At 28.3% G+C, this 52,520-nt stretch overlaps 3 protein-coding genes across 7 annotated transcripts in view; all 3 read left to right on the top strand.

Annotated features, from left to right (window-relative positions):
• Positions 1 to 796, top strand: part of LOC109599869 (innexin inx7) — a 2,291-nt gene extending 1,495 nt beyond the window's left edge. For all 3 annotated transcript variants that reach the window (XM_020015917.2, XM_020015919.2, XM_020015918.2), the window contains exons 4-5: positions 1 to 121; positions 276 to 796. The exon at positions 1 to 121 is cut by the window's left edge and continues 108 nt beyond it. In XM_020015917.2, the coding sequence (XP_019871476.1) occupies positions 1 to 121; positions 276 to 686 (532 nt within the window). In that variant the 3' untranslated portion in view covers positions 687 to 796. The remainder of the gene's footprint in view (positions 122 to 275) is intronic.
• A 12,939-nt stretch (positions 797 to 13,735) lies between these two features.
• LOC109599875 (innexin inx1) lies at positions 13,736 to 22,095 on the top strand. Its single transcript, XM_020015925.2, has 4 exons — positions 13,736 to 14,324; positions 16,990 to 17,097; positions 17,929 to 18,084; positions 20,832 to 22,095. The coding sequence occupies exons 1-4, from the start codon at positions 14,076 to 14,078 to the stop codon at positions 21,402 to 21,404; spliced, it is 1,086 nt and encodes a 361-aa protein (XP_019871484.1). The 5' UTR covers positions 13,736 to 14,075; the 3' UTR covers positions 21,405 to 22,095.
• Positions 22,096 to 25,065: 2,970 nt separating this feature from the next.
• On the top strand, positions 25,066 to 47,563 carry LOC109599859 (innexin shaking-B). 3 transcript variants are annotated; one of them, XM_049965574.1, is made up of 6 exons: positions 25,066 to 25,254; positions 29,777 to 30,019; positions 31,561 to 31,694; positions 32,655 to 32,832; positions 45,901 to 46,120; positions 46,474 to 47,563. In XM_049965574.1, exons 2-6 carry the CDS (start codon positions 29,777 to 29,779, stop codon positions 47,010 to 47,012), a joined length of 1,314 nt encoding a protein of 437 aa, XP_049821531.1. In that variant the 5' UTR covers positions 25,066 to 25,254; the 3' UTR covers positions 47,013 to 47,563. The 3 variants fall into 3 exon arrangements, with proteins under 3 accessions (XP_049821531.1, XP_049821530.1, XP_019871473.2); XM_049965573.1 differs by lacking the exon at positions 25,066 to 25,254 and adding an exon at positions 29,630 to 29,680; XM_020015914.2 differs by lacking the exons at positions 25,066 to 25,254; positions 29,777 to 30,019; positions 31,561 to 31,694; positions 32,655 to 32,832 and adding an exon at positions 35,371 to 36,095.
• Positions 47,564 to 52,520: the final 4,957 nt, after the last annotated feature.

The raw sequence follows: 52,520 nt of genomic DNA, 5'->3' as shown, positions 1-52,520 counted from the left end.
TTTACTACAGTTTTACATCACCAATAAATTCTTAAACGACAAGTTCTACGACTTAGGCCCGACCATGATTCGTGAAGGTTTGGAAGATAGTGTGACGGTTTTAGATGAAGTATTTCCGAAGGTAACACTTTTTTTAATTTTAATCTTTATCAACATAAAACTTGATTTTTTCATTACCTTCCACAATTTTTAAAATATCCAGACAAAAAATGTTTATCAGTACTCAACAGTACGATTGTTTTTGATAATTACAACACTACAAAAATTTGTTAAAGGTTACGAAATGCAACTTTCACAAATACGGTCCATCGGGCAGCATCCAATTGCACGACGCCATGTGCGTGATGGCTCTGAACATCGTGAACGAAAAAATCTACGGGTTCCTGTGGTTCTGGTTCATGTTCCTACTCATCGCCTCCGTTTCGGCCGTGATTTGGAGAGGTTTGACCATATTCCTGCACGCCAAAAGCAAAGCCTTCAACAGATTCGTGTTCTCGAACACGTGTCCAGGGAAACTGAATCCTTGGGAGAATCTGACCGTCTCCAGACATTGCAATTACACAGACTGGCTGTTTTTAAAGTACCTGTCCAAGAACATTGACGGGTTGGTGTTCAAGGAGGTTTTCTTAGGCATTGCTGAGGACTTGGAGGAGAAGAAGCCTCTGATTGACATTGAGAGCAATTAATAACGTTTTGTTGACTCATTTTAGACTTTGGTTTTGTATATATGTAATGTAACGTATTTTTTAGTATTAAGATGTATTCGAATGAATTAGTGATATATATATATATATATTTTAGAATTTGAATAAAGTGTTTTATTTCAACCTCTGCGAATATTAAATAAATAAACGTTTTTCAACGTTAAAACAGAAATATATTAAAGATATTAATAATTATGTCGACAAAAATACCATTGATTTTGTAAGAATTAATTTGCATTGGTAATGTTATTTAAATTCTTTAAAAATGATTTTATAATTTGAGTATTGTTAAAATAGATACATGTGGTTTTCTCATGAACTGACTTTCTACATAATTCGATTTTAACCTCAGTTTTCTGCGAATTATTAATTTTTAAAAGTTTTCAACATTTATAAAATGTATTTAAATTTTGTCCCAGTTAAAATGGTTGGGAACAAACCTTGTTTAATATTTCATTAATATGCTCAATTTTGTTAAAATTACAATTCATCCGCCATTCTTCTTTGGAACCACTTGGATATGTTGAGACCGTGTAACATGTGAAATGTGCGCCCGTGTGTAGCATACGACCACATTATAATTTCAATGAGTATTGCATTTTAACATTACAATATAAAAGAACATACAGGTTCTTAACACTTTTATAGTCAAGTGAAGAAAATAGAGAAACGATGACTCGTGTTTGGCCCCAACAGAACCGTACTCAAACGCATTTGTAATATGCAAACGTGGGCATGAATAAACAGTTGGTATTTTTGAGAATGTGTGTCAAAAGTAATCGTCGGAAAAATTGGTGCGTTAGAAATTTAGATCGGCGTGAAAGATACGGAAACGTGTTTGAAAGTATCACATTAAGACGTCGCGACAGACAATTATGTAAATTCAAATGATTTATTAATAAAACAAAGAAACTTGTTCCTGAACGACAATCCCACACAGCCAAAAAACTATAAAAGTAATAAATAAATAAATAAATAAAATGTGCAAGGGTGGTCCTGACCTGTGGTCTTTGAAAACAGATAACTATTTACAACAGGTTATATTTCCAATCGGCATCCGATTGTTACTATGGGAACCGAGCGGCACCGGTGAATCCAAATTAATTTATACCTGACAGAGTCGCTCTCCGAAGTACGAACACGCCGTGGAAGCGTCTCCTCTTCATCGCCGGACCGACTAGCGAACTCTTACATGCTCAAGGTGAACCATCCTCACCTTCGATTTTTCTACAGTTCGCCTTTTCACGGTTGGTTTCCGAGATGGAGATTCCACGTCGCGGGATGCGCAAATTCCTCGCGATTTTTTTCTTTTTACTTGTTTCGGTTTGATGGCGATTTTCATTTCGGTTTTCGACGGTTCTCATTAATTATGACGTTGCGGGACGGAGGTTTATTTTTGTTCTTTAGATTACTGGAAATACCATTGGTTCTTTATTATTTTCTGTATGGTTCTTTATTGTCGAGGAAATTATCATAATTTAAAACTTTAGATTCTTCATATTTCTTAGTTACTTTTGTTTTTAGACTCTTCTCATTAATTTTGATGTTGAAGAATAAAGATATTTTTACTATTATCTAAAGTTCCTTTGGATCTTTTTTATTTTTCTCGTGGTTTCCCATTGTCGTGGAAATTCTTATAATTTAAAAGGTTTAGGTTTTAGGTTCTTCGTATTCTTTAGTTATTACGTTTTTTGGATGGCTCCATTAATTATGTCTTTGAAGAACTTATATTTTTTTGGGTTACCTAAAGTTCTTTTAGTTCTTCTTTATTTTATTTTTTTTTTTATGGTTTTTAGTTATTATGGTTTTAGAACGGTTCCCATAAATTATGGTATTGGAGAACTTGAAAATTTTTTGGTTCTTTTTTATTTTCTGTATGGTTCTTCATTGTCGTTGAAATTATCATAATTTAAAACTTTATATTCTTTAGTTATTTTTGTTTTTAGACGGTTCTCACTAATTTTGATGTTGAGGAATTAAGATACTTTTAGTTTTTTTGGGTTACCTAAAGTTCCTTCAATTCTTTTTTATTTTCCTGATAGTTCTTCATGTCCTTCTTTAGTTATTATGGTTTTTGAACGATCCCATAAACTAAAGCAATGGAGAACTTGAAGATTCCTTGGTTCTTTTTTATATTCTGAATGGTTCCTCATTGTCGTGGAAATTATCATAATTTAAAACTTTAGATTCTGTATATTCTTTAGTTATTTTTGTTTCTAGATAGTTTTTATTAATTTTGGTGTTGAAGAATGAAGATATTTTTAATTTTTTGGGTTACCTAAAATTCTTTTAGTTTTTTTTATTTTCTTCATGATTCTTCATTGTTGTGGAAATTCGGATAATTTAAAAATTTAGGTTATTCATATTCTTTAGTTATTTTTGTATTTAGACGGTTCTGATTAATTTTGACGTTGAGGAATGAATATATTTTTAGTTCTAGAACTAAAGTTCTTTAGTTCTTTTGTATTTTCCTCATTGTTTTTCATTGACGTGAAAATTCGTATAATTTAAAAGTTTTTCATTAATAATGACATTGGAGAATTAAGGTTACTTTTTGTTCTTTGGCATACTTGAAGTTCTTGTTTACCTTCTTCAGGGTTCTTCAATATAGCGGAAATATCATAATTTAAAAGTTTAGGTTTTTCATATTCCTTAGTTATTCCGATTTTTGGACGGTTAATATTAATTATGATGTTGAGGAACGAAGAGTTCTTATTGTTCTTTGGACTGCTTAAAGTTCCTTTAGTTTTTTTTTTGTGCGATTTATCACAATTTTAAAGTTCATATTCTTCGTGTTCTTTCATTAATCTAGTATAAGAACGGTTCTTATAAATTAAAACGTTAAAGAACATTGCTTGGGATTTTTCTGGGTCTTTATATTTTTAGGTTCATCTTCTTTACTTTCCTCACAGACGGCTCACACTGTTAAAAAAACGAAGAACATATTATTTGGCTTTCTAGCAATAAAATATAATAAATTGCAATTTCATTAAGACAAAACAAATCAAAAAAAATCAATGGAAGGTCAAATCAGTCATCTGATAATTTATGTCATATGTTTTGGTTATACAATAACTGGTTTTTGCATTTGCATTTTTGCAACTTTGATAAATACCACATTGCATAACTGTTTTTTATTTTATTATTATTAGTCCAAATAATAAATTCACCCACGAACGGGTTTTCTAAATTTCTTCGATTGGTCTTTTTTTATTTTTTACTTAATTGACGACAACGCCCCGATTTCTTTCAACATCCATATGTGGTGGCAAAATCAGCTTTCTATGAGAACAGGATTTTGATTGATTTCTCCTTGGACGGTTCGAATTACCGGGAATTTGCATAAAACACCATCGGCAGTGAATGTTTTTGTACTGCAAATTCCAGAAAGTCATTATGAATTTCTTAAAACCATTCACTTTTCTCCAACGAAATTCTACATTTTAAAATTAACCATTGTAATTTAAAAAATAATAAAAACTCTCATGCCGCTCTTTAATAATGAGTTTTTTAATTGTTAATTAAGTTTATGGGCTGAGGTATTGTTTTGCTTATTTTACGACTTTTTAGTTTACTTCAAAATTGGAATGTTTAACACAACAACTTTATTTGTAAATCAGCAAAATTTGTTATACATTTATTCAAATTTATTACCTATTGTTTTATACTATAAAAATATTAACTTTTAATGTGTAAGTGACCTTTAAAAAAGTCATTTTACAGATTTTCCCGTAAGCTAAACATGTGGCCTTTTGTCTTGTCATTTTATAAGAAACTGGTTAAAATGAGTAACAGTTTAATCGAGCAACGCAAGCACACAAAACCGTAACGGATTTCATCACGCACTTTTTACCCAATTACTGACGCAAATAGCAATTTCTGACGTACACATCCTGTCATCGAATAAGCAATTGTCGACAATATGACTTCGGAGTCTTTGCATTGCCACAATCTTACAAATTGCCGCTCGGCAATTTAACAATGACAAAGTCTGGGATTGTTTCACCACGAATCGCTCCCGAAAACATCGTTCCCTACTGTACTGTTCCGATAGCGGGATCGCGTACTCGTCAATCTCATCGGTCAATCCAGATCGTCGACCTCTCGGCTCTTTAAATTCTTCGTCGTCGAATTTATTCGAATCGATTCTTTGCATACGTTTTTTTCCCACGAATCCATTCGCCTTTCGACGCACGTCCATGCAAATGCTTAACTGGAACCAACCACCCATACGTGCCCACTAAAGGAGGATTGATGGCGAAAATCAATTCCAGTTCCTACTACTATGTTACATTCAATTGAATTACATTAAAAGAAAAACTCGTTTCAAAGACCAGGAGCGGACCTGCATGAGGATAATTTTTGAGTAATTCCTATCACGTAGGGTCGTTTGTTAGGAACAACAAATTTCCATTAGAAAAAAATGGGAACAATGAACGATTGTCTATGAGAAACAATTCGACAATTATGTTGTGTGCATGTTTTATTGCGTGAACGTGTCCAAAAGTCATTAACGAATGTAGCGTTTATTTCAAAGTGCACATTTGATATCCACAATCATTGTTACTGTTCAGGTGTTGCAGTCAAACCAAACAAAACCTAAAAAATATTTAAATTTCTTTTGCAGAAGACCTCACAGAGTAACAAATGGAGCTTGATCTTCCTTAATTGGTTAAAAGGGTCAAGTACATAATTACAGTGTCACTCGTTTAACAAACCACTCGTGTACCAGCAACCAATAACAGTCGCATTTATTTAAATTCCTCCAACCCATAAATCCTGATATTGTATGTTATTATTGATGTACCGCGTCGATATAACTCCACACGATACATTTACTGATTACAATTAAAAAGCGTTCCACACACAGTGTTCTTTGAATTCGTTTCGAGTTTGTTTATTTTCTTTCATCGGTCGCCGTGAATATGGTGCCGCAGACATGTTTCCACGGAAGCTGCGTAAACCCAACACATTTCAGACAGATGTCCGACCAATTATCGTTTGGGCTAGGTAACCTAGAGCCACAGTCGACCAAAATTCCCAAACGTATGCTTTTCCAAAACCACGTGAGCCAATTGTTTGGGTGGTTGGAGGCTAGACACCCTCGAAAAATAAACAGCTGCCATTCCCGTGAAAGTTCCTTTCATAGACGACCTACCCTTATATAGACACGTACGGCATCGTAAAATTCAATGGGACGGGTTTATTTACCGTGTATGTGTTCTAGAAAATTTGAAACTCGTCAATCGTTCAATTGCAACCGTTTTATGCTTACATTGTATAAACCGATAAAATTGTGTTAATCGCATAATTTTGTTGCAACGCTAATGAATTTGTTTGGAAGTAGTAAAATGTTATAAAAATGTTTGTGTATAAAAGATTTTACCTGTCTTATCTCTAGGCAGGTAAAAGATAGTATTGTGATGTTGGTCATGTTTATTTATTACACAACCAGAAAATCTTCAATTACCAACGCTTAATAATAAAACAGTTATGGTCACAGTTTGGGGATGAAATTTGAAAAAGAACGTTCCAGAAACAGGGGCGCACGTGACAATCATCATGTTAGAAAAATGTTCCTTCACTTTTGCTACCCTAGTTTTTAAATACAATTTAAATTTCTGTTTTCAGAATTGATTATTTTCTTCATATATCTAGAAATGCGTGGTTACTTTAATATAGACAATAGATAAAATAATGAAATCAAAGCATTAAAATGTTCAATAATCAGTGTAATTAAATATTTTCCAACGAATATGTAGTAATTTACTTAATTTATATAATAAATATGATTTAACTGATTTGAATATTCAAAAACACTTAATTGATATTGATATAATTATCAACAAATATTGCATAACAATAAATTTTGTAAAATAATGTTTTTGACTCAGAAAAACGATCATCATGTAAAGAAGAAGTCCCCTCAATTTTCCTTTAGAAGCTCTTTAAACATAACTTGATTTTAGAATTTGAGATTACAAATATAAAAACATATAAATTAATTCAATCAAAATTTAGACGAAATCTTCAATTACAACGCTTAATAATAAAACAGTTATGATCACAGTTTAGAGGTGCAACTTGAAAATATATGTAGTAATTTACTTAATTTTTATAATAAATATGATTTAACTGATTTCAATTTTTCAAAAATACTTAATTGAGATTGATGTAATTATCAACAAATATTGCATAATAATAAATTTTGTAAAATAATGTTTTTGACTCAGAAATACGATCATCATCCACGAAAAATATGCCAAAAATTCTTCAATATAACTATAATGTAGATGATAAAATACAATCTTAGAAAGAGATAAGCAATAAGAAATGTGTTCAATATAGATGTTGAATCAATTAAAAAGTGTTGAATAATCAGTGTGCTAATTAAATATTGTATGTAATTGTAGTAATTTAACTAATTTTAATAATAAATATACAGAAAAGAATTTTTCTTGAAACAGAAATATACGTGACATTCATGATGTAAGGAAGAAGTGCCCCCAATTTTTCTTTAGAAGCTCTTTAAACATAACTTGATTTCAGAATTTAAGACAAAAAAATATTTCTATTGATATTTTTAATGAATAAAAACAATATTTATAAAACATTACCAATAAGACATGTCTAGTTGCTTTTGTTACATGACTACAAAAACTATACAAATTTTCGAATCAGACCAATAATGTTCAATAATCAGTGTAATTAAATATTTTCCAAAGAATATGTAGTAATTTACTTAATTTGATTAACTGATTTGAATTTTCCAGAAACACTTAATTGAGATTGATATAATTATCAACAAATAATATTCTTGACTCAGAAATACGATCATTATATGCCAAAAATTCTACAAAAATACAATCTTAGAAACAGAAACAGCAATTATGGTCATAGTTTATGGGTGAATATTGGAAAAAAATATACTAGAAATAAGGGCGCACGTGACAATCATCATGTTAGAAAAATCTCCCTTCACTTTTGCTTCCCTAGTTTTTAAATTTAATTTAAATTTCTATTTTCAGAATTAATTGTAATTTTATTACAAAGTACATGTAAAAAATATATAAATTTGAAAGCAGAAGTTTTTTTAAGAGATAAAAACAAACTTGACTATGCAAATGTTGTTGAATCAGTCAAAAAACGTTGAACAATCAGTGTAATTAAATATTTTCTAACTAATATGTAGTAATTTTACTAATTTTAATAATAAATATACTTGTAAAAGAATTTTTCTTGAATCAGAAATACACGGGACGTTAATCATGTAAGGAAGAAGTCACTTTTCCTTTAGAAGCTCTTTAACATAACTTGAATATCTAGTTTTAGAATTTGGGACGACAAATGGGAAGTAAACATATAAATCAATTCAATCAAAATTTAGGCGAAAAGAATAGTCAAGCATGTGACTCATAGGAAATGGTCACCACGTCAGGTTCTTTAATATATGGTATTATAACTTAAATTTTAATTTTTAGAATTTCAGACAATAAATAGGAAATTACACTTTTCAACTTGTCAAGTTATGTGTCCAATAACATTTAATTTTTTTAATTACAAATTATTATCCTATTAATAATATATAAATTACCATTCTAAAAACTCATAAAAACAATATTCTGAATTTAAATAAACAAAGATAATAGATGAGATTAAGAAATTTTTAATATTTTTAATAATAAATATGATCTAATTGATTTAGATCAATATAATTATCAGATTAAATTTCTATTTTTTTTAAAGTTGGCCCAACAAATTAAGAGAGTAAATAAATAATCAGTTATTATCAATGTTGTGGAGAATAATCTTGAATCGGAAATGTGCGTGACCATTTCCTGATAAAGTTCTTTACTTCAGATTCTATTTTTAAAATTTAGGACAATAAATTAAAAACATTAATGATTCCAGATAAGAGACAAAAGAAATGATGCACGGAAACCGTTAGTTCACGTCAGTGCATTGTATTTTGTCCACCTAAGAAATACCACAAATATTTACATAATTCACACATCCAAGCATTTTATCTTATCCACCAAACGGGTATTATGTTACGAGAATGTGATACCAAAATGTTTGTCGCAACGTAAAAACAACAACTCTCATTTAAAACCCGACTTTTTACGTCCGAAAAGTTGATGACCCGCCACTGCCACATTTCCAACACGTGCGGCCGTACTGCGGTACTCGAAAATAAAAAAACCTCCAACAATGGAGCGAACGTACGAAACATTGCGCCCCAATATATTTCCAGATTTACCGGTTTTGTACCCGACCCGCGGTCGTGATGTTGCCCGTCTCGGCGGCTTTTTAAATTTAAATGCCCCGTCCGCATCCGAAATTATAGAATTCACCCCCAAAACGAGAAATTTCAATCGAACCCGACGAGAAAAACTCGAATTTCAACTGAAATGTGTACGTTAATTAGTGCTTAAAGCACGTTTCAATCCACAGGTGCGGGTTCCAGCGGCGAGCAGAAGATCAAAATTACTTTCCGATGCAAAAGCCAAACGACCCGAGTACCCGGCAAGAGGCTAGACTTGAAAAGTTCACGCGTGCGCACCCGCGACGCATCTCCGGGTTTCTCTTTTTGCTGCGGGTTCTGCTACGGCCTTTTCGAATGCCACCATGTTTGAAACGAAACGACGACGCGTGAAAACCACACGAAACGTTGGTTTTGTTTGTAAATAAAGCAATTTAATTTCGGCGTTTGGTACAATTGAAGGCTGTTTGTACGTTGAGTTGACGTTGTTAAATTATTCACAGAAAATTCATTAACAATTTAATGTGCCGTATTAATTACTGTCGAACAATGTTACTTAAAATATCCTAGGAATTGTTATCGATGCATATTAAATAATTAATTAGGCAACAACACGTAAAAAGCCAAGCATTGGTGATCTGTAGCAATATTTATTTTATTGCGTTACATTTAAAATTGTTATCATTTTTTATCAGGTTTAAAATATGTTTATTTTATTGATTATTTCTATTAGATTGTGAGAAACCATTTTATAGTACTACCTGATCATTCCCCTCTTCAGTTACACAGAAGTATGAGGTTGAAATTAAAAAAATATTTGCAGACTTATATAAATATATAACAAATGATTAGAAAGGCTTATCTCCTAAATTATTGATCACCGATTGCGAAGCGATTTAGAAAATCGCCGGATAAAGACATGTCTTACAAGCGATTGGAAAAGTGGCTCACGCCTCCATTGGAACCTTTCGTTTCTCTCTATCAGATGTAACGGTTCTTCGATAATTTACAATACCGATACTGGCAATCGGACATTGCAGACAATTACGCAATAAATTATTGCGAAATTGGGTCGACAGATTCGTTTTACATAGATCACTGTCCAGACAAGTCATGGGGAACGCGCCAAAAAAATAAAAATTGTTTAAGTAGGGTATTCACCTTGAAAGCAGCGACTTTTACGTGGTCGTAATTTGTTGCAATGTTAATTGGGTTTCCAATCGTGGGGGAAGCTCTGATGTATTTCGATTTTAAAATAGTTTTGGGGTAATAACAGAACGCTGAGTAAGTAATTTACTGGAAAGTACAAATGTGTATGTAATTTGTCGATTAGGTAAATCCGTTTGAAATGTTAAATAAATATAAAATAAATATTGTGTATGCAGTTTATAGACAGTTTATATAATTTCACCTTCACTTTTATTGGGTTATTGTCATTATATTACTGACAATGCAAAATAGAAATTAAGAGTTGTACCTATATTTTATGTTTACAACAGACAGGTAAAACCTAGATCTTTTTTCTTATAAATATATATTTATTTATTTAAAATATTTTAAAAAGTTAATATTGAAAAATTGATAAATATTATAATGACTGCCAAGTAAATATAGATATTATTCCTCTTAAAATAATTTTAGACAGAATATTTCAATAATAAATATATATATATATATATATATATATATATATATATATATATATATATATATATATATATATAATATATATTCAAAAAATATATTATTCAAATAAAATATTTCAAGGCAATGTAGAAAAATAGACAAATTTATTACAGGAATATCTAGATCATTTTCTAGAAATATTTTTAAATAGAATATTCTAAAAGTCCTATAGAAACTAATTACATTACAAAAGTTTTTCTAAATATTGTGGAATACATATAAACCTTAGTTTTAATTGTTTATCCAATGAGTAACCCAAAAATGAAGTTTTTAATTCTTGTGATTGCCAATTAAATTCAGATTTTATTCTTCAAGAAAACTGCTTTTTAGACGATATACTTCAGTAGTATCTTTAGAAAATTGAAAATTTTGAGAAGCAAATAAAGTGTTTGTGTTTTTCTAGAAAGTATCCCAAAAGATAGATAAAAAAGTTTTTTAATTTGTGGGACAGACAATTAAATTTTTGATTTTATTTTTCAAAAAAAAACAAATTTTTTAGATATTAAATACTTCAATATTAGCTTTAGAAAAATCAATTTTTTTGTAACCTTTATGACAAGCAGATAACCTATTTATGAGAAACAGACAAACAAACCTTGATTTTATTCCTCATAAAAAATAGTTTTTTAAAAGAATAGAATATATATATAATATCTAGATCATTTTCTAGAAATATTTTTAAATAGAATATTCTAAAAGTTCTATAGAAATTAATTACATTACAAAAGTTTTTCTAAATATTGTGGAATACATAAAAACCTTAATTTTAATTGTTTATACAATGAATAACCCAAAAATGAGAAATTTTAATTCTTGTGATTGTCAGTTAAATTCAGTTTTATTATTAAAAAAAAACGGTTTTTAGACGATATACTTCTGTAGTATTGAAAATTTTGAGAAGCAAATAAAGTGTTTGTGAGCAATTAATTTGTGGAACAGCCAATTAAATTTTTGATCTTATTTTTCAAAAAATCAACATTTTTAGATGAAATACTTCAATATTAACTTCAAAAAAATTAAATTTTTTGTAATGTTTATGAAAAACATATAAAATATTTATGATAAATAGACGAACTTTGATTTTATTCCTCATAAAAAATAGTTTTTCAAGAGAATATCCAAAAAACTACCCAAAAATGATATTTTTTAATTTTTATGTCAACCAATTTTATATAGATTTTAATCACTTATGAGAGAAGCAGAACAATTTGTTTGTGTAACACTGCTAAACCTTGACTTTATAGCCCAAAAAAATTGTTTTTCGAAAAATATTTTCTCAAAAGAATATCCCAAAAACTACATAAAAATAAGATTTTTTAATTTTTATGTCAGCCAATTTTATTTAAATTTTATTCATCAACAAACCTGGTTTTTAGATGAAATAGTTCAATAGTGGTTTTAGAAAATTGAAACATTTATGAGAAGCAGAAAAATTTATTTGTGTAACACTGCTAAACCTTGATTTTATACCAAAAAAATATCCTTTAAAGAAATAAACTTAATTTTAATGATAGTTAAGTAAATTTGTGTTTTATAGATGAAATATTTCAAAAGTAGCTTTACAGAATTAGAAATGTTTGAAAATTTTGTAACTTTTATTGGATGCAGATAAAATGTTTACGAGTGTCAAGACAAACATTGATTTTATTCCTCAGAAAAATTTGTTTTTCAAGAGAATATCTCAAAAATTACAAAAAAATATGAAATTTTTATATTTTTTATGAGAACCCAATAAATTTAGACTTTATTTATTAAGAAACTATAAATTTTTTAGTCTTAAAATAGTTATTGAAGGGCGGATAAACCTTTATTTTACTCCTCAGAAAAAAAATACATAAAAGATCTTTTAATTTTTAGACAAAATTCTTCAAAAATATCTTTAGAAAAATTGAAAATTGTGAAACACTGCTTAATCTTGATTTTATACCTCAAAAAAATTGTTTTTCAAAAAAGTATCCTGGCTGCTGTTTAAAGAAAGAGTATTTTTTAATTTTAATGACAGTTAAGTAAATTTAAATTTTATTCTTCAAAACAAGGAAGTTTTATAGTAGCTTTATAAAATTTAAAATGTTTGAAATTTTTGTAACCTTTATGAGATGCAGATAAAATGTTTATGAGTGTCAGACAAACCTTGACTTTATTCCTCAGATAAAATTGTTTTTCAAGAGAACATCCCAAGAACTACACAAAAAATGAAATTTTTAATTTTCTTATGAGGGTCAAATAAATTTACACATTATTTATTAAAAAACTGCTTCAATAACAGCTTTAGAATAATTAATACTTTATCTTTATCAGATGTTTTTTAGGAGAATATCTCAAAAGTTACATAAAAAATAAGATATTTTAATTTTTATGATAGCCAATTAAGTTTAAAATTTATTCGCAAAAAGTTATCTAGACAAAATTCTTCAATAATATCTTTAGAAAAATTGAATTGAATTTTTTAAACACTGCTTAATCTTGATTTTATACCTCAAAAATATTGTTTTTCAAAAAAATATCCTGGTAGCTGCTTAAAGAAAGAGAATTTCTTAATTTTATTCTTTTGTAGATGAATTATTTCAATTGTAGCTGTACCTTTATTTGAAATGTTTATAATTTTTGTAACAAGCATATAACATTCTTAGAAGGCATGTTTTTTGGTGGAATATTCCACAGCTATTACAATGATTAGTGAGTATGTTTTTCTGTGCAACACAATCGTAGTGATTGAAACCAAAGCATTCACTTGTCTCCGGAAAAATCCGGTTAATCAAAGGCCAGTAAAATTCGTTGTCTGTTGTTTGTGGACGCCTTTGTTCCAACATTAAAACTCTGACAGGCCCAATAAATGATTGATATTGGTGTTACATATCGAGCAATTAAAAAATAGTGTCGAGTCATAGGTGAATTGTTGAGGTGTTATCTCCTGACCCATCACCCAAGTCACCGGTGGGCTCGGTGCACTCAAAAAATCGCCACGGCACCGCGTCGCGAAATGGTCGCAATTCACAAAACAAGGAAATTAGAAATTAGAATGAATTGTGTGGAGTGGCCCATGCAGATGTTGCACCAAACCGACCAGTCGAACATTGCTCGCCTTCTATGAGCGTGTAGTGGGGGACAATCCAAGGGGGCAGCACACTGCGCTCAGTAGCAAGTTATTCGACAGAGCGATTCCGTCGTACGACTTCCCAGACTCATAAAACAACGAAAATCAAACAGACAGAGTGATACAGTTTTGTCGGCGAAAATGTATTTGTGTGACCCGGACAACTGGAGGAGGTGGTGCAACTTTTATGCGTGATGAACTGAACGATCCTGCTCGAGCGAAGGGGTGAAACAAACACCTCCAGTGATACAAACAAGACTGTTATTATTACTACCACTATTATTATTGTTATTTTAAACTAGTGAATCGTACATAACACTGCCAAAACATGTTTAAATTATTGGGAGGACTGAGGACGTACCTCAAGTACCAGGACATCGTGACCGACTGTGCGATATTCAGATTGCACAACCTCTTCACCACCGCACTGTTGATGGCCTGCAGTTTGATCATCACCGCATCTCAATATGTCGGCAATCCGATCCAATGCATCGTATCTGGGGTGCAAGTGCATGTCGTCAACACCTTTTGCTGGATCTCGTCCACTTTCACGATGCCGGACGCGTACCGAAGACAGGTGATTACCAATACTTCTTTAACTCACCATTTCCCGCCATTTTCCCCGTCACCCATAGTTTATCAATAACTATTCTGTATATACGGAAAAGCAAACATATGATCAAAAGTTTACCTTGTAGTAAATCCGCGGTCAATTAGTGGGGCGCATGCGCCTAATTAATGTAACATGCTAATGCGAGTTTGGACATTACTAACCCAATGCAGGTCCTTTAACACGTGTTAGTGTAATTAGTAATTATCACTATTTATTACAATGGTTGTCCAGTAGCTAAAATTAACAACAAGCGTTGCATAAAAATGACGCCATGCCCATTTATAATTTATTATTAGATAAAAATGATCTTATTATCATCATCACACACTCAAAAAAAAAAACAGTCGTTATTTATGCACACAGGTAAATGCGAGGTCGAAGCTATCATCCAAAGAAACGTAATTACAAACTGGATATGGAGGAGGCCGTAGTTTTTTTTTCGTTGTCCGTAACCAGTAATTATTTTGATCCGTTTCTAGTTTTTAATGTATGTGTTTCGCCCGAGTCCAAAACAATCCGAATTCCTCGCGGCAGAACGAGACCGTACGTGAAAAGAGACGGGGCGAAGGAGGCTGGAGCTCTTCTTGCATGGTCGAAGACACGTAGGAGCGATTGTTCTAGAAGCGCGAGGGGCACTTGACTTCTTAACTTTTCGAACGTGCTTAAATTAGTTACGATGAACTGAGAACGGTCTAAAATGTTTGAGACAATAAATTGAATGAAAATGGAAAAGTTTTTAACTGAAAATATATGCTTTTAAAATTTAGTCAATTCCTCGTTGGTCACTTGTTGTAATCAATGCTAGAATTACAAATGTACGTCAATTTGACGTCCTCAAACCGCAATTTGCATATTCCTGATATGTAAAACACGAGATGTAGTTCATTGCTATTTTTATTTAATTTATATATATTGTAATTTTTATGTTTTTAGAGTTTATTCGTGTAATTTATTTAAGAAAAGTTTATGATGGACACAGAAGATACTGATATGAACATTTGATAACAATAATAACTTGAACTTCAAGTACTTTTCTAATTTATTTTGAACTAAATTTCATTTCTGGTTTCTCCGCAAGTGACATCAATTTTAACATTTTTAATGAAACACCCTGTATATTTTTGGATTTTTAAATTCCAAAATGTTTATAAATGCACCTATTTTTATTCTGCAAAGTTCGTGATAAAATCCATAAAAATTGGTGGTTTTAGAGACATTTTTGTCAGATTATCAATCTCTTAAAATAACTCACAAACTATTAGATTTATGTATAGAATTTGGTATAACCATTCTATTTGTAATTACATGTAGAATTTGAATATACAAAAATATACAGGATGTTCAATTGAAAATAACAAAGCTAATGCCACCTCTGGCTAAATTGGAAATTAAATTTTGTTAAAAATAAATTAGAAAAGTAGTTCAAGCCAAGTTCTAATAGCTATAAAAATTTCAAATCAATGCCTTTTTCTGTTCTTTATAAACTTTTAATGAATAAGTTAGGTTAATCTGTATCTGTATCTTAAAACATAATATAAACGTCAAAACAAATATTTTATTTCATATTCACTAATAAATTAAATCTGTGATCAAGTACTAAAAATTAAAATTTATTAAATTCGTGATCATAATGTGACATTTTTAAATTTCTATTCTACTACCACTCCTTATATTTTATATTCTATTTGCAAACCTGAAATCAAACTAACTGGTTGTATTTCAACTGGTTTATTATATTTATTATATACACATATATAATATGTATTTTACATACTGATATCAGCAATCAATTTCAATATTTGCATTAATAAAAGCTACCTTTGATAAAAACAAATAAGCAATAAGTTGATTTCTCAGACGTTATTAATTTTTATCCTCGAAATTTATAATATTTTAATCAGTAACTTTAATTTGAAATATTAATTACAGTCTATGAATGGTCAACGAAAATATAATTACAGAAAAAGTATATGTAAATTATCGAATGCCTACTTTCACTTGCCTCTCTTAAGTAGACAATCTAGGTAAATTTGTTTTAAGAATCCTTAAATGGTAGATATTTAAACTCATTTTGAAGTGAAGGATTATCCACTAATTAATACAATTACAAAACCAAATGGATTTCAGTAAAACATAAATATATAATTTACAATAAATGGAAAAAAGACAACTGCAAATCATTCATTTCCGTTGTTTTCCTACAGACTTCGTGATTAAAGATGCTATTAAACGCATGTAACTGAGAATGAACATAATAATTACGTCTTAAATAAGACACATCCTTACAATTAGCCCGACAATTTAACCAATCTAAATATGATTAGTTGAGAATAGTTGTACGTTTGTCCTGACAGACTACTATTAAAAAAATATGTTTATTTGCTTGTCAAATAAACATTAACACTGATGCAATCCAAATATTAATTTATCTAAGTAATTTTCACCAGAGTTAAATAACAGAAAGTACCCCATGGAATATTTTACAAATTCTCTGAACTGTTGCAAATTCTGTTCCCAGCAAATTAATTTACCATCAAAATTAGCACCTTAATCTCTTTAGTTTCGTAGAACCCAAACATTAAATCATTGTTAAATTATAGGTTTGTTTTAAATAAATGTTTTCACTTAGGTTGGCATGGAGGTGCCGCACCCCGGCATCGACAACGACTTCGACGACAAGAACGCCCAAAAATACTACACCTACTACCAATGGGTCTGTTTCGTGCTGTTCTTCCAGGTAACTAATTTTTCTCATTAAATGCCGTCACACCCACGCATAAATATGTCAAGATGGAACCAAGTTTACATACTGATTCGTGAATGCAAGTTTTTCCTCACTGAATGAACATGTTTTGAGTTTTACGTTATCAAGGTAACAGTATCATATCACTGTTCTTACCGGAAGTTGCTGATAATACTTGTTGTGGTATTTGTTATTACCCTATTGTTATAAGCAAATAATTACAATTGATCAAATATTTATTTTGGTATTGTAAAAATTTATGGTCGTAATCGATAATGTTAAATAATTGGAAACCCGCATATTTATACATATTCATTAGTGACAAAAAAGTAAACAAACAATCGGGAATTTGCATGCGTACGAAATGTTTAAAATACATTTGTCGAATTACTCCAATAACTCTGATAACCTTCAAATAATTAAACAAGAATTTCAAGAACAAGATTATGATACACCATGGTAATTTTTGCATTTCTAAAATATTTCCACTGTGATAATTGATTAAAGGACATTAGTATCTTGTATTTATGTAATTGAAATTACAAAAAAAATATTTGACATGATTAGATGACTTATGTATTTTATTTATTCTCTTTGAAATTCGACTTTCCTTATATAATAACAAATTAAATAATACGTGTATCATGGAATTAACTGATCACCTTCCTTCCAACAATCATCCTAACGTTAACAGAAAAATGATATTGAGATAAAACACATAATATTTATGCTCAAGGTTGTAACGAACAATGTATGATATAATTAACCATTGTTGCTACATTGTGGCTGAAAAATAAATAATTTTTGACGTTTTGATGTTTTCAGGCTGTAGCATGTTACGTACCGAAATTTCTGTGGGAGATTTTCGAAAACGGCCGCATGAGAATGTTGGTCATGGGCTTGAACATCGGTGCTTGCCACGAGAACGAAAAGAACGCCAAGAAGGAGATCCTGATTGATTATTTGATCCAGCACAATAAGGTAAATGTTAGTTATTGTATAATGAGCATTAATTGGCATGTGTACTTAGTTCTGACATCTATTATTGGCTTATATTCGGATCAAGGCGAGAGCACAGTGAATGTAATATCCTGCATTAGGAGATACTATTATCCACTCAACCACAAATGGGCACTTTATTGCGGCATTGTCAACTATGATTGAATAATGCGCAAACAATATATTTTAACGTTTTAAATTTGAAACTTTGCTCTCAAGGTTTACAGAACGAGAGGAAATCGCAAAGATTTGATGGAATTCACATTAATAATTATGTTTATCGTGAGGTAATAAACGTCAGGAAATTAACGTCCAAAATTCCTGAGTTCGTTGCTCATTGCTGATGATAAGGCAATTATTTTCCCGGCGTGGATATTGTATTTCCTGTACGTCGGCAATATGCTGACCTTTATATTTGTCACAAAATTAAACACATGTTCCAATTGAGAACGTTTTTCTCACACATGTTAAACGAGTATCAAATTTGATTACGAAGGACGAGATGTTTTTGGTTCAGACTGAAATTTCGTGACGTTTCAATGAGACACCATATTAGTTGACATTATTTCGCATATGCAAATCGATGTGTCAATGTAACTAAATGATTCTTATTCCGAATTGGTTTCGTATTTGCATATCTGCTTCTGTTAGACATAACAATGACGATCTGTGGTATTTAAATTAGTTGCGTGTTGAATTGGTGATCTAATTTTAGAACCTTTTATGTATTCCCTACGATTACTATTTAAAAAAATAGATAGTGGTCACGATTTCCTCTAAAAAAATGTGATGGTTTGTGTGATTGTATTATTGAATCAAAGATGATTAAGAAACCCACACGAGTTACTCATGTCGCAACGAAATTAAACTCTGAGAACTTATTACAATGAGGTAGTCAGAATAATGACGCAATCAGAATTCCATCCTTTGTGTCTTCAAAAAGAAACCTTAAAGGTAATCTCGTCTGTCGATTCAGCATCTGTAAAATTGCACGAGTTAAACATTTGACACACGTATTTTGTTTTCTGACCTGCTGCGGATGATGATTTGAATGCGTACTTTGTTACGAGAACAATTTATTTATGATATGGTATCACGCTGTTTTGGCATAAGAATTACATATCTGTTAGGGTCATGTTTCCATTGATATCGATAGCAAATATTATAACCAAATTGGGTAATCGTGTTTGTACAGTATCAACAAATATACTATGACCATAATAATTTTATTGAATACACGATTTTGTAGTACTAAAGGGAAGGAATGCTGATACACTAGTTTATTACTATTTTGCCTTTCATTCATATTCCACCATGATTTTCTTGATAAATTTTGACTCATTAAACATGTGTAACTCGAGATTTAATTGATCGATTTGGCTAAACAAGCACACCAATTAAAAATAAATGAACATTCTACAACTTTCATTTATATACTTTTGAAACTGATCCAGTAGTTCAGATGCCAGCAATTTTAATAACTTAATAGTCGGTTATATATTGGGATAAGGGAGGCAGAATTTTTTCTCAAATTTGTAAACTGATGTTCAGTGAGGAAGGAAAAAATAAAACTGGAAGCCAAGAAAAACCAACAGGTTTCACTATAAACAAATTTTATCCTACTTCAAAAAAGATCCTTTCCTCAGTTCAAGCAAAAAAAAAAGGATCTACTTGAGACAACTTTGAATTAATGTTTCTTCAAGTACCGTTAGAGATGGATTTCTACAAGGGGGTCTTCATGCGAGAAAGCCAGCCAAAGGGCCAATACTATCTCTTTTACACTCGAATTTAAATGATTGGAAACGAGCGATCTGGTGTGATGAAATCAAGTTTAATCTGGTTAGAAGTGATGGGATTTTATATGTAAGGTGACCTATTCATGAAAAGTTTAACCCAAAGTTTACCAATCTCACTGTTAAACACGGTGACAAGTCGGTAATGGTATGGGGCTGTTTTCGGGATTTGGAATGGGTTCACTCCTTTGAATAGGGGGTATCATGGATAATTTTATGTATAAAGAAATATTTAGGAACAATACGGTACCGTATTCAGATAAAAATATGCCACTAAAACTTTATTTTCAACAAGATAATGACCCGAACCACACTTCAAAGTATTTGAAGCAGTGGCTTATAAGAGAAGAAATTGATGTTACGAGATGGTCATTTCAATTTCCCGATATAAACTTCATTGAAAATTTATGGGAGATAGTGAACAACAAAAAAAAAAGACAATATATTAGTGTGGAATTATATAGTAATAAAACTTTAAATAGTATAAGGTGCTCATGTTATCATCAGTAAAATTAAACTCTTTATTTTTTTTTTTCATTGTTTTACTATATAATCGTTAAATTTATAAAGGGAAGTTAATTTTCAATATTCATTTTTTTGTACATAATAACCAGGACAAAAATTATTTAAATTTTAAAAAAAGGTCCTCTACTTTCTTCCAATACTGTATGTAAATTGAAATATAAATTTTTTGGAGATTCCTTTTAGGTTACACATTGTTATTATTGGCAATGTGGTTACGGAAGAACTAAATTAAAAGCCTAAATCAAGCTACCAAAACCTTAACACCGTGATAAAATGTAAACGACATGCCTGAAATGACCAATTAAGCCACAATCATCCACGGTTCGAGTAGCTCCTTGAGCCCACAATTACCAATACCATGATTCAGCATGACAAACCCACGACGATTAACGATATTAATTATTTTTCCAGAAACACAATCTCTACGCTTTGAGATACTGGGCGTGCGAGTGCCTGTGTCTGGTGAACATCCTGGTGCAGCTCTACGTGATGAACAGATTCTTCGACGGCGAGTTTCTCTCGTACGGCTGGAAGGTGATGCACTTCTCCGAAGAGGCCCAGGACGACCGCGTCGACCCCATGGTGTACATCTTCCCCCGCGTCACCAAGTGCATCTTCCACAAGTACGGTCCGTCCGGCAGCATCCAGAAGCACGACAGTCTGTGCATCCTGCCTCTGAACATCGTCAACGAGAAAACGTACATCTTCATCTGGTTCTGGTTTATGATTCTGGCCACGCTGCTCACCATCTTGGTCGCCTACAGGATAGTGATCATTTTGTTCCCGAAACTGAGGCCGAAGATCTTGCACGCCAAAAACAAGAGCATCCCGATCGAGGTTTGCGAGGCGCTGACCAGGAAAGTCGGACTGGGCGACTGGTGGATTCTGCTGATGTTGGGCACGAACATGGATTGCCTGATCTACAGGGAGATCATATCCGAGTTGGCCAAGAAAATTGAGACGAATGCGAGCAATCAGCATTGACGTTGATTCACCAAGTGGCGAATCGGCGCTTCTTTTTGGGACCACGGACTAATTTTGTTACTGTTACACATTGGAGGGTTGTGAATGAGAGCAATAAATTTTACACTGTTTTGTGTTCTGATATAGATACGGTGCAAATCATTAAGTAATTAATAATTTTAAAACGTTACGAAGGAAAACATATTTTTATATAAAGTTTTTGATAATTATACAAGTAGATGTTTTGGGCCTGAAATGTGTTGGTTCGCCTGCAGTAGTTAAGAATTCTCGACACGGTGAAGTACAAACTGAATCTACAAATTTGCATTTTATTTCTGATTTTTTACCTAGGATGTAATTGCAACAATCTCCTAATTTTATTATATATTTTGTACGATTATTATCTGAGTAGAGTGAGTTATTTATATATATTTTTTAACAGTTTTCATTCCATGGCAATAGGCTAGTCCGAAATTCCACTGATATTTTTATTATCATTGTAATCTGTGATCTGCTGGCGAATTTAGTTGCCACTGATAAAAAATTTGCCTTACATGCAGACTGTATTATTGTGTTAGGTACTATTAACTTTTTACATATCGATTTGTAAATTTATACGAGTTTTTAGAAAGTATATTTTGCTATAATGCACTTTATACATATAATATGTAGTTTTTACTGTATATTAAATAAAGATTTTTTAAAAAACTAATTGAGTTTTATTTAGTTATTACCTAGAGAAAAAACATTCATTGTTAATGGTAATTTGTAATATTGTTTCACTTTCTGTAAAGTTACTTTCAATTTTTGTAAAAACAATGAGCATATCTGTGTAAAGGTACATTTTGAAATAGTTATGCGGTTAAATTCACTTTTAACGCTACTTTCAATTAAGTAATTTCAATGAGTTGATGCAACGAAAAAGAAAAAAACGTATTGTCCAATTGGTTACACGAATAAAATTAATAAAAAATATTCACGTTTTAAAATTATTTCACTAAATAAAGATTTTCTTGACAAATGCTTAATTTAATTTCATATTTAATTTTTGTCCATAACATAAAATTGACTTCAAACATACTTTTTTTAATGTATCAACTAATATTAATTAGTATTTTAAAAATTCAATATGTAAATGTCTTAAATTTTAAACAAAATTAAAGAATATTATTATATAAAATAAAACTGTCTTCACAATTACATCAGCTTGAAAGTATAAAAGAAACGAAATAAGTGCCCGGAAAAAGTATATAAAATTAAACAAAACTGTAACAAACAAAATTCCTATTATTCAGACAATTAATTTTATACACTTTTTTATTATAAAACTTCATATATATATAATTTAATAAAAGTCTTGGTGAGAACATGAGTCGTTAAAATAGTAGTTTGTTGTTGGGTACTGTGCAATTTTTTACAATTATCCAGAAATGCTTTGTACGAATAGGTCGTTAACCGTGAGTAGTTCTGTTGTTGACCTGTTGCATTCTTAAGAATGTTAAAAATTTCAACGCTCAGCTAGACAATATCAATACTGGTTTCCAAGAGATTTACAGATGCAGCGTCTGAACATATGGCGACATCTTTTATTCAACCGGGGAAAGTCCGGAGATTATGGAGGGAAAATCAAACCATACTTGGTTATTAAACTGTGTTCATCAACTTTTAATCTACTTATATGAAGAAATTTTCATTTGTCTTGATAAAAATGTACGTTTAAATATCCATATTATTGTCAGTTATTCCGTATGTTTGATTATATGGATAATAATGGCAATATAATTGTTTACTACTTCGATTTAGTTAGGAATTTATTAATATTAGAAAAAAATTCAAGGATCAAAAGTAGAGCAATTATAAAATGAAATAACCATGTGTATATTTAGCCTTTTTTATTTAGTATCTAGTAGCATATCCATTATTTTAAATAACTTCAAAACATCTTCATCTCTTTCATTGATTTCAGTAGCTTTTTGATTTTGACCTTCTTCGTAGAGTTCATTCATTGACAGACAGTCTTTTTGCATGAATTCTCAGAATTTCATCCCAAAGGTTTTCAACTGGATTGAGGTCTGGGTTTTGTGTTGGCCAAACCACATTACATGTGCTACTTGATGAACCCTTCTTTAACCAACTTAGACGTGTGTTCTCATGTTATCTTCAGCAAATGAAAGCATATATTCTCATACAATGTCACAACAAATGAAACGATCCATTATAACCAGGAGGCCCTTGCCAAACCCTGAAAAACATCCCCAAACCGTAACTCCTCGTCCAACATACTTCACACTAGGTCTACTCTACTTGGGATTATAATCTTTCACTAATTGATATTTTCACCCATAAAATGCCAGCAGACTTGAATAATTGGAACCGACTTTTATTGGAAAACAAAAATGTTTTCCATTGCTCATATGTCCAGCTCACATATTCTCCTTTAAAAAGTAGTTTCACTTCTTTATTGTTTTGGAGAAATGAATAGCTTCTTTGCTGATTTCCTACCATAGAGACCAGCTTCTTTTATTCTTCGTATTATGGCATTTATCGACACACTGACTTCATTTATTTCTTGATTTATGTAACATCAAGCATTTTTATTTGTCTACCACTTTTGAAAACATATTCCCGTGCATTTCTTCTATCAAAATTGGAAATCGTCCTCGAAATGATCGATATGTTTAAATATAAATCGACTCTAATTTTACTTTATTTTTGACCATTCCAGAACTTATCTACAATTTATTGTTTAATTTATATAAATAAATGAACACCTCTAGGTATTTTTGGCTTTAAGGAACGATGTAGGACATAAATAAATTATAAAATCTACTGTATGTATATGTGTGTATATGTAAGGAGGATGGAGGCTGTTCGTAGAGCAAAGGAGGACCGACAGACTGGCTAAAAAAATGTAGGGGTTAATTTTGTTAATTACTTGTTTAAAGTTCTGTTGTTGATAAAATTTTGTTTATTCGAAACACATAGAAACTTAAAATAAAATATAATAATATCAAGGAATTGTCTTTTTTAATTAAATCCAGACAAAAATAAATAATAAATTAAATTATCTTGGTTAGAAATAATAAGACTGACGAAACTTTTCATATTTCATTATGGTTTTCCAAATAGCTTTCACGAAAATAGACTGGAAGTATATTAAAACATTAACTGCTTTTAGTGGTTTTTAATCCACCATAAACATTAATTTTAAAATAAATACGAGGATGTTGTACTTGAGAAAATAAACAAATTGTACTGGATTATGAGTCACAAGTCCTTTGATGAGTCAGAAAACCAAATAGCTGAGCAAATAATTAATTTTTAATAAACACAGAGCAATTGAACGTCCAATAATTAGCAGTTTCGAAACGGGAAACTAGGATTAGTTCCACAAAAGTATGTTATGATGAATGCCCACTTAAATTTACGACCCGAAATCTGGAGCGAACCCATTAAAAAACAATGTTTATCATTTTATTGCGATATTCGAAAATGGCTATTTGTCCGTTCGAGTTCGCCGTGTGTTTTCTTAAAATATCTTGGCAACACGTCGCTTATTGTGTGTATTTTTGCGTTTGAGTAATTTATGAAAAAGTCCCGATTGATGTGGGAGCGTTCCGCGATCTCTTCCATCGTCGTAAAAATAAAAGTAAGTCCGTCCGGTTAGGCGGTAGGTTAGGTCTAGGCCGTCGCGACGCTTTCAGTGGACGGACGAGGTGCAACTCGAGCATTTCGGACAGTGATTGATTGGCTGGAAAGACATGTGCGCATATTTCCATTCAACTGGACACAGCATTGTTCCCGAACACCCAATTGACTCCCATCCAACAATTATGCACTCTATTTACTATTGTTTTACTGTCAACTGCACGTAAGTTTCACTTTTGTTTTTATCAATCGTATTAGTTATTCGATGATAAATACATTTTTTGTATTATTGGATATTTTAAAAACTATTTATAACTATTTTTATATATAATTCTTGATTTCGCGCGAGACAAATTTAAAATTTTCCCTTTTTAACAATATTGAAGACCTATATTCAGGGTTTAGTAATATTTAATTGTTCAGTATCTGTCGAATTGTTTTATTTTTAGTAATTCCATTTTATAATTCAGTGTAAAAAACCACATGTAGTAGGAAACGTTATTGCTTGTTTTTTCTATTTATTAATAGCTTGTATTGTGATTTCGTTTTTAACTGTGATTCGATAAAAAATAAATAAACTGTGAAATACATTTAAATTATAAATAAAAATTATTTATAGGATTAGATTACTTTAATTAAAATAATAAACTATTTTAAATTATATACAAAATTAAATTTTAAATTCAAGTACTTTTAAAAACATTACATTAAATGTCTTTTTATTAAGTAATTAATTGGAAATATATTTAATATTACTTATTTAATTAAAAAATAAATCTATTAAAAATAGTTTTTCAGTAATGTTTGATTAAATAATGTAAACAAGTTTTGGATGCAACCAATTAACAAATTCAATTCAATTATTTATTTAAGTATTAAATTCTTTTGATTTGTATAAATTAATGAAAATAAATGTTCCTGACACATTAAAATTTCGAAATTACAAACATTTTAAGTTGTTAATTAATAAAATATTTCAATATTCATTTTCAATGAAACACTCCGTATATTTATGGATTTTTAAATTCTACTTGAAATTGAAAATAAATATATATGATATAACCATTTTATTTGCAATTACATGTAAAATTTAAAAATCAAAAAATATACAGACTGTTCAACTCATCATGTATGTGCATAATTAAATTGAATACTAAAAATTCTTTCGATAAAATGAAAATGAAGAGATTTTTAATTTATTAAATAAAAAATAGTTTAACTTGTTTTAACTTTAAATATGTTATATATTTAAAAATAAATCTAACATATTCTAAATATTTTTTCTATAATTTTAGACTAAATAGTTTCTGATGAAATCAATCAACAAATTCAAATCAGTTATTTATTTAAGAATTAACTTCTTTTGATTTGTATAAATTAATGAAAATAAACGTTACCGCCACATTAAAATCTTGAGGTTATTATTATTTACAAACATTTTAATTTTGTCAATAAATAAAATAAATTTCTTTTCAATTTTTTGTTAGTTTCAGTTTATGTTCAGTTTAATTGTATACGATAAGAACATTGTTGTTAGTTTGACAATTCATATAAATAAGGAAAACAATTATATATACAAGATGATTCATCAAAATTGTGCAGTAGATGTTTATGAAGGACAGAAAAAAGTATTGAATTGAAAATTTTTATAAAAATTATAACTGACTTCACTACTTTTCTAGTTTTTTTAACAAAATTTTATTTTAGGGTTTAGTGATATCAATATCGTTATTTTTAATGAAACACCCAGTATATTTTGGATTTTTAAATTTTCCATGTAATTGGAAATAAATAAAGAAATATACAGAGTGTTCAACTCACCATGTATGTGTTACCAAAATTAAATTGAATATTAAAAATTCTTTCGATAGGTATAAATAAGTATTCTCTATATATAAAATGAATATAAAGAGATATTTTTAATTTATTAAATTTTCAATGTAACACCCATTATATTTTTGGATTTTTAAATTCCATATGTAATTGGAAATAAATATATATAAATTACTATATATGATATAGCCATTTTATTTGCAATTACACGTAGAATTTAAAAATAAAAAAAATCTACAGAGAGTTCAACTCACCACGTATGTGTCAGAATAATTAAATTGAATATTAAAAATCCTTTCGGTATGTATAAGTATTCTCTATACATAAAATTAATATAAAAAGTGATTTTTAATTTATTAAATTAAAAATAGTTTTACTTGATATAAAATATGTTATATATTTAAAAACAAATTTAAATTAGTTATTTATTTAAGTATTAAATTCTTTTGATTTGTATAAATTAATGAAAATAAATATTACTGTTACATTAAAATGTTGAGATTAATTATTATTTACAAACATTTTATTTTTGTCAATAGATAAAATAATTTTTTTAGTTTTAATTCATGTTCAGCTTGACAATTCATATAAGGAAAAAAAATTATATATACTGGATGATTCATCAAAGTTGTGCGTTAGAAGTTTATAAAGGACAGAAAAAAAGTATTGATTTAAAATTTTTATAAAAATAACAACTAACTACTTTTCTAGTTTTTTTAACAAAATTTTATTTTCGGGTTCCATGGAAATGATATCAACTTCGTTATTTCCAGTGAAACACTCAGTATATTTTTGCATCTAATTGGAACTAAACTGTGTCTATCATGTCCTATATTTAAATCTAATAGTTTTTGTGTTATTACTTTTGTTCCAAAAATTTAAATGTATCTAAAGCAACTAAATTTGATTCCGTAAAGTTAATTTTTTGTGTATACGTTGACTAAGGACTATCTTAGAAGGAATCATTATTAGTAGTCCGAAATTTTATACAGAGTGTTCGCTATTTACGTTATTTAATTTTGTGCATCCTAAAATACTTTATTATTTTTAAAAGAATGTCATGTTTTAACATAGTTAAATTTAATATTAAAAATATACGAGAAATTAATATTAATGAAGACTTTTTATTTATTCAATTAAAAAATAGTAAAGTTTTAAAATTAAATCTATTATAAATACTCTTTTAATCATTTTATATTAAATAAGTTAAATAAATTTTTGATGAAATCTATCAACAAATTCAATTCAGCTTTTTATTTAAGTATTAAATTTATTTTGATTTGTATAAATTGAATATTAGAATCTACAGATTTTTTCAATATATAAAATATCCATATGTAGTTTGATGTTTTTAATAAGCAAAAAATTTTGTTTTTCATGATTTTTAATTTATTTTAACACTCTACAGTGTGCCTCATTTTTAAAGAAATTTGATATATATCTATTTCAGGGGAGTGCTTAATTCAGTGGTGTAGTTAGATTTTCTATAAAAAATTTGCTAGTATGATTTCCAAAGGTTTTGGTTTTGTACTAAAAAACTTGACATTTTGCCTCTAAGTACATATTTTCTATCCCGCCTTGAAATAGACCAAAAGTATAGAAAATAAATAATTTATCATTTTGGAACTTAATTAGGGATTATGAAGAAAATTATACTATAAATGATCTTCCGAATAACGATATTTGATTTATGGGGTCAATTTTGTGAATTGCAAGAAATGAATCGGTCTAAAAATAAATGTGTAAGACTGAATAAACACACGCCACAATTGATAACTATAAATCTTGTTTTATGGTAAGCAGCCTTTCCATTTAAAATAAACACAACGAACAATAAACCTTATATTTGTGAATTGCGACAATTTTATCCTGTCAAATATAACATTTTATAACGACATGTGTTTTAAATATACCAGTACGTCCTATTTTTGTAATTCGTAATTTATGACCCATGGCAGTATATAATTTTCAAATTTCACAAAACTCTCATTGAATAACTGCTCCCCTGTTATAACAAAAACTAGATTGAGGTGGAAGTTAAAAATAAACTATTGCGGAACCGACCTGCGAGTTTTTAACTGCACAATCGTATAATTATAAAACGGCCAGGCATTTTTAAAAACACAATCGTTCTGTCAACTTCAACGCGAGACAAATGTTCTTGTTGCGAACGTGTAATTGTGTAAATCCTACAGGTGCTCATGTGTGGAATGAAATGATACGCTCAACAGACAACAACTGTCAACGCGACAAAATCGACGCTTCTGATGTCCTGCCAACAGACATTAGTCATTTTTATTCGGATTTATTGATACTACGTCTATTTTAATTCAACCCACTTTTACGCGTTGTGTGTTCTTCTGTCTTGACATTAATTGACGCACTGAACGATTTAGCTAATTAAGTAAAAAATACGGAGTTGGTCCACATATGTTGCGACATTAAACTAAACAAAACCTTATTACTTAAATATTTACACCACCCGGATTTTAACACCGCAATTATTTCCCCGTAGTTAATTTTTATGACACTGGCAACAAATAATAAAAATAACGGGTCAAGAAAGTATTTTTATCGGAACCGAATTTATAAATATAAAAGGTTTAGTCTTCATTTCTGGGAAAGTGACTGGAAAACGTTTTTAAAAGATCAATCAATACGTTCGGCAGTGATTATTGGTTCAAGTGTTAGTGCGGCCTAAATTTAAAACGATACACAATGATGGTGTCTGTTCGCGAAACAAAACCGTCCCGAATGTTGTTTCGCGTTTCGAAATTCCAATGTTGAAACTGTCACAACGATGTAAAATTCTTAAGGTTCGTTACGAAAACATACACAAAACTTTATATTTATATTTTGAACTAGTCAAGTTTATTATTTTAATTAAAAATAATATTCTGAACTGTCGACAGATGCAGCATCCACTTTACGCAGTAAGAAATGGTCCATTGGGTTATCTGCTGTCCCAAATGGGAAGGATCAAGAGCGAGAGGGTGCACAAGGAGCGCGTAGTGTATAGGACGCAGGCGACGAAGCCGAGGATCACCAGGAAGTCGCATCCCGATACCAGGGTTTCCGGCAGGAAGAGACCGTCCAACGGTGGCGGCGGACACGGTGGCATGGACCTGCTACGCGGCGTCTACACTTTAGCCCAAGTAATTTTATTCTAATTTACATTTGAAATAGCTTATTTTTTTAATTAATATCTGTTTGAATTTATATTGATTGCATAAATATTTGTTTCAGAAATAAATAATTAGTTTTCTGTTAATTTCAAATATGGTGGATGCGCTCACTATATGTTTTTAGTCTATAACTTACTTTAAAAAATATTATTACACGTAATATAAAATTATTAAATTTAAAGGATTTAAATTCCACTATAAATATAAAATCAAAATAATTACTTAAATGTAATTTTACTCACATAAATCAGTTTATAAATAATAAAATATCTGTGACAGATATATCAATTTATATTATATTATATAAAAAGTTTTTTTTTTATTATTTACATACAGGGTGATTTACCTTTGTTATTTAAACAAGATGTATTTGTAGCAATTATAACTTGATTTGAACTACTTTTTTAATTTATTTTGAACAAAATTTCATTTTGGGTTCATTGGAAGTGACATTAACTTTGTTATTTTCAATTTCAATTCAATTCAATTACAAATAAAATGTCTGATACCTAAACTGATTAGTCTTTGAGTTATTATTTTATTTCCAAAAATTTTGACAGATTAATGGTCTAATTATGCATATTAAAACATCAATAACTTTATATGTTTAGCATAATTAAATTGAATATTAAATTAGTTATAGTATATAGTTAGTTATAAATGCTATAAAAATCTGATATCATTTCCTTTCCTTCTCTATAAATTATTGTATATAAAATTATTTTTATTCTATTCAGATATAAAAATAATATTTTACTATATATTATTAATATTTTTTATTTATCAGTGTACTAATTGTTCATTTTTTCTAATTTACCTTTCTGGAAAAACTTTAAATATTTGAATTATTAGAAAAGAAACACTTAAAAATTATATATTTTGATTAATGGTTTAATTAAAATATCCGAAAAAACACTAATTTAACAATGAATCCTATAATGCGCCATTATTAATTTTCTCAAATTGTATACAAGACGTTCGTATTTACGTTTAATTTTGTGCATATTAAAACACCAATAACTTTGTTATTGTATTTTTAGCAAAATTATATATTAATGCCACTTTTGACGAAAAAGGAATTTAAATTTACCTTAAAGTAAATTACAAAAGTAGTTATAGTATAGTTATAAAAGCTATAAAAATCTGAAAGCATTTCTTTTATATAAATATATAAATGTTAAAGGTAAATTTTACAAATTACATACATACATTTACAAGAATGTTATATCTTTTCATCATTAAAAATCAAAATATATTTTGTTTTAAGTTCAATTCGGATATAAAAATAATATTTTACCATTTCTTATTAATATTTTTTATTTGTCAATAGATTAACTGTTTATTTTTTCTAATTTGCTTTTCTCAAAAAACTTAAAATACATCAATTATTTGAAAAGAAATACTAATTTTTAATATGAATATAGATTTTCAGAGAAACATACATTTATTAATTAATTAATTTTCAGCAATAAAATACTTTATTTGATTTTATTCAATTAATCATTTTTCAGACAAACCACGTGACAATCGATTCGGCAATTTTACGTCTTCATAGCAACGCTACTGTAATTCTTCTTGTAACTTTTTCAATTGCGGTAACCACTCGGCAATATGTCGGAAATCCCATCGATTGCATTCACACTAGGTAAGTAAAAAAGTATTAAATAAAAATAAGTATAAGTAAAATTAAATTATTTAGATGCTTGAAAACATCTTAGTAATTAATAAAAATTGTTAAAATATGCAATAATGTATGAATTCTCTTCTGCAAAATATCTTTTATTGCTCCTGAAAATAAAAGACTAAACTCAGACTGACAAGATTTATGCGTACACTAAACGTTCCGAATGTAAACTGGGTTGCCAATACACACAACTGGGAATTACACGAGCCATTGGTTCGCTGTCAGTTTTAATTTTATGCCAAAAATTATCTAAATAAAAAACTGGCGTGCATATTAAATACGTCGGACAACAATTTTATGGTTATTATATAACTGATATTGCGTGAAATTGTGCATGCCACACACACATATTTATTTGTGTATTTGTGGGAAAAATAAATAATAGGGCGAGATTCTCATTTAAGGCCTGGACATACTTTTGGGGGAGAAACAATGACAAGTCTTTTTTATATGAGTAATATTTCCGGAATTGTTTTAGATGAACAATAACAGTATGAGAAAAAATTACTAATAGGACTATTTTTAGAAACAGTTTCTTTTGTATTCACAGAGATTATTAATTTTTTTTATAACTTAGATTTATTATTATTTAACTTTTATTTTAAGTATTCTAATGAAAAAGTTAAATATTTCTTCAAATAATGTTTATAGAAATATTATCTTTAAAAACCAACAAATGTTGTCTGCCATTAGAAAATAAAGTAGTTCGGTTGAAAGGGCCACAAAAGGGTTTATGGATGTGGATTTTCTCAGTAAGAAAGAACCCTTATCGTTATCAATATGTTTTAAAACGTTTATGTTCCCTCAAATTTCACGTCACATTTATACAAGATGGGCAGTAATTTTTTATTTCTCTCGTAATGTTCCTATGTAAGAAAGCAGTTCGTTTTTTGTTATTAAACTTATATTCGTTTTTTACAGAGATATTCCCGAAGACGTATTGAATACATTCTGTTGGATTCACTCAACTTATACAGTTTTGGACGAATTTAAAAAAATTTCTAGTGACAATACTTATCCGGGTGTGGAAAATACTGGGAATCATCCGACGAAGCAAGTCAAATATTACCAGTGGGTGGCTTTCACACTATTTTTTCAGGTAGGTAATATTTTATCCTTCTTTCCCTTACTTAATTACTAAATTGGATGAAATGACTCAGGAGAATTGCAGAATAAAGAATTAATCAATAAAGAATCCGGTTTTCTACAAATACATCATTAATAAATATTAATTTATAATGAAGAATGTTTGTTAAACAATGGATTTTCTTCCCTAGAAAAAATACTTATTATTTAATTAATAGAAGCAAATGCAACAACGTGTATTGAACTTCAGCTGAAAATACCTCGAAAATTATTAATAGTCAATATTTATTTATGCAAAAAGAAAAATATTTATAAACATGACCATGAAACAGATTATTAGACGTTAGGTTTATATATCAATAACAATGATCGATTTGTTTATAATACGTCGCGGCCTTGCCTTACTTTATCTCTACCGGTACCTCAAACTTTCAAATAGATCATTTTCAGAAATCGGTCGCTAGTTCCTAAACTTGCTCTATTTTTAGATTAATTTACTTAATACACACGATTAAATTACAATGTTCAAATTATACAATATATATGAATGTTCAATTTTAAGAGTTTACCTTTGTACCACAATGTTATATCAGATTGTTCCTTTACATACCTGAAAATAAAAAACACAAGCATTAATAATCTATTTATGTAACAAAAACATAAATGTTATACTAGTTTTTATTTATTTATTTTATTAATAGTTAATAATAATTTAAATTATAATATATTAATTATAGAAAATTTTTCAAATGCAAGGTCAAATATTTCATTTCATTTAAAGTCCATAAGTTTTAAGACAAAGTAAAGTTTTAAAAAATAACCTTTTTTATAATATCTATAATAAAATTATGCATAATTATTATGCACCAAAAGGCAATTTTTGATGTATAACATTTTTTAAATTTATTCCAGTGACGTTCGTCTAGGATATCAACTAAATATTTTTAAAGAAAAACGTACCCCATAGATTTTTTTTTGTTATAAAAAATATTTCTATAATGTATTTTCATTACTCAGCAAATTTGATCTCTCAGTTATTTTTTCCACCGATTTACGGTTTTCGCGTATCTTTTTGCTATTTTGAAGACCCTCCTATAAAAAGTGTTTTAAGATTAGATTTAAGACTTTCGTAAACTAAATTTAAAAAATGAAATGAATATGAAAAAAAAATTAAGGGTTTTTATTACCTAAAAATGTTATAATATAAATTTGTAAAATTTTTCATTTCCAGCCATGACTTCTTATAATAATATACAAAAACAAAATGTTTAATTTTCAAATTTCACTTAATCAAACTATGAAGCTATAACATCTTGAATAAGTAGTTAAATTAATGTTGCTATTAAAAAAATAATAAATAAGAATAATAATTAATATAAAATTAACAAATTATATAAATATAAATGAAATGAAAAATATTGTTGTCTAATTAGTTTATGTAATTAATTTTTTTGGCTAATTTTAAAACACTAATACTTTTGTAAACTAAATTTAAAAATCTGATTCATGAAAGAATAATTTTAAAGGATTTTTATTAAGTAAAAATGTTATAATATAAAATTGTAATACTTTTCAATTTTAATCATGACTTCTTATAACAATTGTCAAAAACAAAACATCTTGAATAAATTGTTAAATTAATGTTGTTAAAAAAATTAATAAATAAGAATAATTATAAATATTAAATTAACAAATTATATAAACTATAAATGAAATGAAAAATATTGTTGTGTCTAATTAGTTGGTCTAATTAATTTTTTTGGTTAATTTTAAAACACTTTGAGATTTTCGTAAACTAAATTTAAAAATCTTATTCATGAAAGAAAAATTTTAAAGGATTTTTATTACCTAAAAATGTTATAAAATTGTAACACTTTTCATTTTCAGCTATGACTTCTTATAACAATATCCAGAAACAAAACGTTTAATTTTAAAATTTCAATTAGACAAATTATGTCAAAGCTATAAATAACATCTTGAAAAAATTGTTAAATTAATGTTAATTAATGTATTAAAAAATGAATAAATAATAATAATAATAATATTAATATTAAATAAACAAATTATATAAAATATAAAATAAATGAAAAATATTTTTGTGTTTAATTAGTTTGCCTAATTTTTTTATGCTAATTTTAAATTGATTTAAGAATTTCATAAACAAAATTTAAAAACCTGATACATGAAAGAACAATTTAATTTAATTTTTTATTATAATATAAAATTGTAACATTTTTCAATTTCAGCCATGACTTCTTATAACAATATCCAAAAACAAAAGGTTTAATTTTCAAAATTCAATTAGTCAAAGCTATAACATCTTGAATAAGTTGTTAAATTAATGTGGTTATTAAAAAAATAATAATAAATAAAAGATAGAATTTATAGGAAAATGTAGTAATTTGGTTGTGGTTCAGAACCACAGGTTAATTCGTCGCGTTTAAAAATACATTCGGTTTTGGTGCGGCAACCAGATGATTTCCCGTTCTCACCGACGCCGGGTGAAAATAGAAACCACCGACGCTCTCGGCCGTCCGTGATAGACTTAGCTTCTGTTAAATACTGGGTAATAAGTCTATTTGGTGTCGTTTCGTATTTATATCTGTCCGAAGGGAGATATTCGCGTGGCTCCGCACCACATGGCCGGCCGCACTGTTCGAAAAGTTAGTGTTAAAATAAACGTCTTGACGCTTGGAAGGCGTCTTGTCTTGCTAACGCGGCGGCCAGTGCTGGATATTGGATATTGTGCAGACGCGAGTGTCCGCCGTTCGCACGTGTGTGATGACCGCTTCGGACGCCGATCCACCCCCGACACCAAAACATGACCTGATAACGATCAATCCCTCAGCGATGATTAACACGAAATTATGACCGCCTAATCGAACGACCGAACTCGAACACGATTAATCGAACTGTAAGATGTTGGATATTTTCCGCGGTTTGAAAACTCTGATCAGAGTAAGTCACATACACATCGACTCGCCGGTATTCCGTTTGCACTACTCGATCACCGTCCTAATCCTGATCGCGTTCAGTCTGATCGTGACCACTAGGCAATATGTCGGCAATCCCATCGACTGCATACACACGAAGGATATACCGGAGGATGTTCTTAACACCTACTGCTGGATCCATTCCACCTTCACGCTGACGCCGACCAACTCCATACAGGCGCATCCCGCCTTGGGTTATCCGGGCGTGCACACCACCACCAACGAAAAGGGCAAGAAGCTCTATAAGTATTATCAGTGGGTGTGTTTTTGTCTATTTTTTCAGGTAAGACAATTCCGGAATTCCGAAAGTTAAAATTAACAAATGCAATTTGACAGTTTCTTGAGCTCATTGTCGGATGAGAATCAATCAATTGTTAATAAAAACTACTTCCCGGTCCTTAACATTCAATATTTTTTATCTTATTTCTTATATTGTTTTTATAAAAATAGCAATTTATATTAACATATTAATAATAATTTTAATATTATTATTATTATTATTATAAAAAATTAAATAATAATATACATGCATTATTTTTAATATTGGTATAATATTACAAAATTTTATAATTTTTTAAAAAAGTCAATTACATAATATTTTTTGCTTCACTTTTAAAAAACTAATATTTTTTTCTAAATTTTCAGTTTTGAAGCTTAAACTTTGAGTTAGAAAATTCATATATTTTGCGTTTTATTTCATGATTATAATTACACTTTAAATTTGTATGTTTATTAAGATAATTGCTATTATTCTATAGTTTAACTTAAAGATAAGATTATTTTCTGCAATGTAACAACTTGAAACAAGCTCAGGAAAATGAATAATAATAAAAAAATACAAAGGAAAGAAAAATTTACAATATTCTAAATACAATAACAAATAGCAGCTAACATTAACAAGATTCACAACTTGTGTTTACAATAATAATTTATGCAGTTTCAGATTTTTTAGGTTAAACTTTTGAGATAAAAAACTGAATATTCATATTTTGTCAACAAACATTTCTTATTTCACATTTTATACTATTGATATGATCACATTATACATTTGTATGTTTATTAACATAATTATTGTGAACAAAATTGTGATTAAATTGTAGTGTAACAACTTGAAACGGTCTCAGGAAAATGAATATCGATAAAAAAATACCAGTACATTTTGATGGATATTTTTTCCAATATTTTATGATATTATTTTAATAAAAACATTTATTTTTATCTCTTTAGGGTTTTAAAATTAAATTAAAACCTTGGAATTTACATATTTTTATATTATTATTATTTTCTATTAATTAATTTTAGAGTTTGTCAAACTTATTTTTGATAATTTTATTTATACTTAATTTTGATCTAAAATTTTATAATAAATGTTAAAAAACACTGATTTCGGAATATTTCAAATAATGGATTTCTGTTTTTTATTTTAATTTTGGCAATTGTGTCATTTTCGAATTACAGATGTACCAAAATAAATTTAGTATCAAAATAACTATAATAATTTTTTATTACTTCCTCCTCCGAAAATATTATTTTCATATTATTATTTGAACTATTGTAGATTAATAAAAAAATAAAATAATTATAAATTTTTTATGGTTATTAATAATTAAAAAAAAAGTTTTAAGAATTTTTACAATTTTTGATTTCATTATTTAATTAAATTAAATAAAATTGCATCAACAACAGAATTTTTCACACCTGTGATAAAACCACCATCTAACCATCTAATTCTTTGAAAAATTAATAAAATAAGATTGATTCAAATTAATTTTCATTTTTAAATATATTTAACTATTTCAAAGAATTAACCATTTTTAATAATTTGTTCAAATGCATCATAAATGGTTTTATTAGTTTGAAATTTTTTAAAATAATTGCATTATTTTATTTCTTATATATATTTAACATAAATAAAAAAGTGGAAAATTTTTCAATCAAGATTTAAAACAGATCCAAAATAATTTGGATTTTTGAATTTTTATAGTTTTATACACAAATAAATATATATTTTTAAATTTAACCATTAAATCAGTGTACCAAAATAAATTTTATTATTAAAATATTCCTTAAAATAATAAATATTACTTTTAAAAGTGTGTCTATTTAATATTACTTTAAAATGCGATTATTTAATGCTTGTTACATTTTCCAAGTAATACCAAACAATAATTTCAAATCATAAATTTTAAGTGGACCACCACTACAAAGAATTTTTAAGTAAAAATCACTCTTAATGGTAATCCTTGAATTTGGAAAATGTAACACTAATTAAGCCAAATTGCCAGTAGATTTTTATAACGAGACAAAAATAAAACCGTGACCACTTCTAAAGAACCGACAATGTTTGATTATTGGCAATAAAGTCGCGAATATTTCCTGTTTCGTTCAGTTCGTTTCAGTCCATTTGACAAGATGTTGGACGTGTTCAGTTGTCTAAAGGCACTCGTCAAAAGACGGACTGTTTACATCGACGGGCCAGTTTTCAAATTACATTATTCGGCCACTGTCGCTGTTTTAACGGCTTTCAGTATGATCGTTACGATGAGGCAATACGTCGGTAATCCGATTGATTGTGTGCACACTAGCGACATTCCGGGGGATGTTCTGAGCACCTTTTGTTGGATACACTCGACTTTTACCGTGATTTATCCGAACAACCGTAGGTTACCTTATTATGGGGTGCAAACAAGTTACAACCCTAAAGACAGGAAAATGTACAAGTATTATCAATGGGTTTGCTTCTGTTTGTTTTTTCAAGTAAGTCCAAAAAACTACATGATTGAAGTTAAGTTGTAAAAATGGTGGAGGGGCAAGTTTTAATTTATTGTAATAAGAAATATTACTGAAAGATTATATTCATATATATTAAAAAATCAATCGAGGACAATTGGTACTATTTTTAAATAAGTTTAAACATTCCAGTGTTGAAACTAATCTGTGTGTTTATAAAACGTCGAGGTGTAGTAAATCCAATTTTCGAGAGCCATTTAGTTCGTGTTTATGCGCTCGTTGTTTAATTAACGTAATTATCATAATCTAAATAGACAAGCGTTAATCAAGAATTTACTTGGTGTTAACAAACATTTAATAACTACAAGTGAAACAAAAAACAGGTAAATTTGGAGGTGAGTAAGTAGGCCTATTTTTAATTAATGACTGCAACATAAAATATGAATTATTTACATGAGTTAACTTGCAAAATTCCTCAACTGAAGCGGAAGTCGTGGGGCGACTTTTTTTTAAACTTAAGTCCGAACCAGCAATTCATTTTAGTGACTTAAAATACACTGCCCTGGTTCTAAAAATAGTCAATTTGTTTTACAAATAAAGCAGTGACGTTCGCAAATACATAAACACAATTATTAATATTTACATTTTTATTCGTTGAAATGATCGTCCATATTAACAGAAATAACGTTTAAAAACGTTCAGTCAGAACTTCTGGTTCGTTCGGAATTCCTTCGCTCGTAAATCTCGTCGAAATAGTGACATAGAAAAGATCGAGGGTGTTATATTTAGGTAATGTTCACTCTCCTGTTTACTTCACTACTTTTAAATAAAAGCGAAAATAGTACCTGAATCATTCGATATACAATACAGAACTGAAATAACCGTTAAACGTTTCAGAACGTTCATCGGCAGATATGTTTGATTAATGGGTTTGTTTAATATTTTTCTTTTTAATTTAGTTGCCTTGATGTCTGTTTTAAGTTTTCCTATAATGTTGTAAACGGCATCGAACGAACTATTTAAATTAAATATCGGAAAATAGAGAAGAAAAGGTCTCATAAAATATTGATGTGTAGCAATTTCGATGAAACGAATTCAATGGGAGGGCGTTGAATTATCATAATAATATAATAACATCCAGATTTGGTACGTACGTGCACTGTTTTAATAAATCCGTCGTATAACATGTCAAAATATATTAGTAATATAATATTCAACGAGTATGATAAAAGCTAATAAAATTTCGTACAAAATCATTTAAGCTGATCAATTCCATCAAAATTGGACTGGTTAAAATTTAATATTATGTACAAACATGTTCTATGAGGAAAAGTTGAATTTTTTAGGGTGTTAGAGTGAAAAGTTTGCTTTTAGAATTTAAAACAGGGAGAATAAAACTTTTTAATTTATGGAAATAATGTCCAGACTACTGAGAAAAAAATTGTTGCAGTTCAAGTGAGAATTTATTCGTTAAAAACATTATTTATTTACGTGTTTACTATTAAAATGTGTTATATAACTAGGCATAATATTTTAAACAAAGTAATTTATGTAAAAAATAAATTAATTAATATATGGAAATTATATCCAGATTACACAAAAAACTTTATTAGAAATGTAGAAGAAACTTACTCGAAGATTAAAAATTTGAGATTTATCATTTTATATTTTTAACAATATTTACAATTAATTAACAAAATTTTAATTTTAGATATATTTGAAAATAATTGTGCATTTCTAATCCTTTCCGTTTTAACGTAAGTAAATAATTGTGAATCTAATTGACTTAATAAAAAATTAGTTCACAGTACTATTGATGGAATTGGGAGGATGCATTTTCTTTAACAACAATATTAATTTATGTTTATTTATTATTAATAATATACAGTGTGGCCCATTTGAAATCAGGGCACCCCCATAAAATTTGTATTTTCTATCCGATTTGGCTAAAAAATTAAATTGAATCAATTCATCAATTAATCTACAGAATAAATTGTCAAAAATAGCACAAATTATCTTAATCAAAAATATTGGAATATTAATTCATAAGTATATAATTCATACTTTTTCTTCAGAATTATGAATATATATATACATATTATGAATATATATATATATATATATATATATATATATATATATATATATATATATATATATATATATATTAATCGAATGATGTAGTTAAATTTTCAATACAAAATTTACTGGTATTCTTCAATTTCCATTTTGCCTATTATAATATCATAATTTCGTACTTACAAATTGAAAAAAAAAGTTTGTTGAAATCGAACAAAAATATATAATAATATATTTTTTATAACAATATATACAAATAAATAAAAAAATATTAATTTTTTTGATATCCGAAATAGTATATCAAATCTTTTAATTTTTAAAAAATAATAATTAATAAAATTAACTTCTTAATTTTGAAAAATTATGTCCAGAATACTGTTATTCTTTTACAACAATGTATGGTAAATGTAAGTTTATTTTGTATAAATATGAATCATATAATAAGTTAAATAATAATATATTAACATATTTTTTTAACTTAATATATTTTTAAATTTTAGATATAATGAATATTTTTGTTATTTCAAAAAACAAGATTTAAAATTTGATGACTATAAAATATTTATTTTTTTTTTTATTTTATTTTAGGATTAAAAAATATATTTTTGAGATATTCGACACTTTAAAATTTTAAATCTCTTTGGTTTTAAAGAGTATTAATTGTGTGATTAATAAAACTTTTTAATTTTTGGAAATTATGTTCAGAATATCGACAATAACTACAATTGAAAAGAGAAATTATTCTTTTATAACATTATTAATTTGTGTGCGTTTATTATTATTTTTTACATAGAAAATTTTGAATTATACAATTAATTAAAATATAAAATAAATAATATATTAAATTATGAGATATCCTACATTTTTGTTTGTTTTTAAGTATAACAATTGTATAATTATAATAATTTTATTATTATAAATTAATTATAATAAATTTATGATTATAATTAAATTAATTTCAATTTTTTAATACAATTTAACGATTTTGAAGCTTTTCATGTCATTATAAACGTGTATTAAATTAATTTTTATGTCAAAACATTATAACAATATTTAATTATTATGTATACATTTTTATAACCTTATAACTAAATTTAAATTTCACTTTCTAAAACATTTTTTTTTATTAAACAAAGTACTAAAGTAATTTTATTGATAAAATATTGAATACAAAGTAGTGAACATTTAAACAAGAATTATTTCGTTATTGAGAGATCAGCAACCTTTTAAGGATGAGGTGCCAAAAAATCGTTGCATTCTGTATTTGTGCCAGAATCATAAATATTTTTAGAAACTAAGTATAATAATTGAATAAAATGGACCAAGATCAAATAATTAAATAACATACATGAAAATATATTTAGGATGTATTCGAGTAAACATGGTTAAGAAAAAACAATAGCTACAGTATTTATTTAGTAAAATATTTCTACTGAAAATACATTATGAATATTATATTTTATGTTATATCAAAATTACATGAATATTTTATGTTTATATAATGGAAATATTTCATCGATTATAATGATTTCCATGTCAAAAACCAACAACTCATAAGCGAATAAAAAATAATTTATCACCAACGGTTTCCAAAAACAAATTAACAGACAATAAATAACAGTCCTTATCAAAATTCATAAATTAACCAGATCCTAAAAACAAAAGTTGAAAAAAAACAGCTGTCGCTTGTGGCTCAAGTCAGGAAAAACAAACAGTGATATTTGTATCGTCGCATCTTACCGTCTAGTTAATACGAGAAGAACTGTCGGTTTCCACTTAATAAACATTATTATAATTACAACAGGTATCGCCCCAATTGAAATCATTTTACGAGCCTCGAACAGATTAAATGCTGCTGCCCGAAATAAACCCGGGATAAAAAATCTGTCGATCTCGAAAGCTGAAAGCAATAGAATCTATTTTAATTGATTACAGACAAAATAGTTTTGTGTGCGGGCTTTCATCTGTAATCTTCGGAGAATCGCACAAAGCGTGTGCATGTACTAAAAATAATATGCATTTACCCCGTGGCAAATATCCAGTAATATTCTTGGAGCAACGACCGTTTTCACTGGCTTGTTACACGTTTCACCATTTCTGTTCGTTTACTGCTCATTTTTTTCTAGCCCAAATCTAAATTATTAGTCACACGTGTGCGATATTAGAAAATTTCACCGTTTTATTGGTACACCATGATGGTTTAAATGCATTTATTTAATGGCGAAGCAAATGCATTTCCGTAATAACTGTCTCAAATAACAGCCCAAACCGATATGCGTAAATTTAAATTTTGGCTAATTGGTTCGGAAGGTCGACACATCTAAACATTATGCCATAAATTTCTGGTGCGTTAAAACACGATCAACGATCCCCATTCCATTGATTAAATATATGAAAAATAAATCGCTTCCTAGATACGCGGCGTTAAACATTTGGCAACCGTTCAAATAGCCAAATTTTAGATAAATTGAGAAATATATCCGACTGACATACATGAGTGTCATTTTATTGCAAAACTTCAACAAGTCATCTGACGCAAGAGATTGCATTCATGTTGCTCGGTACAGAATGTTTCCTTTATTTTTAGACTTCTAAATACACGATTATCTAATTAGATTAATTGCAGCTTCAAATAATTTTTGCTCTGGTTATTTTAAATAGCCAATAACTTAAATAACATGTCTGAGAAATGCTAGGACTATTTTTTTTTCTGGCACATCCTGTACCAACACATAATTCTAATAAAAAACAGTCATATCCTTATTTTTATCGACAAAACGTATTTTTTGAGGTGACTCAAAACGGCTGACAGACCGATGCTAAAATTGTATAGGAAAAATGAATAATCGTAAACCGGAAATTCTACATAAAATACGTGTTTCATGGGGAGTGTAAACGTAAAAAGTTATGAGAGGTCGTTAAAAACAATGTGGGTAAATAGTGATTTTTATAGATTTTATTTACTCTAATTAGCACAATTTGTACATGTGCAACATTTAAATAATGGAGAAACAATTAGCACACAATAAGTTCACGTTTTAACACGAAATTTTAAGTAACTAAAAACAAAACACACTATTAACATTGGCTATTTTTAAGCATGAAATTTAAATGGATATCTCTTCAGCCTTCAGGCTTTGTATAAGAATACATAATTCAAAGATAACAAATCCAACGATTTATCTGAATCAATTAGTGGCATATGTGCAATTTCCAACTACAAACAAAATGTTTTAACAAAACATAATGTAATGTAATGTAATGTAATGTCTTAATCCACGTGCGCAAATAATTATCTTCATCTGGTGCCAACAAAAGCAATAAGATTTTTCAGTAAATATTTAGATAACAGTGACACCCGGATTTACTATAATTCAGACACTCGAACAAAGTGACAGTTTTCTTATAATTAAATAACAAATCGACCCAATTGTTTATAAAACCGAAAATAAATCATAGAGACAAGCGAAGAAAATATAAAGCTCATGTTTATTATTTTAGGAGTTACGCGCGCCTCCGTTGAGAAATTGAGAAAAATTAGATCGATGGATTTTTAAATATTGTTTAATTTTAGAATTTTCATCGCGAAAACGTTTTCTTACATAAATCTCCCAGTGTAAACCTTTTAAAAATAATTTCACATTTATCAAAAAAAAAAAAAAAAAAAAAAAAAAGAGAAGAATGGAGAATTGAGTTTATACTTAAAGATAGGTTTAAAAGAAATATAATATTAGTCAGCGAAAAGTAGCTTCCGTTTAGTGTGACTGAACTTAAGAGGAAAGTTAAACAAAGAAACTTACATTTAATTGTTATTTGAACAAAATTTTAAATTGTGAAACAAGTAAAAGAAAAGAAGAAAAGAGAATTTATGTAATTTTAAATTAGGTAAATATTATATTTAAATATACGACGTGATTCACTCAATTTATTTAATAGAAGTTTATAAAGGCCGGAAAAGATTTTAATTTGAAATTGTTGTAGCAATTATAACTTAACTTGAGCTACTTTTCTAATTTATTTTGAAGAAAATTTACAATTCCACCAGAAATGACATCAGTTTTATCATTTTTTATGCAACACCCTGTATATTTTTAAATTATCTGTATAATTGCAAACTCTATCATATCCTAAACCTAAACCTTATATTTCTTGAGTTTTAATTTTTGGCATGCACTTTAGACAAGGACCATTATTAGTATTTCCAAATTTTATAGAGGGTGTTCGTTATTTATGTTCAATTTTGGGAATCTTAAAACATCAATATTTCATTCTTTGTAGATTGATAAAAATGGTAGTAGTGTGCAATGGAAGGCATTTAATTTATAAATTTTAATAAATTATATTTTATTTTTGTTTTTATTTTGTTTTTAATTTTTTAATTAAATTAGGGTTAATTTACTTTTTATGTATAGGGAATGTTTATAACAATAGAAAATTTTTTTAATATTCAATTTAATTAGGTTAAAATATATATGGTGCTCAACTGAAAATAACAAAGAAATTGATGTTTCAGGATGCAGAAAATTAAACGTAAATAAGGAATACCCCATATAAAATTTGAAAGTACTAATAAAGACTCTATAGAATGGTTTATAAACATGAATGCCAAAAATGAACTTTCCAGCATCAAAATTGGTGACTTTAAAGACATTTTAATTACACCATCAATTTGTCAAAATTTTTGGAAAGGAATTAACTTAAAAATTATTGAATTAGGTATGCATTAAAAAAACAAAATTAATGAAATTTTGTTAAAAATACAATAAATTAAAAAAGTAATATGATAATAATTGTTAAAAAAAATTCAAACTAACACTTTTTTCCATTATCCATAAATTACTACCCTATATATACTAAAGCAACCAAACTGCTATGAACATTTAAATACATAAATATTTCACAAAAAAAAAAATGATTTTTTAAACAAAAATAAAGAAATTAACGAGATTTCATTGAATGTTTGTTTCACCAGTTGAATAAACTAAATAAAGAAAATATTTTCGAGGTGTTGATGTACAAGTACTAATCAAATAATCATGACTAATTAACTACATATCAAATACATGTGTAAATAATATAAATAATTACAAACTGAACACGGAAGAAAAACCTAAATAAATATAATTCGGTGCAATTATTTATTTACATTCGTATTTTTAAATCCAACTGAAGATCTAAAAACATTTTTAAGCACGGGCAATCTAAAAATAGAATTTTTAAAAATAGTAATCTAATTAAAATTAATGGCAGGTTTAACAGAAACATTATTTATGTTTTAGGCAATACTATTCTACACGCCCAGATGGCTGTGGAAGTCGTGGGAGGGAGGGAAAATCCACGCGTTGATGATGGATTTGGACATCGGCATCTGCTCGGACATCGAGAAGAAGCAGAAGAAGAAGCTGATGATCGACTACCTGTGGGAGAATCTCAGATACCACAATTGGTGGGCGTACAAATATTATATTTGCGAAGTCTTGGCCTTAATCAATGTTGTTGGTAAGGAAGGAAATGGCATCATAATTTCACGACAAGTTCACGACACAAACTAATGAGTACAAAGACATTTTTAATGAGCCTGTCATATTTTCCCGTCACACAAATTAATTTCTCTCTTTTCTCCACGAGGGAACTCGTTTCATAACAGCGCATGGCGCTGGAGTTAAAAATATCCACATCAAAGAAGTCGCGGACGGGTGTAAAAAGTTTTTAAGTAGTTTAACAAGCATCCCCGTAATCTGTTCGTGAAACATTTATTGGTTTGTTAAGTGGCATACTTTCCGAAATAGACTACAGATGTGTCTTGCATGGTTTTATGTCTCCGGAATAACTAATAAAACGTCGATTTCCAGGCCAGATGTTCCTGATGAACCGCTTCTTCGACGGCGCCTTCCTGATGTTCGGCTTCGAGGTGATCGCGTTCATGAACAGCGACGAGGAGAACCGCGAGGATCCGATGATACAGATCTTTCCGCGGATGACCAAGTGCACGTTCCACAAGTACGGCGTGTCCGGCGACTGGGAACGGCACGACTGCCTGTGCATATTGCCGCTGAACGTGGTGAACGAGAAGATTTACGTGTTCCTGTGGTTCTGGTTCATCATACTGGCCGTGCTGACGTTTTTCACGGTGATCTACCGCATCGTGATAATATTCTCGCCGCGGATGAGAGTGTACTTGCTGAGGATGAGGTACAGACTGGTCAGGAAGGATGCGATCGATCTGTTGGTGAGACGGAGCAAGATGGGTGACTGGTTTCTGTTTTACATGTTGGGTGAGAACGTGGACTCCGTCATATTTCGCGATGTGATGCAGGAACTGGCCAATAAATTGAACCGGCACAATTTTCATCACGTGCCCGGTTTCAAAGGTGAAATACAGGAGGCCTAGTTTATGCACGTGCCTTCTTTCTAACCGATTATACTGCCCAAAGACAGGGATGTACGCCAATAATACTCCGTAATTGTATTCTAGTCCGGCGACTCGATACAGAAATTGTTAATATTCAAGCAAAATGCATTCAACCAAATGGACGATAAACAATAGGACAATAATAACAGTTTCTTGTATCCCAACCTACATTTACGTATTTGTAATAACAAAAGACTTGGAAGAGTGTGACTTCATAAAAACGTGTTTAATAAGGTTTTAATTCATAGGCCATTCCAGCGAGATGTTTGAAATAATAATAACTATGAAATTGAGTAAATCCGAACGTTCCATTGTACTTAATTTTATGAAGGTCAGTATTCTTCAATTTATATTTTTTATTTATTGATGTATTTATTATTCGTTTATTTATTATTATTTATTTTTGTAATGAGTACATCCCTTCCTTAGATAAAGTTTTTGTTTATGTTTGTAATATCAATTGTTATAGGTTACTATTGTATCTTTTTGTATTTTATAAAATCTTTAATAAAGGTTTTTTCATATTGTTATTTATTTTGTGAAGTCACCGATAATTTTATTAAATTATTTTATTTTTGCCTAATCACAATAATTTATAATTTATACATATATTCTATTGATGTATTGACAGTTGCCTATATTTAAGTAACTTCTTAAACTAACTTAAATTTTTAATTTTCATCAAATTCATTATTATAATTAACAGCAAAAAATATAATAACTCTCTGCTATAATCATAATCCAAAAAACTCACTATACAGGGTGATTCATTTAACTTATTAAGTAGGAGTTTATGGAGAAGGAAGAGTATTGATTGAAATTTTTATTATTTTTATACCAATTATAACTTGACTTGAATTACGTTTTTTATTGAGTAAAATTTCATTTCCTTTCTCACTGAAAATGAAATTAAAAATAAAATGGCTATACCATATCCTATATTTAAACTTAATAGTTTTTGAGATATTATTTTTTTTTCTGAATAGTTAACATATTTCTTAAGTCAGGTTCTTAAAAGGACCTAGGACAAAAGGATCATTATTAGTATTAACAAATTTTATACAGGATGTTCGTTAATAACGTTTAATTTTGTGCATCTTGAAACACTTTGTTATTTTTAATGAAACACCCTGTGTATTTTTGAATTTTTTAATTCTACATGTAATTTCAAATAAAATGACTACTATGTTCTATACCTAAACTGAATAGTTAATTTTGAAACATTGGTTGATGATCTAACTAAAGTGTCTATGTAATGCAACCAATTTTGATACTTTTTTTAGTAGATTTTTTAGCAAAACTATTATTAGAGCTTGTACAGGGTGTTTTTATGTTTAATGCATCTTAAGTTAATTAGGTGAATCACTTCATATTTTATATCCATTTTAATCGAATAATAAATGTAAAATTCAACCCATCAATATTAGTCTGCTACATTTTTAACTTCGTGTAAGGGAGAACCTTTTGTAAAAGTTTAATGTAAACCCTTCTCATCAATACATTCTCAATTATTCGAACTGTCAAAATATAAAAGGTTCTGAATATTTTATTATTAGGGGTTGAAAATTTATGATGTTCTGTTTTAAGCTAAATACATACTATGATTATTGTATACAACTAATACAAAGAAATACAAGGTTAAGATAATTTCAACTTACTTATTTTTTATTATATTTTATCATATTATAAATTTAATTTTATTTATTTCTAATACTTTCTTAGTTACAAGATTTATATTACTTTTTTTATATTTAAATTAATTTGAATTATTTACAATATTTAAAATTCTAATTTATTATAATTTTAGTTAAGTACTATTTTCTGGAAATTATACAATTTTAAGAAATTTAATAAATTTTGACTTATATTTAGTAATATTTAGAATTTTTCAATTTTCAATATTTTTTCAGTTATATTTAATTAATTAAAATAATTGAAATTAAATAATTATTAAAAATATTAGAATTTTATACATATATTATATAATTAATTATTCTATTTCTAAATCTAACTTTTTTATTTATTATCAATTATTATTATATTTTTTAGTTATAAGATCACTTATATTATTTTTTATTACTTTGAATTATTAAATACATACACATAACATATAAATTATGTTCTATTATATTTTATTCATTCTTTTTTACTTAATTAATTGATAGATTATATTTTATTATTTATTTTTTTTAACTCTGGACAAATTTAGTCTTCTTTTTTAATTTCTAATATCTAAATATTTTTAAATTATTTCGACTCAATATTTAATACATAAAAATTATAAAAAATGTTTGTGGAATTTATGAAATTAATTTACAAAAATCCAAATTTTTCCTTAAATAATTGTTTTAAAAATAATAATATTTTTTAGAATTCGTAATTGGTTTTATTTGATTATTTAATTAATTTTAAAATAATTTTTTATACATTTTTGTTTATATTTTTAAATTGTTCAATAAATTTATGAAATTTGCACCATTCAAGCGAATAAAATAACTAACACATAAATATGCAGAAAATACAACATTGTATAGCTATAATAATTAAATGAGATAATTTATAATTACTTATTTACAATTATTAGTTTACATTATGTTTCATTAAAAAGTAATTTTCTCAAAAAAATATTCTGGAATAACTGATTTATTCCAAAATTTATAAAAATTCAATTAATTTTCGAACTATAATATTTTAAACAAATTTGATGCACATAATAAAAGTTTCAAAAATTGTTTATAATTCAAAGGTTTTAATATATGATTAATATGAAAATATTTAATACTATACCGTTAAATTAATTTGTTATAGAACTGACAACAAACAGTTAATTTACGGATTTTATAATGATATAAATTTATTAATGTAACTGGCAATTATCTAAAAATTTAAAAGATAGCCGAATAATTTGACTTGATGACAGCTTGTTCGTATAAATATTAATAATAATATTGTAGATAAAACAGATTTGTTTGAAGTTTTAGAAAAACTGTAAAATTTTATTGAGGTGGGTTGTCAGTAAAAGTTTGAATGTGTTCTTGTAGGTGGTGTGACATAAACATGACCTTTCAAGTGCATCATAAACTTCGAAATAGAAATTAGATTTTCCCATTTAAATTTATAATCAACATTTATTTTTAATTTGTCGTTTTCTAATTCAAAATAAATAAGTAACTAAATTAATTAAGCATCTAATCAATAATAATTAACATCTTCAACCATTAATAAGGCTTATTTGTTTTCTAACTGTAAATTAGCTACTGCGACCTCGCGTAAATTATTCAATTTATTGTCTCCGACAGCGTCTTTGAGCACCAGGAAGTTTACACGTACTCACTTCCTTCTCCTTATCCAGAAACAACAGGTGTCTCCAAAACAAACGACAAGATTAAGTGATTAATGCAATACGTACACCTGAGAATTTGAAAGATTCTTAAAAATCCTTAATTAAACCGATTGTTAACATTCACATTTTTGAATTATGCACACGTAAAGAAAAAACAGAATAATCGAACAATCGAATTGAAATCTGGCTGGTCCATGGTCTGCAACCATTTACGGTAGTGTGTAGTAAGTTCAGCCGACGCCCATACGAAGCCCACGCTCGCACAACCATACAGCTGTTGTTACCCATTGGTACGTGTGCAAATTCTGCAAAGCCTACTAATTTAATATACAAAAAAATATATTTAAAACAATTTTTTTCGTTAAAGTTTCGAGTACATTGATTGTGAATAATAATGAATGTTAATCTAAAATCAATTTCGTATAACCAAGACCACCTGTGTCTGAATTAAATTGAAATCATTATGCGCGTTCAAAGGAAGCATTGGACATTTAAATAATTTCAATAAACACATTCACGGTAAGTAACAATACAAATTTAACCGTTGGCGAACACGGTTCTTAATAGCTATTTAATTATAAAGCATGCCATGCTTATTAATGAATCAATTTGCAACAACTGCGTCGGATTACATATTTCGGCAGATTAAACATAAAGAGAATACCTTATAATTTATATTACATATTTCGGCAGAGTGTCTTAAGGAAAAGACTTTGTGACAAAGGGAATACAACGTTTATAAATGCTTCAGGTATTTTTCACTGAAGAAGAATGTATCGTTGTACTTATGTGGCAAGAGGATGGTTCGACCTTATTGGACTCACGTAAAAGTAAAAGTTTCTATATTGGTAATGTATACACTTAGAATACATATCGAGTTCATTGCCATTGAAAAATGATATTATGCAAATAATTGATATAATTATCTTTTACTATCGAAAAAGTGAAAAAAGACGAAGGTCACATAATTTTTGAATAAGAAACATCATTTTTAATACACAAATGATTTTATTTTAAGTAAAAATTTAATTACTGAATGAAACTTTTTAATATATTTATTTATCTTTCAAATTATATTTTAGAGATGTTTAGAAAGAAATTTGATTTGCAATTTAAATTGTAAAAAAATAACAACTGGCGGATATAGAATAGAAATCGCAAGAAAAAATTATGCGGTTGGAGATAAGTTTGGTCATGTCCATACTTTGCCAGATAAAAAGATTATCTTGATTGCTCAGTAGGTGAAAGCTTTATATTATTTTATGTTTAGTTTTATATCATCATTGTGCAATTTTAAATTGAAATCTGAGGATATTATTCATACTAAAACGTGTTGTAAATTAATGAAAAATCTATGTTCGTAATTAATCAAATTACCCTAATTATGCACAGTATGATAAAGTACAAAAATTAATTTTGATAAACATTATTACATTCGTATTATGCAAAACATGCAAATTTATACCAGTTTTACAACCCATAAATTTGTGAACATTTTTATTAAGTGAATGTATTCAACATTAAATAAGGGACAAAAAATTGCTTTTGCCAATATAAATATAAAAGAGCGTACATATAAATAAAACCAAGGTTGTTGGTACGACTGCAGCAGCTACTGACTCTTTTGAATCTCTTTCAACACAATTGGCTGCTTACCATAATACAAAACTGTCCTGCCTTGAAACTGATTTTAATTAAAATCATTTCTTGTATTATTATCATTGTTATCATTTATAATTCGACCATTAAATGCTTTAAACATGTAAACTTTTACAATAAACTGGCGTGAGCAGGAGCGAGTTTTACGTCTGGAAATAAAAATTCGAAACACGAATTATATGACAACTGTACAAGCTCTTGTACTACACGTATTACAATTTATGTTGAAATTGTTTGGAGGCACAAAAAGACAAATTTACGTTTAGGTTTCGTCAGTATTAATGAGGATACCAAATCAAGGTTGGTATGTTTGAAACAAACAATTTTATTGGGATGTTTATTTAAAAGATGCATTAAATACGTTAAACTAAGATAAATTACGCAAAAAGTTGAGCAGGAACGTTCTTTGTTACTTTTTATATTAAGGATGATTCATCTGACTTATTCATTAGAATTTTATGGAAAATCAAAAAGATATTGATTTA

The sequence above is a fragment of the Aethina tumida genome, chromosome 3 (genome assembly GCF_024364675.1).
Source record: "Aethina tumida isolate Nest 87 chromosome 3, icAetTumi1.1, whole genome shotgun sequence".
NCBI lineage: Eukaryota > Metazoa > Arthropoda > Insecta > Coleoptera > Nitidulidae > Aethina > Aethina tumida.
This window is presented reverse-complemented; position numbering and strand designations above follow the sequence as displayed.

Coding starts and splice junctions, on each gene's coding strand:
- LOC109599875 (XM_020015925.2), top strand. CDS start 14,076: ATGTTTAAATTATTGGGAGGACTGAGGACGTACCTCAAGTACCAGGAC. Junction 17,098..17,928: donor GTTTCGTGCTGTTCTTCCAG/GTAACTAATTTT, acceptor TGATGTTTTCAG/GCTGTAGCATGTTACGTACC. Junction 18,085..20,831: donor ATTTGATCCAGCACAATAAG/GTAAATGTTAGT, acceptor TTATTTTTCCAG/AAACACAATCTCTACGCTTT.
- LOC109599859 (XM_049965573.1), top strand. CDS start 29,645: ATGTTGAAACTGTCACAACGATGTAAAATTCTTAAG. Junction 29,681..29,776: donor AACGATGTAAAATTCTTAAG/GTTCGTTACGAA, acceptor AACTGTCGACAG/ATGCAGCATCCACTTTACGC. Junction 32,833..45,900: donor CTTTCACACTATTTTTTCAG/GTAGGTAATATT, acceptor TTTATGTTTTAG/GCAATACTATTCTACACGCC.